Source organism: Salmo salar, chromosome ssa06, assembly GCF_905237065.1.
Source record: "Salmo salar chromosome ssa06, Ssal_v3.1, whole genome shotgun sequence".
NCBI classification, from domain to species: domain Eukaryota; kingdom Metazoa; phylum Chordata; class Actinopteri; order Salmoniformes; family Salmonidae; genus Salmo; species Salmo salar.
Window position 1 is genome coordinate 63,236,840 of NC_059447.1, and position 70,640 is coordinate 63,307,479.

Genomic DNA, 70,640 nt, shown 5'->3' on the forward strand with positions numbered 1-70,640 from the left:
CCAGGTAGAACACATATGGTTCCGTGCTATAGTGTTATAAAAACTATAAGGAAGAGGATTCAATGTCTGTTATTTTACCATAAAAAGCCTTTCCCATAACAGGCAGTAAACCTTTGCACCCTGGTATCTCTTCTGAGTGGAATGCATTACTCACACACTGCGGAACTAAACTGGGTAATTATCAGTATGCTTGAGAGTGAAACAGAACAAAGTAAACAAAACGTATTGACAAATTAATAATTAAGATATAATGGGCACCCTAAATCCAGGAGTTGGGCTCAATCCCAAACATTGGGATTTAAACTGAAACATTGAAGTTCAATTTTCAACTGACCCCAAACCTGTTACCAATAAAACGAATATGCTAATATGCTAGGACAAAGACTCAGCGGTCATTAGCTTTACTAATGTCTGCCATATCTGATCCAACATGTCTAAACCACCGATACTGATAAAGCGGTGTAGGAAATAGTGAAAATAGAGGAGCTAAGAAAACATCCCATATTGTCCGTTAATGATTGATAAGAATGCCTATTGATAAGAGCACTCCACATATCGAACATTTTATAGACTGGAATGAACTTTGTCCTTTACTCAGCCGGCTTAACTATATCAGCCACAGTGGTTAGCATGACACCTTGCCTTGACATTCCCTGACAACCATCTGGTGAAGTTGTAATCTGGAATATACCTTTCACTTAGAGCCTAAACCTTACGGTTTTCCAAGTTTCAGACATGATAGACCGAAATATGAAAAATGTTCTGATTGTATCCATTGGATTTTTATCTCTGTTCACAGCATACGGAGGACTTCAGAGTTTACAGGTAGGAAACAACATACTATAGATCTTGGATGATTGGTCCAATCGAATTGCTTCAATGAAATTCAACACTTGAATTTCTGGCTCTTGATAATTGATGGCACCATCTCTTTCCTGTGTTACAGAGCAGTCTGAATGCAGAGGACGGGATGGGGGTGACATCTCTCAGTGTCATCTATGCCTCCATCATCCTGTCCTCCATGTTCCTGCCACCCATTCTCATCAAAAACCTGGGCTGCAAATGGACTATTGTTGCTGGCATGGGCTGCTATGTGACCTATTCAATTGGAAACCTCTATCCAGGATGGTAACGCAAAACTGTCTAAATCCTCTTCAGACCTTTACTGTCACAGCTTACCACAAGCTGTGTTTCTTCTTCATGATTGAAGCATGTACCTCCCTAGCACCCCAATGAGTAAAGTTGGTTTCACGTTTAAAAGTTTATTAGCCACATGCACAGGCTACAGCAGGTGTAAAACAGTATAGTGAAATTCTTACTTCAGACCTCTTTCCCAACAATACGCTGCTAATAATAATAATAATAATAATATAGATAATAGAAAGTTAAATTAAAAACACACAAGTACAATATAATTTGAAGAAGAAAGAGAATGCAAGAACTGTGCCAGTACCTTATTCAATATGCAGGGGTAACGTTTATACATAAAAAGTGACTGGTAGTAAGATATACACTAAGAGTACAAAACATTAGGACTGACCAGGTGTATCCAGGGTGAAAGCTATGATCCCTTATTGATGTCACTTGTTAAATCCACTTCAATCAGTGTAGATCAGTGGTTCCCAAACTTATTATAGTTCTGTACCCCTTCAAACATTCAACCTCCAGCTGCGTACCCCCTCTAGCAGCAGGGTCAGCGCACTCTCAAATGTTTTTTTTTGCCGTCATTGTAAGCCTGCCACACGCACACTATACGATACATTTATTAAACATAAGAATGAGTGAGAGTTTTTGTCACAACCCGGCTCGTGGGAAGTGACAAAGAGCACTTATAGGACCAGGGCACAAATAATAATAATCAATAATATTGCTCTTTATTTAACCATCTTACACATAAAACCTTATTTGTTCATCTAAAATTGTGAATAACTCATCACAGGTTAATGAGAAGGGTGTGCTTGAAAGGATGCACATAACTCTGCAATGTTGGATTGTATTGGACAGTCTCAGTCTTAAATCATTTTCCACACACAGTCTGTGCCTGTATTTAGTTTTCATGCTAGTGAGGGCCGAGAATCCACTCTCACATAGGTACAATACGTGGTTGCAAAGAGTAACAGTGTCTTAACAGCGCGATTTGCCAAGGCAGGATACTCTGAGCGCAACCCAATCCAGAAAACTGGCAGTGTACCCAAGTGGCAGTGTACCCAAGTGGCAGTGTACCCAAGTGGCAGTGTACCCAAGTGGCAGTGTACCCAAGTGGCGTCGGGAGCAACTGCTTGCACCCGCATTACCATTCCACTATGTCTCCCTGTCATGGCTTTTGCGCCATCAGTACAGATACCAACATGAGCAGCAGCTACGTTTGGCTACATACGGTCCGTTAGTGGAATTCCCCCGAGAGAGTAACGGTTGATGTGATTGGATGTTAATTATTTGACTAGGCTACCTGTATTTGACATTGTGTTATTTCGTTGAACACTAGATGGTTTCATTTTATTTTTGGCAGTGAAACGAGGCTACTCAGCCGAGAAGAAAACCTCACCCAAATGTGTAGCCTCGTTGGAAAATATAAATGGACTGTTTGAAAATGTGAAGAAAATTAAATGTGAATCACATTTTTATTTGGCGTACCCCCGACAGCATTGCGCGTACCCCTGTTTAGGAAAACCTGGTGTAGATGAAGGGGAGGAGACAGGTTAAATAAGGATTTTGAAGCCTTGAGACAATTGAGACAAAGATTGCGTATATGTGTGCCATTCAGAGGGTGAACGGGCAAAACAAAATATTTAAGTACCTTTGAACGGGGTACGGTAGTAGGTGCCAGGCACACCGGTTTGAGTGTGTCAAGAACTGCAACGCTGCTGGGTTTGTAGTCATGCTCAACAGTTTCCACCCAAAAGACATCCAGCCAACTTGACACAACAATGGGAAGTATTGGAGTCAGCATGGGCCAGCATCCCTGTGGAACCTTTTCAATACCTTGTAGAGTCCATGCCCTGACGAATTGAGGCTGTTCTGAGGGCAAAAGGGGGTGCAACTCAATATTAGGAAGGTGTTCCTTATGTTTTATACACTCAGTGTACATGTAAACATAGCTGAAAAGTGACCGGTAGCAGGAATATCAAATCAAGTGTTATTGGTCGCATACACATGTTTAGCAGATGTTATTGTGGGTGTAGTGAAATGGTGTTCTTGGCTCCAACAGTGCAGTAATATCTAACAATAGACAACACACACAAATCTAAAAGTAAAAGAATGGAATGAAGAAATATAGAAATATTAGCACTAGTCCGGAGTATGTATGTATGTATGTATACATATATATATACATATATCTATCTATCTATCTATATATCTATATATCTATACACACACACACACATATATATATATATATATATATATATATATATATATATATATATATATATATATATATATCTATATACATACTCCGGACTACTCCGGACTAGTACTAATATTTCTATATTTCTTCATTCCATTCTTTTACTTTTAGATTTGAGTGTGTATATATATATGATGGTTTGTATAGACATTATGGACAGTATATGGATAGAATATGTAGTATAACTGAAGAATACGTGGATATAATAGTATATGTACAGCAATAGTTAAAAAGGATGGCCTTGACTAGAATACAGTACATACATATGAAGTGGAACAGTATATAAACATTATTAAAGTGACCAGTGTCCCATGTCTACAGTTGAAGTCGGAAGTTTACATACACCTTAGCCAAATACATTTAAACTCAGTTTTTCACAATTCCTGACATTTAATCCTATTAAAAACTAATTGAGTGTATGTAAACTTCTGACCCACATTCCCAGTGGGTCAGAAGTTTACATACACTCAATTAGTATTTGGTAGCATTGCCTTTAAATTGTTTAACTTGGGTCAAATGTTTCAGGTAGCCTTCCACAAGCTTCCCACAATAAGTTGTGTGAATTTTGGCCCATTCCTCCTGACAGAGCTGGTGTAACTGAGTGAGGTTTGTAGGCCTCCTTGCTCACACACGCTTTTTTAGTTCTGCCCACAAATGTTCTATGGGATTGAGGTCAGGGCTTTGTGATGGCCACTCCAATACCTTGACTTTGTTGTCCTTAAGCCATTTTGCCACAACTTTGGAAGTATGCTTGGGGTCATTGTCCATTTGGAAGACCCATTTGCGACCAAACTTTAACTTCCTGACTGATGTCTTGAGATGTTGCTTCAATTATATATCCACATAATTTTCCAGCCTCATGATGCCATCTATTTTGTGAAGTGCACCAGTCCCTCCTGCAGCAAAGTACCCCCACAACATGATGCTGCCACCCCCGTGCTTCACGGTTGGGATGGTGTTCTTCGGCTTGCAAGTTTCCCCCTTTTTCCTCCAAACATAACAATGGTCATTATGGCCAAACAGTTCTATTTTTGTTTCATCAGACCAGAGGACATTTCTCCAAAAAGTACGATCTTTGTCCCCATGTGCAGTTGCAAACCGTAGTCTGGCTTTTTTTTATGGCGGTTTTGGAGCAGTGGCTTCTTCCTTGCTGAGCGGCCTTTCAGGTTATGTCGATGTAGGACTCGTTTACTGTGGATATACATACTTTGTACCGGTTTCCTCCAGCATCTTCACAAGGTCCTTTGCTGTTGTTCTGGGATTGATTTGCACTTTTCACACCAAAGTACATTCATCTCTAAGAGACAGAACGCGTCTCCCTCCTGAGAGGTATGACGGCTACGTGGTCCCATGGTATTTATACTTGCGTACTATTGTTTGTACAGATGAACGTGGTACCTTCAGGCATTTGGAAAAAGCTCCCAAGGATGAACCAGACTTGTGGAGGTGTACAATAGTTTTTTCTGAGTTCTTGGCTGATTTCTTTTGATTTTCCAATGACGTCAAGCAGAGTTTGAAGGTAGGCCTTGAAATACATCAACAGGTACACCTCCAATTGACTCAAATTATGTCAATTAGCCTATCAGAAGCTTCTAAAGCCATGACATAATTTTATGGATTTTCCCAAACTGTTTAACGGCACAGTTAACTTAGTGTATGTAAACTGCTGACCCACTGGAATTGTGATAAGTGAAATAATCTGTCTGTAAACAATTGTTGGAAAAATTAGTTGTCATGTCCTAACCGACTTGCCAGAACTATAGTTTGTTAACAAGAAATTTGTGGAGTGGTTTAAAAACAATTTTTAATGACTCCAACCTAAGTGTATGTAAACGTCCGACTTCAACTGTATGTACATAGGGCAGCAGCCTCTAAGATGCAGGGATGAGTAACTGGGTGGTAGCCGGCTAGTGACATTGACTATGTTCAGGGCAGGGTGATGGGTGGAGGCGGTTAGTGATAGCTATTTAACAGTCTGATGGCCTTAAGATAGAAGCTGTTTTTCAATTTTCTCTCAGTACTGAGCAAAAACCTAAAAGCAACATGCAACATTTTCAATGATTTTACTGAGTTACAGTTCATATAAGCAAATCAGTCAATTGAAATAAATAAATTAGGCCCTAATCTATGAATTTCACATGGAATCTTTTATTTCAGCTCATTAAACATCGGACTAACACTTTACATGTTGCGTTTATATTTTTGTTCAGTATAGAAATACTTATGGTAGTATACCAATGGTAATATATAGATGTAAACAGGAGTAATAGTGACCAGTAGCAAGATAAATAGATATATACTAATGGTAATGAGTAATGACAATGAATAATCAATGAACAGCAGCATAATGGTCGTAATATATAGATTTTAGAAGCAGCGTAGGAGTGAGGAGGTGTGTGCATGTGGGTATAAGTGTGTGGCGTCAGTAATGAGTGTGTGAGTGAGGGTGAACGTGACTGTGTATTAACTTGTTATTACCAAGTAGAGTTGGGATTATTACTCTAACGTGAGTTAATGAAACAAATCATGTGAGAGTAGTGTCCATTGGCAAAGTTGTTTACACACATTGTATGAATCCTACCCTGGTCTGCTATGCTTCCTGGCCTGTCAGTAGAGGTTTAAGCTTACAAACAGTTGGCAGGGTGTCTGATGCTAACCATATCAATCTGTCCTCTTTCAGGTATACTCTGATCCCCACCTCTGTGATCCTGGGTATGGGAGGGTCTCCACTCTGGTCTGCCAAGTGTACCCTTCTCACTATCAGCGGCAACCTGCAGGCCCCTAGAGAAAACAAGAAGGCAGCGGATGTTATCAATAAGTACTTTGGCATATTCTTCCTGATATTCCAGTCTTCGGCTGTATGGGGAAACCTCATGTCGTCGTTGATATTCGGTTCAGATTCAAATAGTAGTAAGAAGGAAGTGCACACATACACACACTTACGTACACATGCACACACAGAACAAGTGCAAGTTGTTTGTGAAAGTAGTAACATTTATAAGTTAAAGGCTAACTGTAGGCTAAAGTCAATCATGTGTAGTCTACATTTATGACACTTGTTGTTGCCCAACCTTCCTCTATGTTACTATCTGTCATAATATCTTTATGTCCTCCTAGCTAACGTCTCCGAGGAAGATCTACAATTTTGTGGTGCAGGTGTGTGTGCTGATATCAATTCAAACACCACGACCAAAAAGCCAGCACAACAATTGGTTTGGACGCTAGTCGGCTGCTATATTGGTAAGAACGTATTATTGTTTCTCAGTGTTGTAGGTTGATGCTAGTGAAATGTTCTGCTGCGACTATGTTCAACACGTGTAACGGTTGTGTTTCAGGGGTGGGTGTGCTGGCCATGATCATAGTGGCAGTATTTCTGGATAACATAGACAGAGATCAGGCCCGGGAGTTCAGGGGCAACAGGGAACCATTCTGGAGCACCTTTCTGGCCACATTCACGCTCCTGAAGGACAAGAGACTAGTCATTCTCATCCCTTTGACCATGTACAGTGGCTTTGAACAGAGTTTCCTCTCCGGTGAATACACAAAGGTGAGATGCCGACAAGACATATGGTTCATACTGTGCCACTAGGAATCCAACATGGAAGAATTCATAATCAACGTAAGAGTGGCTAAAAGTCATGCGTGTGACCTTCCTTTGTTGTGTTTCCATTGCAGAACTATGTGACCTGTGCATTAGGAATCCATAATGTTGGATATGTGATGATATGTTTTGGAGCCGCGAATTCGTTATGTTCCTTTATGTTTGGGAGGTTGGCAGAATACACTGGAAGAGCCCCACTGTTTTGCTTGGGTAAGAAGAGCTTTCCAATAAAGACATTAACATTTTCATTGGTATACAGATGTGGATCTTCATTTTTGCCAGTTTGCTACAGCAGGAATATAATCCTGCAGCAACAGGACATGTGGATTATAATTTAGATCCTACATCTGCAGAACTCACATGTAAAGTCAAAATCACTCACTACTCACCTCTCTTACAGCTGCGGTGACCAACTTTTCCTGTATCCTGGCTCTGTTGTTCTGGAGGCCTCACCCAGACCAGCTGCCAGTGTTCTTTGTGTTTCCTGCCCTCTGGGGCCTGGCAGATGCTGTGTGGCAGACACAAACCAACTGTGAGTTGAGCTATCATTTATGTATTACATGTTAGGTACATCAAACATTTTGTCCAGGACTGAGGTAACAAGGGTTTTGTTCTTGTTTGCAGCACTGTACGGGGTTCTCTTCCCCAGACAAAAAGAGGCAGCATTCGCTAACTACCGTATGTGGGAATCCCTGGGATTCGTTATAGCCTTCGCCTACAGTACCTTCCTCTGTTTGGATATCAAGCTCTACATCCTCCTGGGAGTTCTGATCCTCTCCATGGTAACCTATTTGTGGGTGGAGTACCAAGAACGCAAGAATCCTACTCTTCCAGTGGAGGAGGGAATATACGACACAGACTACTCAACAACGGGAAATCACATCCTCAATCAGACCAGCTTGTAGACAAGACGTGGATTTGTTATGTACAGTATGTGAGGGAATGACACCCAGTGAGAGAGATCTGGAGATCACCATTCTGCCACTGTCATACGCCAACCCCAATGGGAGACTTTTCTAGTGTGACAAAATGAGAGGTTTTGTGGATCTCTATAAATGTATTATTCTCACACTATCTTGACCCTGAATTATGTGTATTCATTTTCTCTGGTTGCACTTTTTATGCAGAATTCCTGTACAATTCAGATTTAAAACGTCAAAAATGTGTATGTTATTTTTGTGTCATGGCTGCTATGTTGAATTCAAATCACATCGTGTTATGCTAAACTGTAACTGAGAGTGGAATACAGTACTGAGTCACTAATGAAGCAGATTACAAACTTGAATCTACCATAGAGTTAAAACGATTTAATAACCAGTTGTTCTGTAGTCTCAAGTCTTTGTGCCAACAATACGAGTGGTAGAGCACAGCAGGGTCATCACAAATAATGAAACTTCCCCTTACATAATTGTTTTTGGCTTACGATGAGACTACTCAGGGTGGCTCTGTGCTTCTTCAACCACAAGCAAATGTTCAATAAAAACCAACTGATTTACCTTTCAGTGAAAGACTTATGGTGTGCTTTGCTGATGATGGTGTCTGGAAATACAAAAGGGAATGAAGGTACAATTACTTCTTGAATCTCTCATTACTGTTATTTTTACAGTGATACATGCTCCTGTATTCATTGTAGGGGTATTTTTAAAAACAATTCCAATGAAATGCCCCATTTGGAACATCAAACTGTGACAAGGCACTCATTTTAATCTTATGTCTGATTTACCACATTGCTTTATTAGGGCATAGAGATGATTTAAAAATGGTTTTACAAAACCCACCAATAAAAACTATTGCACCAACTACATGATTCAATTAGTTGCGTATTACAGAACAATTAAGTTCATAAATGACTAATTGACGTATTTCAAGGCCAAAGTGTAGCTACTCTGGATTACTGCAACTCGCTGTTGGCGGGGCTCCCTGCCTGTGCCATTAAACCCCTACAACTCATCCAGAACGCCAAAGCCCGTCTGGTGTTCAACCTTCCCAAGTTCCCTCACGTCACCCCGCTCCTCCGCACACTCCACTGGCTTCCAGTTGAAGCTCGCATCTGCTACAAGACCATGGTGCTTGCCTACGGAGCTGTGAGGGGAACGGCACCTCCGTACCTTCAGGCTCTGATCAGGCCCTACACCCAAAGAAGGGCACTGCGTTCATCCACCTCTGGCCTGCTCGCCTCCCTACCTCTGCGGAAGCACAGTTCCCGCTCAGCCCAGTCAAAACTGTTCGCTGCTCTGGCACCCCAATGGTGGAACAAGCTCCCTCACGACGCCAGGACAGCGGAGTCAATCACCACCTTCCGGAGACACCTGAAACCCCACCTCGTTAAGCAATACCTGGGATAGGATAAAGTAATCCTTCTAACCCCCCCCCCCCAAAAAAAAAAATATAAATGTATTGTGTAAAGTACTGTGTAAAGTGGTTGTTCCACTGGATATCACCAATTTGTAAGTCGCTCTGGATAAGAGCGTCTGCTAAATGAAGTAAATGTAAATGTACTCTGAGCTTATATTAGATTGCACATCATGAACTGCTGTATTGACCTCTGACTCACAACCACTGTTGAATATAGACAAGCATAACCATAGAGACAAATGGGCCGAAGTATGAAAAACCTCCTGGTTGTATCCTTTGGATTCTTACTGTTGTTTACTGCAACTGGAAGCCTTCTGAATCTACAGGTAAGAATTGGTAGAATTACACTGAGGCATGGATATACGCTAAACCAGATCATTATTTGAGCAATATCTGTTATTTTATTAGTATGGTAGGAATCTCTCATTTGTTATTGTTTATGACATTCACTTATATAGACAATGTCTTCAAGTGCATTTTAAAGCTTTATATGTTAAACAAATAGGCCTATCCCAGTCAATGTCATAACTATTACTGGGGTTTCCATAACTGTTCATAAAAGCTGAATGAGTAGACTTTGTTCCTTGTCTTTTACTACTACGTTACAGAGCAGTTTGAACACTGAAGAAGGAGTAGGTGTGGCCTCAGCAAGTGTGCAGTTTGCCTCCATCATTCTGTCCTCCATGTTTGTTGCCCCCTTGGTTATAAAATACCTGGGCTGCAAATGGACCATTGTTGCTGCGATGGGATGCAATGTTGTGTACACAGTTGGAAACTTCTATCCAGGATGGTAAAGCTATTACTGAAGAATATGTAATAATATGTTATGATGTGGCTTCGTGACAAAATGTCCACACCTACACATTCCTAGCTCGTTACAAAATTATAGGCTCTCGGCTTATAATAAAACCTGATAACAAGATATGTTACTAGAGCTACATGACAACACAACAAGACAACTAAGCTCAGCAGTCATCTTTAGAGAGACAGTGCTGAGATTTATTGAACAGATAAGAGAAATGGTTACTGACAAAACATATAGTACATTGTGAAAAGTTTTAGAACACCTACTCATTCAAAAGGTTTTTCTTTATTTTTACTATTTTCTACATTGGAAATTAATAGTGAAGACATCAAAACTATGAAATAACACATATGGAATCATGTAGTAAGCAAAAAAATGTTAAACAAATCAAAATATATTTGAGATTCTTCAAAGTAGCCACCCTTTGCGTGGTTGACAGCTTTGCACACTCTTGGCATTCTCTCAACCAGTTTCACCTGGAATGCTTTTCCAACAGTCTTGAAGGAGTTGCCACCTATGCTGAGCACTTGTTGGCTGCTTTTCCTTCACTTTGCGGTCCAACTCATCCCAAACCATCTCAATTGGGTTGAGGTCAGGTGATTGTGGAGGCCAGGTCTTCTGATGCAGCACTCCATCACTCTCCTTCTTGGTCAAATAGCCCTTACACAGCCTGGAGGTGTGTTGGGTCATTGTCCTGTTGAAAAACAAATTATAGTCCCACTAAGCACAAACCAGATGGGATGGTGTATCGCTGCAGAATGCTGTGGTAGCCATGCTGGTTAAGTGTGCCTTGAATTCAAAAATAAATCACAGACAGTGTCACCAGGAGAGCACCCCCACATCATTACACCTTCTCCTCCATGCTTCACGGTGGGAACCACACATGGGGAGATCATCCGTTCACCTACTGTGTCTCATAAAGACATGCCGGTTGGAACCAAAAATCGCAAATTTGGACTCATCAGACCAAACAACAGATTTCCACCAGTCTAATGTCCATTGCTCGTGTTTCTTGGCCCAAGCAAGTGTCTTCTTATTGGTGTCCTTTAGTAGTGGTTTCTATGCAGCAATTCGACCATAAAGGCTTGATTCACACAGTCTCCTCTGAAGAGTTGATGTTGAGATGTGTCTGTTCCTTGAACTCTGTGAAGCATGTATTTGGGCTGCAATGTCTGAGGCTGGTAACTCTAATGAACTTATCCTCTGCAGCAGAGGTAACTCTGGGGCTTCCATTCCTGTGGCGGTCCTCATGAGAGCCAGTTTCATCATAGCGCTTGATGGTTTTTGCATCTGCACTTGAAGAATCTTTTAAAGTTCTTGACATTTTCTGGATTGACTGGCCTTCATGTCATAAAGTAATGATGGACTGTTGTTTCTCTTTGCTTATTTGAGCTGTTTTTGCCATAATATGGACTTGGTCTTTTACCAATTAGGGTTTTCTTCTGTATACTACCCCTACTTTGTTACAACACAACTGATTGACTCAAACGCATTAAGGAAAGAAATTTCACAAATGAACTTTTAACAAGGCACACTTGTTAATCGAAATACATTCCAGGTGACTACCTCATGAAGCTGGTTGAGAGAATGCCAACAGTGTGCAAAGCTGTCATCAAGGCAAAGGGTGGCTACTTTGAAGAATCTAAAATATATTTTGATTTGTTTATCACTTTTTTGGTTACTACATGATTCCATGTGTGTTATTTCATAGTTTTGCTGTCTTCACTATTATTCTACAATGTAGAAAATAGTAAAAACACAGAACAACCCTTGAATGAGTAGGTGTGTCCAAACTTTTGACTGGTACTGTACTTACAAATAAATATCACTAACGCCCACATAGTAAATCATGTAAAGGTTCATCTGAAATGCCTTAGTGTCCATTGCGTGACCCTAAACTGAAATTCCCATGCACCCCAATAGGACACACAACCCCTCTATCTAGTCTACTGATTGCTCACTGTACTGTATTATACTGTGCTGCCTTGTCTCTCTTAGGGAAACCCTGCTCCCTACTTCAATAATCCTTGGATTAGGGGAATCTCCTTTATGGTCAGCTACAAGCACCTATCTTACCATAAATGGTAGAATACAAGCGGAGAAGGACAAAAAGAAGAACCAAGATGTGATAAACCAGTACTTTGGGATCTTGTTTTTGTTGTACCAGTCTTCAGCAGTCTGGGGAAATCTAATGTCCTCCATTGTCTTCGGGCAAGACTCAACCTCAGGTCAGTGTGACAATAATGGATTTCCACTGTAAAGAGGCAAAACGTGGCATGGCATACCTTATCTACAAAGCTACATCTTGTATGTAATTCACAATATTGACTCATTTACACTATCGACTCATACATTCTATGTTGCATTGAAATGCTGTGTCAGTGAGTTGTGCCTTTTCTCGCTACAAATTGTGCTTCATTGTGTTTACTACTGTATTTCTCTCCAGTCAACATCAGTGAGAGTGATCTACAGTTCTGTGGAGTGGGTAGCTGTGGCAACATCAGCGAGGCCCCAGGCAACTCCACCAGACCACCGGAGAGATTAGTGCACACTGATGGGCTGCTATGTGGGTGAGCCTACTTCCCAATGACAGCAGTATATCAGCTAAACGACTTACGATAGCCAAGCCAACATAGTGTTTCATAATGCAGTTTTAATGAAGTTGTGTCTTGGTTTTTGCAGGTGTGGGTGTGCTGGCCATGCTCTTAGTGGCTGTGTTTCTGGATAACATTGACCGAGATATGACACTTGAGTTTAGAAGTAACAAGGAGCCATTCTGCAGCACTTTCTTGGCCACGTTTAAACAGCTAAACGATAGGCGACAGGTGTTTTTGATCCCAGTCACTGCCTACATTGGTCTGGAGTTGGGTTTTCTCAACGGGGAGTACACCAAGGTACGGAACGTCTAATAACAATCCGATATTCTTTATAGATACTGAAGTGATTCTGTTGACTTCTCGTAGGAATATGTGACCTGTGCTTTGGGACTACATATGTGATGATTTGCTTTGGTGCCACCAGGTCGCTGTTTTCCTACGCGTTTGGGCGTCTGTCACAATATTCTGGACGGGTAGCTCTTTTCGCTTTGGGTAAGACTCAAGTTATATAGTTTAGTGAGCTCTCTCTCGAACAATATCAATACTATAAGACTCATCACTGGCCATATAAATACTGTAATTTTCCTCTGGCAGCCACAACCACCCAGTTTACCTGTATCCTGGCTCTGTTGTTCTGGAGGCCTCACCCAGACCAGCTGCCAGTGTTCTTTGTGTTTCCTGCCCTCTGGGGCCTGGCAGATGCTGTGTGGCAGACACAAACCAATGGTGAGTTAGTTACTGTATTTTTGCATTCAGATCCTTCCATAGAAACATAACACTTTACAAGCAAGGCACAATGAATTATTTGAGCTTGATTCAATTGTCTCTTTATATATTTTTCAGCACTCTATGGTGTTCTCTTCCATGACCAGAAGGAAGCAGCATTTGCCAACTATCGCCTATGGGAGGCTGTGGGATATGTGATAGCGTTCGCTTGTAGCCGTTTTCTCTGTGTGAATACCAAGCTCTACATCCTTATGGGAGTTCTGCTGCTCTCAGTGACACTTTGTTTTTCAGTGGAATATGGTGAATACATTAGCCCTACACCAAGTGAGGAGAACACTATCGATATGAAACTGGAGATAAAGAGCACAGAACTCAATGAGGATAATCATACAGACAGTGATAAAACATTGAGAATATTGCATCCATGACAACAGCATTGTCAAATGTACTTGGCCACACTATGGCTATCAGCATATGTGAGATGCTTTTTACAATAAAAATGACGTGAAACCACATTCATAATATCCATGAAGTTTAATAAGAAACTTACTGTACTTAGGTAACTCATTAAATCCATAATTTAATACTGAGCAGATATTTAAGGTTAGCACTGGGCTGTAAGTATATGTCTGTTCCAGTCCAAAGGATCGATCTTCAAGTGTCTGCAAATGTGTCTGGATATAGAGGATTTCATAGATTCTTAGTGTTTTTGTCATTAACTGATCCTTCGTTTTTGAGGAAAATGGGAAGAAATATGAAAAACGTACGTGTTGTTTCTTGTGGATTACTGGTGATGTTCACAGCAACTGGAAGTCTCTAGAGCCTGCAGGTAAATATCCCATAACCAATTATATCATATGTCAGAGTCTTTGAAGGTGGTTAGTCAGTAGCACATCTGGAACTACTAAGACAAACCTATACCAATAGGTTGTTTTTTTATTCATAGGATTGCATTTAAAGTAAATATATTCTGTTAGTAAATCCCAAATGATGTTATATTGTTCAGAATAGTTTGAACTCTGAGGGGATGGGAGTTGCATCAGTCAGCATTGCCTATTCGTGCATTATCCTGTCCTCTGTTTCTCACACCGAGCCTTATACGATACTTGGGCTGCAAATAGACTATTGTTGCAGCTATGTGATCTATACAGTTTGAACCTTCTTTCCAGAACGGTATGATGATATTGCCCTCAGTGAGCCCAGTCATACAGTATGTCAATTCAATCTAACAAAGACTGTAAAGAGCTTTATTTTGCAAAGAGCAGCTGCTTACTGAGCTGTTTTCTTTCAGGGCAAGCCTGATCCCAGTCTCAGTGATCATTCGTTTGGGAGGATCTCCACTGTGGTCTGCTGCCAGTACATATCTCACCACTACAGGCAACCTGTAGGCAGACGACAAAACAAAAAGTCAGGACGTAGTCAATCACTACTTTGGGATATATTTCCTCTTGTACCAGTTGTCTTCTGTATGGGGAAATCAGATGTCATCCCTTATATTTGGCCAAGATACAAGCACAGATAACTAAACCTTTTAACTACCTGTGCAGTGTTCATAAATGTTATATGGCTTACCATAAAACTGCAGACAAATAGATGAATTATCAACTTCCCATAAAGAGATTGTTATGCACGCTTCTTGGAGGGAACACAACACCCTGCTACACTCAACTTCCCGTGGAGTGAAAGAGGTACGGGACTGCAGGTGGAGTGAAAGAGGTACGGGACTGCAGGTGGAGTGAAAGAGGTACGGGACTGCAGGTGGAGTGAAAGAGGTACGGGACTGCAGGTGGAGTGAAAGAGGTACAGGACTGCAGGTGGAGTGAAAGAGGTACGGGACTGCAGGTGGAGTGAAAGAGGTACGGGACTGCAGGTGTGGGTAAGGATGACTGAGACAGAATTTTACCGTTAACAGGGAATTTACTCCTTCACACAGTAATGTTGGGAAAAGGGGCCTGGACGGAACCAAAGCAAAAGAAAGTAAAAGTTAAAGTGCCCCTTATCCTACCTTACCTACCTAACTAGCACCAGCTGGCGCACTAACCAAAATACAGGGGGATGGTCCACCCAGGTCTTACCTTGTGTGCATAGACAGAGTACATACTATGGGTATATGTATGCCCGCAGGGCTCTTGCCTAAGCACTCCCAAGGTGCCATCCCCTTCCCCCCTGGGAACAAATGAAACAGAATAATACAAACGTAAGTAGACAATTCCAATAATCATAAACACTGCATCCTATTGGCACACATATACCTCAGAAGCAGCGGCTACAAAATACTTAACAAAACCTGTCTCTGAGCAACAAAGAACATACCAATAAGCTCTGTCTGAGCAACAAACAATACTGGGGCATACACAGAAACTCTTTCACTGAGCAAAGGAACACTGGCTTTTACACAGCTGGAGAAGGAGTCTGTAATTGCAGACAGCTGTATCCCCTGACGAGAGGGCGGGGTCAGCGCCAATCTGCAATGGGGCCGACCAATCAGCTGCTTGGGGGAATCCAGGAAGCCATTTCCTGAAATACATACACATACATACAAACCCACAACAACACAGAAACCGGGGAACGTAACAGAGATTCAGCTTCATATCCTTTCTTATTGTGTCTCGCAGACATGTGACCTGTCTCTCTTTCCTTACAGTGAATGTAACTCAAGGTGAAGCTCAGCTCTGTGGAGTGTCCAGTACTGGAAGCTCTAGTGCAGTAATTATAAACTCCACCAGACCTGATGACAAGTCTGTGAACACTGTCAGGCTGCTGCCTATGTGAGCTGCCCTGTAAAAATGTAAACCGTACATACAGACATTACATCATAGGAGGACATACCTTATGTTTACCCCACTGTAACCGTATCAATCATATGTCAATCACTGAAACAATCCCCTCCTCTCGCGCTATACAAACATCACAGCAGAAATATCTACTGTATTTTCTGCTGGTGTTAACCTTCTGGCAATGATTCTGGTGGCTGCATTCCTGGATAACATAGACAGCAAAAATAAACTGGACTCTAAGGGCAACAAAGAGCCCTTATGTACTGTTTTTCTTGACACATTCAAACAACTTTGAGATAAGAGACAAGTTCTTCTCATCCTTTTGACCTCATACATTGATCTGGAGGTGGATTTCCTTACTGCGGACTACACCAGTGTAAGTTACTACGCACATTTACGAAACACAATCCTTAAAGCTAACAATAGTAATTAAAACATGTTTTAAAATCACTAAAACTAAGACATTTGTTTTGTTCAGGAAAAACCCTGTATCTGACCACATTATGTCACTTTTTTTTTAGAGTTAAGTCACATGTGCTTTGGGGATACATTTTGTTGGCTATGTAATGATTTGCTTTGGTGGCACAACTTACTTTTTGGGAAGCTGTCACAATACATTGGAAGAGAAACATTATTTCATTTGGTAAGGGGGGACAATGTAAACACCAGATGATACATTTTAACATATCAACAATCACTTTGATTATCCACTTCTACTTACGGTATTAGTGTAACTCTCTTCCAGCTTCAATGACACGCAGCCCTTATCCTGGCTCTGTTGTTCTGGAGGCCTCACGCAGACCAGCTGCCTGTGTTATTTGTGTTTCCTGCTGTCTGGGGCAATGCAGATGCTGTATGGCAGACACAAATCAAGGGCGAGTTACCCTTTTCCTGTAGTCATGATTGCCTGACCTTTATTAATGTGTGACCAACTTGGTATTGAATCCAGGTCACCAGCATGCCTCAAGACTGTTAGCTCTCTGAGCTAAAAAAAACTGTGCTGTGCATTTATTCTGGAAGCTAACAGTTTTCAGACAAGGTTACTGACTTGTCCATAGTTCACTGAGCCACCGATGTTATAACTTTTACCGGCTGTTCAGATGGAACAAAAAATGTAAGATTTCTTTCCATTTTTCAGCATTCTATGGAGTTCTTTTTTATGACCAGAAGGAGGTAGCATTTGCTAACTATCGACTATGGGAGTCAGTGGGATTTGTAGTGTTTTATGCGCTCAGCAACTTCATCTCTGGAAATCAAGCTCTACATCCTGGCTGGAGTTCTACTTGTGGCAGTTGTACTCTATGGTGGGGTGGAATTCAAACAGAGAAGAAATTCTACACAGAGGGGGAATTTAAGTCCAAACCATAGAGGGACTTAAATCTTAACTGTATTAAATAGACAATGTGGAATACAGCTCTCATGTAAATAGATATGTATGGTGTGAATATTACGAGAAATATACATACCATTTTTTGTATGTAAAGTAGAGGTTATATGTGTAGCGGTAGTGAGGTCAACATGGTTCTTTTTACATGGTTTAAATATTGTATTATTGTCTGTTAACTGATGCTACCCTCTACCAAAGTATTTCGGTATGAATGTGGGTAGAAAAAACAACAACTTGAACTTCATGTATTCAGTATTCACCAGTAAAAGTGGAAGTGGGAAAAACTTTATTTCGGTAAAAATCGTTGAGGCTATGTCTTCAAATGTCGGCTAATTGACTTCAAATATATCGTATTGTTACTGTAGGCTACATTGAATCTGAAAAACTGACCTCCACCCGTCCTGGTCGAACCACATGATAGGCTACACTATCTTTCGCGCGGTAGTGGGTTCTCCTAGCAACACAGATGACCGGCAGGCGTGAAGGTCTTAACTTAATAACACCCGCAGAACTGAAGAAAGCTCGGGACCGAAGAGATCTCTCATCAAGGTAGGTAGAATGTAAATACGATATTGGACAATTTCAGTGAGATGTGTGACGGTAATCGAGGTTCATTAACCATATGTTGAATTCTAAAGCCCATGTGTGAAGCCTGCTAGCCTGGTTGGTTGCCACTGCCAGTCTCTGTTTAGCTATTGTCGCCTATTGGCGCATGACACGTAGTAGGAGTGGAATGTTATAGAGAATGGTACCCAGCACAGATTACAAAGAGTTGATTGCATAGGAACAAAATGATTTGAATTGAATTATTTGATTTGCAATGATTGTTTTCAATTAAAATGTATTCACAAATATTTTATAAGCAAAGAGCAATTTCTAAGAAATAATTTTGCTAGGACTGTAAGGCAACAGTTTACCTTCCAAGTTAGGAATAAACTGTGACTCATTTTGTACCCTCATCAATATAATGATACTGTTGTTTTTTATTGAAGGATCAGACTGTTGCTTACCTGGTATGGCCGCAGGGGTGTGTGGCCCCGCACCCCTGGTGTTCCGGCTACACGAGGGAGCCCCAGAGCTGGTGAGAGAGGTGCTGCTGGAGAGAGGCTGGGAGGAGTATGACGAGCAGGGGCAGGAGGAGGGAGACTGGAACCTCTACTGGCGCACCTCAGCCTTCCACAACTCAGACTATGAGAACATACTGCCATGGCAGAGACTCAACCATCACCCCAAGACTGTGGGCATCACCCGCAAGGATTGCCTGGCCAGAAACCTGAAGAGAATGAGAGGGACGTTCGGCTCAGGTCTTTACAACTTCAGCCCGACAACTTTCATCCTCCCCAATGATTACACCAGGTTTCTGGCAGAGTACACCAAGCATCGTTTGAAGAATGGAGGCAGGTCGGGGTATTGGATCTGCAAGCCAGTGGATCTATCAAGAGGCAGGGGCATCTTTATCTTTGAGGACATCAGAGACTTGGTGTATGACTCCTCAGTGATCGTTCAGAGATACATCAGCAATCCTCTCCTCATCTCAGGGTATAAATTTGACCTTCGGATCTATGTTTGTGTGAAAAGTTTTCAGCCCCTCACTATCTACATGCATCAGGAGGGATTGGTACGCTTTGCGACTGAGAAATACAATTTGACATCTTTGGACAACATTTATTCTCACCTGACCAACGCGAGCATTAATAAGTTTAGCCCCTTCTACACAACAGACAAAGAGAGAGTGGGACAAGGATGTAAGTGGACTATGAGTAAATTCCGCTGCTTTCTTCATAGCCAAGGTATCAATGAACTGTTCCTCTGGCAAAAGATCAACAACATTGTCACACTAACTTTGCTCACCATAGCCCCTTCCGTACCTTCCAGTCCCAACAGTGTTGAGCTCTTTGGGTTTGACATCCTAATTGATGCCAAATATAAGCCATGGCTACTAGAGGTTAACTACAGCCCTGCTCTCACCATCGACTGCCAAGTAGACGTGACAGTCAAGAAAGTACTTCTCAATGACCTGGTTGATCTGATGAACTACAAGTCCATGGACAGTGTTAGACAGAGAGGATATCTCAAACAGAAGTACAAACGCCCCTGCTATCTAGGCAGCCAGTCTCTGCAGTCCCCAGTGCTGTTGCTCCCCAAGTCTATGTGTGAGCACCACCCAGCAAACAAGAAAAGTAACAGCATCCACTCTACGTTTTCTGACAGTATGAGATACTTTCCATCAGTTGAGATGAACCGGATCCGCTCTGCAAGGAATTCCATAAGCAACACCAAGGGCTCGGCTCTGAATCCGATACTCATCCCACATTCAAAGACTGCAGCTGTAACTGGAAACAGAAAGACACATCCAGTGCTCTCACAGATGACAGAGGCCATCCAGTGGTCTGAGGTTACAGACGTAGAGTCAGAGTTTGATGACAGAAACCTGTCAACACTTGTTAGCCCGTGGCAGGCCTCAAGGCAACCAGCCGGGGGCTGCTGTAAGCTACCTGCCATTCACATTCAAAAGTACAAGACTCCTAAATTCCCATGGGACCCTAAAAGCCAAGATGAGAGCACCCCACCACTCCGTGTGGGAGACTTCATACTGACGTTTCCTTTTAATGAGGTCACACTGAAGGCGTCGTGGGACAAGCTCAACGTTAAGACTGCAGTCCACGAGGTTCACAAGCTCATCAGCCAGCTAGCATCAGGTTGTAGCCACAAACAGAAGAGAGGGAGGGACAATGAGTTGGATAGATGCAAAGAGAAAAAGGATTTGGGGTATTTGTTTTGGGGACCTACGAACCCTCCTCTGCTTAGTGAGTGCCACTTGTCAAACTAACTGAGCAAATGAACATTTTTGGAATGAAGCTTTTGGAATAATTTATTATTAGCACAGCCTAAACATTAATGTGTACAAACACAAAAGTATACAGTATCAACACACATGGAAAAGCAACCTTGTAATTTGTCCACAATTACAAATTATGTTTTTTTGTATCTATACTGAACAAAAATACAAAATCAACATGCAACAATTTCAAAGATTTTACTGAGTTACATACATATAAGGAAATCAGTCAGTTTAAATGAATTCATTAGTCCCTAATCTATGGATTTCACATGACTGGGCAGGGGTCCCACCCACTGGGGAGCCAGTCGCCAATCAGAATGAGTTTTTCCCCACAAAAGGGCTTTATTACAGACAGAAATACTCCTCAGCAGGAAACTGGGACCAGGTCAGTAAGTTATTAGCCCTACCCTACATGTCAGCCTTGTTGTTTTAGAGGCAAGGGATATGTGGGGACCTCATGAATAATCTGTAATTCTGTGCAACATAAGAATCCTGCTGACACAAATGAAGAGGTCAAGAAGGTTATAACATTGCCATGCAAAAATACGAAATATATTCCTTCAAGAGAGCAGTATGGACATTCAAAGATCTCTACAAAATAGTTTCAACACAAATGTATTGTATTGATTAGTAGTACTTATTTAGTGTACAATGATTTCTGAATAATAAACATACACAATTTAAAAATGTCTGTTTACACACAAGCACCTATGAAAATTATAAAATATGCCACAGGAAAATAGCTACAGTCAAACACAATGGAGCATTGCTAATTTGGTATAAAGGCTTGAAAAACATAAACATATGTTCTTCATTTCTTGTCTATTATGATAATGCCATCCTTGTCCTTAATGCGTACTCTGCCCGAGGGGAACTTGGTCTCTTGCCTTCCATTAGAATACACCGTCTTCAATGTTCCATCAGGGTATTCCCTCCGCTTGTACTGGGACGTATGGATCTCTCTTTGGCCATTGTTGAACTCCACTGTTTTCTCCCCACTTCTACAGTTTCAGAAACACACACACACACACACACACACACACACACACACACACACACACACACACACACACACACACACACACACAAAATATAAAAATGCAGCAGTTGTTAAGATTTTACCCTAAATAAAATAGAGCCAAGTACTGTATGTGTATCTTACTCTGAGAGCTTGACCACTGTTCCATCTGGGAAGATGCTCTCCTCTCTGCCGTCAGGATAGAGGTACTTTATCGTCTGGTCTGGGAAAACGATCTCCCTCTTTCCATCAGGGTGGTGTTTCTCTACAGACAACACGAATACATGTTTTGTTATTTGTGTCTATGCCTGGTCACCCTGAAAATTGGCCATGTAGGGAATATCAGATTAGAGCTTTGTTAAAAATATTACCTATCTGCTTGTTTGGAAATTGCAGGACCTCCAAACCAGTTGGGTATGTGGTGTGAGTTGTCTGTGCATCAGCATAGTAGTACACCTATCAAAGAGAAACAATGGAGTAATAAAAAATCCCCCACAGCGCCTTTGTTATTGTTTTTATTTTGTTAATGAAATGAAGAAGAGGAGCATCCGGCAACGAAGTAAAAAACAACGCATGACATATTCTGCTGTTCTATTACGTGTGCAATGATGTCCGAGGGGATTTTTTTGTTGTTTGCAGTAATTTCTTTGTTGTTGTAATATCCCAAATGGACATGGCAGTTTCACCAATTAAGGATTCAAGCTTTAAGGCATTAGTTACAGTTTAAATACTGGCATAGTCCCCAGTACGACATATTACTCACCACTTTCCCATCTGCCAGTATGTGTTTGACATCTCCATTGAAGAATGTGACAGTTACTGACTTCTGGTCAGCAGTGATCTCTTTTCTAGTTCCATTGCGGAATGTAAATACACGCCAGCCATTGGAGAGAAGTTGTTCTATCTGTGTATCAGAGCAATATCATGGCATGTTGACACATTATTATTGTTTCACTGTGAGTGGTAACTCTGTGAGTGGGATACTTTGGAATTGCTGAAATGAAACTTTAATGAAAGGGCAGAAAATGATATACTTCATACAAGTACTCATTCAAAGAAATTACAACATAGGGGAATTTTCCTACCTTACCATCTGGATAGTGTATTTCTTCACACACGTCATTGTTTATGCCCTTGTGTGTTGTGTGGGTGGAGTTACCACTCATCGCTCCTGGATTCAAACGTGGTTCCTGTAATAACAAATTAGGGATTGTTAAAGCTGTCCAATATGGTCCAAGACCTTGGCAAGAAACTATAGTATCTCAGAAACACAGCCATCCAAAAAGGTAGCCTAGCAGTTAAGAGTTTTGGGACAGTAACCGAAAGGTTTCTGGTTCGAATCCCCGAGGCGGCTACAATAGGTGAAAAATCTTACGATTTTAATATTTTTTATTTCACCTTTATTTAACCAGTTAGGCCAGCTGAGAACAAGTTCTCATTTACAACTGCGACCTGGCCAAGATAAAGCAAAAGAGTGCGACAAAAACTACAACACAGCGTTACACATGGGATAAAGAAACGTACAGTCAATAACACAGTAGAAAAATCTATGTACAGTGTGTGCAAATGAGGTAAGAGTGCCCTTGAGCAAGGCGCTTAACCCCAATTGCTCCTGTAAGTCGCTCTGGATAAGAGCGTCTGCTAAATGACTAAAATGTTTGAAGTGAGCAAAATAACAATCTACCTATGTAGAACTGGTTATTTCAGTAACTTTAGTTGATTACTTTACACATCAGAACCTCTGCTAGGCTTCAATACCCTGTGTTTTGACTCTGAGCTGGAGTATTTGCTGACTGCTGGTGTGGCGCTCCTGCTCTGTCGACCTTTCGCCTCCGTCTCCTTTTCCACTGACCGACCCAAACCCTGAGGACAGCGAGAATTAGTGGGCTATTTCATAGTGGTTGTTTGTTACATGTAGCAGTGTGTTACAATCGACTGATGCTGTCTGAGGACCATGTTACAGACATATGTACCTGATCTCTGTTGCTCTCACGCTGCTTTAAGAGACAGTCATTTGTGTGATGGGTGTCCTCAAAACTGACTGAATTTGATGAAAGGCCTGTTGTGAATGAAATGAATATCATTTCCAAATCAATTGATTGAATGTATAGTAAGCACAGAACAGACTAGAGTACTTACTTAAGGAGGCAGGTCCCCAATCCCTTGTGCTTTGAGCATTGGTGGGATAGTTGTGATAAGGCTAAAGAAAGAATCAAGTCACATGATAATTATAAACACTAGCCCTCTCATTTCATGCTTCTTATGAGGAAGAGATACAAAGAACATCCGTTAGTCTAAATTCTTAATAAGGGACATTAGGCTACTGTACATTTTCGTTTGCAATACACAATATGTTTAGCTGGCCTTGATGACCTATGAAAGCGTCACATGCAGTTTTAAAGACAACCTTTTGTCCAGTTTGGATGAAATTGCATTTTAACTGTGCTTGTTCCATCTATTATTGAACCTTGGTTCAAAAGTGTTCATACATTATGAAGAAGGAAAAACTATTGAAAAGTAAAATCAGGTTTTAACACTTAAGATTCTTAGAATTGGCAATGAGTATATTCATTACACAGTATAAATAATGAATAATGGGCACAGTCACTAATCTGACACGGCCCATTGTAAATCGCTATAAATTATTAGTGGGGTGCTTAAAGACCACTTCAGAACACATTTTATACTTGATACTTATTACATTTAGCCTAACAAGCTGACTGCAGTCAGACAGGGACGTCTATCTCTGACAAAACTTGAGATAAAATACAACATATACCTCTAAAATGGTAAATGAGCTGAAAATACAATGTCAGGTTGATCTGAATCACATGGAATATATAGTACTGTACAGAAATCAGTTGCCTTCAGGTTTCTATGTTTGTTTTAAACAGAATGCATTACTTGATTGTTTGCCAGACTGATTATAAGATTCATACTGACTGTGTCCATTTTACTGTAAGCTGTACTCTTTTGGACAGGTGGTTTGTTGAATGCAGGAGTAGCACTTCTGCTGTGGACGACTGAAGGAGCTGGTTCAGAAACCATATGTGATAATTTTCTTTGTTCAGGAATCTGAGGAAAAAATATCCATATTATAGACACATTATAACATCCACTATTCTGGTTGATGCCCCTCTATCTACTGTATTAGTGTAGTTACTTCAGGGAATGTTGTGAACTGTTCTTTCATAATTGAAAAGGTTGGGACTAGTGTTGCAAAATTCTGTGAACTTTCAATAAATTCCTTGGTTTTCCCAGAAATCCCAGTTGGATGAAATCCGGAATCATCCAACCAGGATTTCTGGAAAACTAGGACATTTATTGAAATTTCCCAGAATTTCGCAACCCTAGTTAGGACTGAGTGAGATAGAAAGGGCTGATCTTAGATCAGTTGAGCAGGAAGTAAACCAGCTTTGTTTGATCAATGGAAAATGATGAGCACAGAGGGGAGCTGTCGGTTGGTTTCTGTAAACTTTTCAAATGATTTCTGCCCAAATATACAGTTAAATCTCTTAGAAATACAGCCCAAAGCTATTTCCTGTTAGGATAAAACTGCGAGCCTCATGGCTTTCATATGGTGTGTAGCTATACTGTATACAGTACCTGCACCTTGGACTCTGCAGCTGGAAAACTGCCAACTGTTGACCTTCTGGCTGGGTTTCCACTGTGACTGGAAAAACTTGAAGATCTCCTCTCCCTTATCCTCTGACTAGTAGCTCTATGAATATCCTCAGACACCTGGGCATATGGATTATATACTGATAGATAATGAGCGCTACTGACACTTTGTCACTAGTAGATAAGAGAAGTGTTACAAGTTATTGTATTAACTGACTTAAAGTATGGAATGGGTTAGTAATGGGTTATTACTCAGGGTTCATGGGTTACTCATGGGTTATTACTTAGGCACAGTATGTCTTCTTACAGCGCTCTCTGCCCCTATGTGAGATGCAGTGACTGTGTCAGGACTCCTCCCTGCCACTTGGTGGCCGCGTTCAGGAGCACTGAGCTTGTCACGCAGCTCCACATTCTCTCTGGTCAGGGCTTCCACCTGGTTCTGCAGCAGATGATGAGCCTGGGACCAGTGGGACTCCCTCTTAGAGAACTGCTCCTGAAGAGCTAGAATCTGCTGCCTGAGATCCTGAGCTCACGCGCATGCACACACACACACACACACACACACACACATACACAGACATGAAGACACCCACGCATGAAACACACACACACACACACACACACACACACACATGAAGACACCCACGCATGAACACACACGCACACACACACACACACACACACACACACACACACACACACACACACACACACACACACACACACACACACACACACACACACACACACACACACACACACACCCTGGATGAGAGTGAGACAAACCAACCAATACGGTGGATATTTGACTCATGTTCACAGTTTGGAAGAGTGGGTGTTTGTTTATAAAGCTATACGTTATAAACTGTTACAGATGTGGGATCTTAATTTGACCAGTATTCTTGTAGCAAAATAATCCTGCATGTTTTTTGTACGTTTAGTCCATAATGTTGCTTGTTCGGTAGTTAGGCTATTAGCTGGACAAAAGTAGGCTAATGAAAGTGCAATACTGTTAATATAACCGTGCGTTAGAGCGGGTTTTCAGCGAATTTATGGAAATCACAAAGCTCATCTGCATTTCCTGCGGCGCAGGAATATTCGCAGCAACAAAAGAGTGATTAAATGAAGATCCTTCATCAGTATCATCAGGTCAGGACAAGCAAAGGGGATGCGTTTGATTCAGTCATAAAAAGGTAACACTGTCTTATTCACACCTTATGAGACAGGAAATGCATCGCTCAGTTCCATGTTAATGTTGGTCAGTAGGAAACTGATAGGCCGTGAGACAGAATGCACCTGACTCCTATGACGCTCCACGACTTATGTGCACCTCACGGACATTCATTACTCACTCACAAATGACGTTATATAGATACCAGCTGGGTGACATACAGTAGGTTGTTTTAGGCCTCAAGGCTTTACGAGATTCTGACTGACAACTTTGTTTTACTAAGGTCTATTAAGATCAGTCACATAATGACTTTACCTGACCATCACCAACGTCTAGTTTAGGAGAAAACGGTTGATTCTTCAACACTTGGCCTTCTGTATGGGTGAATGGGGATCCATAACTGCTGTGGTGGCCATCTCTGTCACAGCACTCTATTTGGTCCATTCTCTTTCTGGGTAAAACCCACATTTCAGTGGAAATGAAAGAAAAAATGACATTTCTGATGAAGAACATGATAGGATTCTGATATTGCAATTCCAGAAGTGCTCAAATTCTTTATAATCTCGTGGATCTCGTGGATCATCAGTGGTTTTACATAGTTTGTGTTTCATTTCTCCAGCACGTCATCACAATCAGATACGGCACAGACACCTTTTCCGGGGCATCACATTATGAAAACTAACCAAACTGTCTCTGTACATTTTACCTGAGGAGTTCCATTGCTCTCTCTTGTTCCGTTTTCATCTTGTCCAACAAATCACGATTCTCTTCTGCTTTTATTCCAAATAGATTATCGCTGTGTGGCTTTGACACGGTCTGATTTGCTTGAAGGAAGTTAAAGTGACTGTTAGTAGAGAGAAGACCTCTTCAAAGAATAACATGTCATGTAGCATGTAAACTGGTATACATTAATACATGATTCATGTCTGTGTTCTTCATTATAGCAGTTCAATTACATAGTGAGTCTAGCCAAAATAAACAGTACACTCACCTCGCTTGGACCCCTGGTGATGTCTGCTCTTCACGGTCTCTTTAGTTCTAGATGTTACTTCAGGGACCATGCTGGGTTTGAGCTCTGCAGAGGGACGTTTTGACTTTATGTCTGTTCCCCTGCTACTCCCCAGTGGCAGGGCTCTCTCTGTGCTTGTTTTCCTTGCAGACTGTGGGTATAATGGACGTGGTTCTGTCTTGTGCCAGTTTATGTCCCGGATTTCTGTGTCACTGTCACTGCTGGAGCAGGAGCTAGATGGGTGGTGGTGGTGGAGAGTGGGTCCGTGGGTGGGAAAAGGTCTGGAGGGCAGGCTATCCCCAGCCTCGCTGGGGGCATCGCTGGCGTAGTCACCATCGGACAGGTCCAGGTTCTGGTCCTTGTGTCCAAGCCGTGGGGGAGACGGGAGGGTGGGCTGCTGGTGGCACTGAGAGTTAGGGTTGTCCTCGTCCTCGTCACTGTTAGAACTACTCAGAGATAGGAGAGACATCACTGCTGTAGACCCGCTTTGAGATTTTGAAATATTGGTGAAATTGGAGTGTGTGACATTTTTCCCATCCGCAGTCCCTGATGAGACCGGCCCATTGTCAGTGACTCTAACTATGTGGTCGTTGACTGTCTTGAAGCCAACATTTACTGCCTGAGCTTTGACCTTAGGTTGGCCCATGTTGTTTGCCTGTGTAGTACTATCAAAAGGCTGCAATGCCAAATGTGGCTCCTTCACCTCAAGTTGTTTATGGACAAGGTCCCTCATAGCAGCATACACATGATTCTGTGACACCACCTCATCACTGAGCTCCACGGAGGTCAAGCACGGCGATCTCACAAGCCGTTTACGGGATGTTGTAATGCCCAACAGATCTCTCCTCTCTCTAGTATCAACACTAGATGCAGTGTTTTCAGTGGCCTTGCTTTGAGTATTTTCTCTGGGCTTTGGTGTCCTCTCCTGTCTGGCCGTTTGATTAACTCTGTTGTCTCTCTCTCGTGTGGCAGGTCCTGTTGTTTTTTCCAAGGACTCAGTCAGAACAGGGCAGCTCCTCTGGGAGATCAGTAAAGGCTTGACCCTGGGTCTGGTCCTGTCACTGAGCTGCAGGGAGGGGGCTGATGAGCGTCTCTGCTGGCTGCCACAACTCACCTTCCTGGGCTGCTGGCTGAGGGAGAGGGAGGCTCTTCGCCAGGTCTTCTGCTGCACACTGTCCTTACCCCTCTCTATCCTGGACCCGCCCTCCCCTTTCTTCAGGAAGTATCTCCTCCCTGCGACTCTCCTGGCCTCCCTGCTGTCCTGAAAAGGGACCAGCTGCTTAGATACAGTAGATAACTTATTTTAGATGACATGAGTACAAAGTGTACTGAATAGATTATGTATAATGGTCAGGGCAATGAACTACTCTGAAAGTAGGCCATATGCAAATCCTCTATGCTCTCCATACCTGCTTGTTGTTTTGCTGTGCATATTCATCAACTTTCAGCTGTTCCTCCACAAATTCCTGAAATGTTTTCTCTCTCTCTTTGACAGCAGGCCTAATGGGTCTTCAATAGTGTGACAGGTCAGTTAACGTATAGAAAAATGGTATGGAATATTAAATGACCACAACTCACTTGTGGATTCTTCACTATCATTAGCTGACAGTAAAATATGTGTATGTGACCAATAAAATGTGATTTTTGATTTGAAAGGTGATACATGTTGAATAGAAATATCATTACAGTACCTGTCCTCTGGGTTTCTGGATGGCTGCCTACGTGTCCCAAATGGGCTGACAGTACAGTCTTCTTTGTCTTCCCCCTGCTCTGCAGCTTCCTCTTTGATAGGAGAGAGGTTCCTCTGCTCTCTTCCATCTTTATTTGGAAGAGTGCTCTCTATAATTCACATGATAAGATGAATCACATATCAACACAATTTAAATTCTGTATTAATAAAAAAGAAAAGATGGACAAAGTTCAGTACTGACTTCTGGGTAAACTTGTTATGTAAATGAGGATTTGTGTACTCAACAGAATACATTTTACAGTGTAAAATGAAGAGAAACAGAACCAAGCAACAATTCTAAATGCCTTCTTACTTTAAAGGGTTGTGATAATTATACTGGAGTTCTGTAACTAGTTCTTGTTAAGGAACCAGCTCTGGATCCAGTTTTGACAAAACACTCCTGGATATTTAAATAAGTTAATAATTTACTCCTGTTTTTCTATAATCATGACGATCTATCAAAAAGCAACTGAATGTATTTGCAATATGATCGGAAACACTTAGAATAGGTTGAAATAGGTAATGTCCTTAATTTGGCTTTGAAAAAAATACCCTGGAAAATCAGTCTGTCATCTCAGACTTATCTGAACTGGATATCGTTGGGTTCTGACTTCTTGAAATGTACTTATTCATGCCACTGAGGGAGAGAGGGGAATGTATAATGTATGCATAATGTATGCATTCACTACTGTAAGTCGCTCTGGATGAGAGCGTCTGCTAAATGACTAAAATGTAAATGTAAAATGTATAACATTTACATTCTGTCAGGATATGTTATCGTTAGCCATCAGGGATCCTATGGGAGGACACAGACACCAGACACAGTCTGGTACCAGTCACCATGACAGCCGTGAGTTGGGAACTAGTGAGCACTTTGGGGCAGAGGTCAGGTCAGACGAAGTGAGGAAGAACAGATATCACTAAGGTTCTGTCTAGCAACAGAGATACAATGGCTGTTCAGATGTGTAGGAGGAGACTTAGCATAGGAGAAAGAGTTAAATATCAGTGCTTGTGTGAATATGTTTTTGTCAGTTCAGATGTTTGATCCTTTGGGAAGAATAAACTTGGTTTAAGCTTTCATAGTGTCCGTCGGGTTCTTACTCTGGTAATTAGAACCTAACAATACTAAACTGCAGAATTAGTTTAAGGTTTGTGGGTTGCAAACCAAAAAAATAACACGCCAAAAAAATAACACGCCAAACTCCAGCTCACAGTTCAAAAGTTTGGGGTCACTTAGAAATGTCTGTAACGGTCGTCGTAAGGAGTGGACCAAAATGCAGCGGGTATATTGATAATCTTATTTATTGAAGGAAAAAATACTTAAACAAAACAAACAACGAAAACAGTCCCGTAAGGTGCACAGACTATACAGGAAACAACCACCCACAAACACAAGTGAAAACACACACAACTAAATATGGCCTCCAATCAGAGATAACAACAACCAGCTGCCTCTAATTGGAGGTCATTGACAAAACTAACAGAAATAGACAAGCTAGATAAACTCATAGAAATAGATCATCTAGAACATAAACCAAAAACCCCGAAACACACAAACCAAACACCCCCTGCCACGCCCTGACCAAACTACAATAACAAATAACCCCTTTTTCTGGTCAGGACGTGACAATGTCCTTGTTTTTGAAAGAAAAGCCATTTTTTTGTCCATTAAAATAATATGCCTCACAAGTCCTCAACTGGCAGCTTCATTAAATAGTACCTGCAAAACACCAGTCTCAACGTCAACAGTGAAGAGGCGACTCCGGGATGCTGGCCTTCTGGTGTTTTGCGGGTACTATTTAATGAAGCTGCCAGTTGAGGACTTGTGAGGCGTCTGTTTCTCAAACTAGACACTCTAATGTACTTGTCCTCTTGCTCAGTTGTGCACCGGGGCCTCCCACTCCTCTTTCTATTCTGGTTAGAGCCAGTTTGCTCTGTTCTGTGAAGGGAGTAGTACACAGCGTTGTACGAGATCTTCAGGTTCTTGGCAATTTCTCGCATGGAATAGCCTTCATTTCTCAGAATAAGAATAGACTGATGAGTTTCAGAAGAAAGTTCTTTGTTTCAGAAGAAAGTTATTTGTTTCTGGCCATTTAGAGCCTGTAATTGAACCCACAAATGCTGATGCTCTAGATACTCAACTAGTCTAAAGAAGGCCAGTTTTATTGCTCCTTTAATCAGAACAACAGTTTTCAGCTGTGCTAACATAATTGCAAAAGGGTTTTCTAACGATCAATTAGCCTTTTAAAATGCTAAACTTGGATTAGCTAACACAACGCGCCATTGGAACACAGGATTGATGATTGCTGATAATGGGCCTCTGTACGCCTATGTAGATATTCCAAAAGAAATTTGCCATTTTCAGCTACAATAGTCATTTACAACATTAACAATGTCTACACTGTATTTCTGATCAATTTGATGTTATTTTAATGGACAGAAAATGTGAATTTCTTTCAAAAACAAGGACATTTCTAAGTGGCCCCAAACTTTTGAACGGTAGTGTATATTTTTATGGGGGAAATGTGGTAAAAACATCATGAACTGTTTTTTCTGCTAGTAAATCTATCCAATTCCCTAGGATACAATCTGCTTCTTGAAAATATCACAACCCATTTGTACAATTTTTAACATTCCCAGACTTCCAGCTAAAAATTGCCTGTAGCTTTACATTTCAGCTCTCTGTGTGTTTAATCAATCAAACATGTTATTTATGACAACCTCAACTGCATTGGAGGTGTTGTGCAACCAGAAGCATGTCCCTGCACTTAATGTACTTACTCCATATAGGAATTCCCCAGGGAGTTAGAAAGATATACAGTATGTAGCATAGAAAAAAGGCCACTTCTCATACACAGATATGTTAGTTTTTCAAATTAGTGAGTTTATGCAATGTTTTGCAATATGTCCTCAATCTCTCATGGGAACAGCTGCTTATCTATTCGTCCTGTGGTGACTTACCTACTCAGGCCTGGGGGGGGCTCACAGCCAACAAGTCTGAACAATTTACAACTGAGTGCTCTGCTGCGTGTGTGCTGGGGGGAATTACTTCCAGACTGAAGTAGAGTCCTTCAGTTTCATCCAAGTCTACACATGAATTTGGAGCTTGCTTAACTACCGTCAAACAGACCTGCTTTTCATGTAAAGTAAGGAAATCTTTGGAGCTGAGTACTTTGGAGGAATGTTCCTTCTTCTGACAGTTTGACTGTAAAGAGGACCGCTTTTGACAATGCATATTGTGGATGACGATCAGCCGAGTAAGAACTGCACAGCAGAGAATCTACCACTGTGTAATTTCTACCCCTCTGTGATGATTGTGAAATTCTTCCTGGCTCTACCGCTCAACCTCTCAGTGCTTTATCTTTTATATTCAAAATGAAGTTCTGGAAATCTAACAGCAACAACATAAAGGGGAGTGGCGGAGTACAGAGGGTGGAACTTGCAAAGCCATGTGGTTCATGCTGTTTCTGAACTGAGGTGCCAGTATCGCCTTCCTGACTGGGATTTCAGTTGATCCTTACTTTAATGTAGTTCATCCTGGGGAAAAAAAGTTCCTTAAGGTCTTCAAAAAGTCTCCTTATATCTCTGTCATCGTCTGGCTACTGCTGCTCCCCCTGACTATCCCAACCATGCTGAAGACCTTTGAGTGCTGTAACAGTTATGGGGTGTAAAAATGACACTCCGGTCGAGGACGTCACTGAAACTTTGAGAGAGGTTGTGTTTTTCGCCCAGATTCTCATCCCTTTCTTTGTGTTGGTCTACTTGTCACGTCCTGACCATAGTAAGATGTTATTTTCTATGGTAGAATAGGTCAGGGCGTGACAGGGGGTGTTTTTCTATGTTTTGTATTTCTATGTTCATGTTCTAGTTGTGTATTTCTATGTTGGTTTTGTTTGGGATGATCTACAATTAGAGGCAGCTGGTCTTCGTTGTCTCTAATTGGAGATCATACGTAAGTAGGGGTTTTGCCCACCTGGGTTTGTGGGGACCTCTGCGTCACGGTTTGTTGTTTTTTTGTCAATCAAGTTTATTTATGTATTGCAGTTTCACAGTATAAATAAAATGTGGAACGACACACACGCTGCACTTTGGTCCGCTCATTCCTATGACAACCGTGACACTACTGCATGGTCTTTGATGGTCTCATGGTTTTATCCCACATGGATTGTCTCGTGGACCCAATTGTGTACTGCTTAAGCAGCACTAAGTTCAAAATCCTCGACCTGACAAGTTATTGCCCTGTCTAAAAATAGGTGAAAGCACAATCTCGGCAGGAAACAACTCAAATCCAAAACGCAGCAACAATGTAATGCAGCGTACTAGGTAAAATACTTGTAAAAAAATAGGAAATTAAAATGACTGTTTTATGACTGCATTAAGACTATTTGTTCTCATGATGAGGCATTCATGTTAGTTTGCTAAACCAGACTATGATTCACTACTTGTTTCTGATATTGTCATCTGGTTTCTTTAACCAGTGATGTCATCAAGTTAAACCACTCACAATGAGTCTGTTGCTAATTGTCTGGGTCAAATAAATATTCCTCTTAAGTTATGTTTATTTATTTGTTACTACAGTACTACTACTACTCTTGATGAGGCCAATGTTTATACTTTTTTATAGTGCGAGTTTTATTTCTTCCCCCTTTACAATTTTATTGGAACTTGATCAAAATATTTTCAGAACTTCTGCTATCATACCATATACTGCAGTAGTTACAACAAAAACAGACCACGACGTGGTCATCCATACGTCTTACCATGGAGGGAATGTGTCAGAACAGGACCCGTCTTAGGCAGCCATCCATCTCCTGGGGGAGGTGAAGCATAAACGTTTGATTTCTGATTGGACCTCTGTGGGTTGGCAGAGAGACCAGAGGTATCCACTCCAGCAGCCAGAGCAGGCATCAGGCCCAGCCACTGGGCAGAGAGAGAGGGGGATAACAGCAGTCCTGCCGATGAGAAACAGAGAGGGACTTTAGGATTTAAAAGGTTAAATTCCTATGAGACCGAGGAAAATACTAGGTCTTGTTGTTACAAGGAAGCATCGCCCAAGAGCTCCTCTAGTCAACACAGCAATTTTTCTTTATATAAAAAATAACTAAACATTCATTGTCAAGGCCTTTCACTAAATATAACTGGAAAACATTGCATGTTACAAAACAATACTTCAATAATGTAAATAAAGATCATTTAATAAGCATATGAATTTAAAAAAAATCTTGCTTGTATTGCTTTTGACTGTGGAATGAAATAGGTAACTCATCTCACAAAATGTAATTTTTAGTAACTTGGCCCGGTATCTTTAACTCTGTAAGTAAATGCACTTAAATTAAATCTTTAGGTTATGTTCCTTGACAGTTTAAGGCAGGGCATTGACATCTGCTATTTTTATGAAATATCTACATTGGTCATTTCATCGGATAATCACGTTTCCTTAGAAAATATGTGTGGAGAGCCTTCACTATGGACTAAATGACTATTTTTAAATATATGGATTCAAAGTATTTATTGCCATTTAAAACAAAAAATTATTGTGACGCAGTGTTTTTTTTTCTTCATCGATTTATTTAATCCATAACCTGCGCTTTCTATCATCTCCAAACATGTCCTGTTGTAGTGCATTGCTCATTGTATTGCCTAATTGGTGGGAGGGGCTTATCAGCACAAGTGCCTTCAACGTGTAATCAGGGCCTGGGTTTTCTTAACAAGGTGTGTTTCCTGACTGTGTGGAAGAGACATTTGTTTTAGCCACCAGCCATGTGTGATTCATTTGTTAGTCTGCAGTTAAAAAAAATAAATGAAGTACTTTTAACTTTATTTCTCAGTTCCTCTTTTATGCCTTTTAGATGACAAGGTATTGGCCAGCCTGTCACACTGTCTATAGTCTTTATGAGGCTTGCCGTGTCATCATTGTTTTTAGATCAACCTAAGATAAAGATTCATGCACACTTCTGTTCGTATAGATAAGCCCTCAAGCCACACCACCTGATTTTCTGTTCCTGTGGATATGAGATAAAACCAAGAATTTGCACGTAGATTCCTTACATTTTTATTCATGCTCTTGTGGCGGACACAGAAGGAGAAACATTTTATCTTTATTCAAAAGGGGAATAGGCAGGACTTTGCAGAGTTCTGTAATTCTGGCTGAAGAACAATGGATGCGGTCCATCTTCAGAACACATCCTCAAACACTGAGGTCGATCACCGCAATGTGGGGAATCAGATGATGTACAAAGTCTTCTCTAAAGTGATGATTGTGGAATTCACTCTGGCCTTGCCTCTCAACCTGTCAGTGCTCTACATCTTCCTCTTGAAATTCAAATTCTGGAAAACCAACAGCATCTTCCTCTTCAATATTGTGGTGGCAGATCTTCTGCTGGTGATATGCTTGCCAGCCAAAGCCTATCACTTCCAGCATGGACTAACCTGAAGTGAGAACAAGCTGGTCTGTAAGGCCATGCTCTTCATGTTGATTTTAAACTGAGGGGCCAGTATCGCCTTCTTGACTGTGCTCTCCATCGATTGTTGCTTCAATGTAGTTCATCCTTGGAAAAATAACTTTGCCAAGACTTTAAAAAGGTCTCCTCATATCTCTGTCATCGTCTGGCTACTGCTGCTCCCCCTGACTATCCCAACCATGCTGAAGACCTTTGAGTGCTCTAACAGTTATGGGTGTATAAAATGACACTCCGGTCGAGGACGTCACTGAAACTTTGAGAGAGGTTGTGTTTTTCACACAGATTCTCATCCCTTTCTTTGTGTTGGTCTACTGCACGGTCTTTGACGGTCTCATGGTTTTATCCCACATGGATTGTGGGATTAGGGAATAAGACCAAGCTGCATCGAGCAGTGTTTCTGGTCACCTCAGTTGTGCTGGTCTTCTCTGTGTGTTTCCTGCCTTGTACCATAGCTAGGATAGATCTGTTGATTGTCAGAATCAAGGATCAACACAATGCTGAGACCATAGCGGTTCAGATCTATGACAGTCTCATGGTTTTATCCTACATTGACTGTTTGCTGGACCCACTGGTGTATTGTTTCTGCTACTGAGGGTTTACAGATGTGTACATGTCAAATAGCTCTCCCTTTCTATTGAGCAATAGAAGATACAATGGTTCCACAGTCACAGATTAACAAAAGGTGACCTCTCCCCCACTGCGGGACAAACTGATTTTATTCCAGATCTACAGTACTGTATAGTCAGTTACAAATGATCGCAAAAAATCTGTACAGACAGGTATGCTTAACGTTAATTTTGAACAATTTTGCTCAAATCAAATCAATCAAATCAAATTGGATTGGTCACATACACATGGTTAGTAGATGTTATTCTTTGTGCTTCAAGATCCGACAGTGCAGCAATATCTAACAAGTAATCTAACAATTCCACAACCGCTACCTAATACACACAAATCTAAGTAAAGGAATGGAATAAGAATATATTCATATATAGATGAGCAATGACAGAGCGGCATAGGCAAGAAGGTATAAAATGCAGTATATACATATGAGATGAGTGATGCAAGATAAGTAAACATTATTAAAGTGACATTATTAAAGTGACTAGTGATCCATTTATTAAAGTGGCCAATGATTTCAAGTCTGTATGTAGGCAGCAGCCTCTCTGTGTTAGTGATGGCTGTTTAACAGTCTGATGTCCTTGAGATAGAAGCTGTTTTTCAGTCTCTAGGTCCCAGCTTTGATGCACCTGTACTGACCTCGCCTTCTGGATGGTAGCGGGGTGAACAGGCAGTGGCTCGGGCGGCTGTTGTCCTTGATGATCTTTTTGGCCTTCCTGTGACATCGGGTGCTGTAGGTGTCCTGGAGGGCAGGTACTTTTCCCTCGGTGATGTGTTGTGCAGACCGCACCACCCTCTGGAGAGCCTTTGTGGGCGGCGCAGTTGCCGTACAAGGCGGTGATACAGCTCGACAGGATGCTCTCAATTGTGCATCTGTAAAAGTCTGTGAGGGTTTTAGGTGACACGCCAAATTTCTTCAGCCTCCTGAGGTTGAAGAGGCGCAACACCACACTGTCTGTGTGGGTGGACCATTTCAGTTTGTCCGTGATGTGTATGCCGAGGAACTTAAAACTTTCCACCTTCTCCACTGCTGTCCCGTCAATGTGGATAGGGGGGTGCTACCTCTGCTGTTTCCTGAAGTCCACGATCATCTCCTTTGTTTTGTTGACGTTGAGTGAGAGGTTGTTTTCCTGACACCCTCACCTCCTCCCCGTAGACTGTCTCGTTGTTGTTGGTCATCAAGCCCCCTTCTGTTGTGTCGTCTGCAAACTTGATGATTGAGTTGGAGGCGTGCATGGCCACACAGTCATGGGTGAACAGGGAGTACAGGAGGGGGCTGAGCACACACCCTTGTGGGGCCCCAGTCTTGAGGATCAGCGAAGTGGAGGTGTGTTTCCTACCTTCACCACCTGGGGGCGGCCCATCAGGAAGTCCAGGACCCAATTGCACAGGGCGGGGTTGAGACCCAAGGCCTTAAGCTTAATGATGAGCTTGGAGGGTACTATGGTGTTGAATGCTGAGCTATAGTCAATGAACAGCATTCTTACATAGGTATTCCTCTTGTCCAGATGGGATAGGGCAGTGTGCAGTGTGATGGCGATTGCATCGTCTGAGGACCTATTGGGGCGGTAAGCAAATTGAAGTGGGTCTAGAGTGACAGGTAAGGTGGAGGTGATATGATCCTTGACTAGTCTCTCAAAGCACTTAATGATGACAGAAGTGAGTGCTACAGGGCGATAGTCATTTAGTTCAGTTACCTTTGCCTTCTTGGGTACAGGAACAATGGTGGCCATCTTGAAGCATGTGGAGACAGCAGACTGGGATAGGGAGAGATTGAATATGTCCGTAAACACACCAGCCAGCTGGTCTGTGCATACTCTGAGGATGCAGCTAGGGATGCCGTCTGGGCCGGCAGCATTGTGAGGGTTAACACATTTAAATGTCTTACTCACGTCGGCCACGGAGAAGGAGAGCCCACAGTCCTTGGTAGCGGGCCGCGTTGGTGGCACTGTATTATCCTCAAAGCGGGCAAAGGTGTTAAGTTTGTCTAACACTTCCTTAAAAACGTTTCATGTGTCTCTCCTCAGGCCGGTGGTAGCTGGTCCACTGCAAGACGCTGAGGTGCGGGAGGTCCCTCTGCCCCCCTGGACATCGGGGGGGCACCGGCGTACACTGTACGGTCCATCCTGGACTCTAGGCGCCGGGTGGGGGGCCTGCAGTACCTAGTGGATTGGGAGGGGTACGGCCCGGAGGAAAGGTGCTGGGTAAGGAGGGGGGACATCTTGGACCCATCATTTGTGAGGGAGTTCCACAACCGCCGTCCGGATCGCCCTGCACCTCGTCCTCCGGGTCGTCCTCGAGGCCAATGTAGGTGCACTGTGGGAGCAGCACGTCGGGGGAGGGTGGGGGTACTGTCACGATTTCCACCAAAGGTGGCGCCTCTCCCTGTTCGGGTGGTGCTCGGCGGTCGTCATTGCCGGTCTACTAGCTGCCACTGATCCTTTTTTCCTTTTCGTTTAGTCATGTCTGTTTTGTTGTGCACCTGTTTCTTGTTTGGGTTGATTAGTGTGGGTATTTATTTTCTTTCTACCCGCTTGTGTCGTGCGGGTTTATTTTTCATTTCCCTGTGTTATGTTTGGGAAACGTTGCTTTTGTTCATCATTAGATTCATTCAGGTTATGTCATTTGGATTTTGTTCTTTTGGTCATTGTTGGACTGTATTTTTGTCCGGTGTCTGTATGAATTTTTGATGGACTTTATTGAACTCTGGTTATTGGAATTATCTTCTCTCCTGCGCCTGACTCCTACACCCATCTCTCGTAGAGAGACATTACAGCGACGGTCCTTATACACACCTTCATTAGTTCAGAAAAACCTGTTAAGCCTGAAAAGATTAGTGCTGCTACAAGATTCAATTCCATGTAGTTTCTTAAATTACCCAACAGAGCATTGTGTTATTGCCTCTGTGTATTGGACAAATCTTAAGCAACCACTGCCTTGGAGCTGACATGATCTTCTTAGTAACTTCAAAAACAAATGATAATCTCTAAACTATCAACACTTCGGAAAGTCCCTTTGGACTAAATCTATTTTCAAGATCATCAAATACAGTTAAATGGACTAAATTAACTTTGCACTTTCTAACAAAATACTACTTTGTAAACATTTCATGCCTCTCCACTGAATTCATTTGTATTTGCTATTTGATGGTCGTTTTATGTTGAGCTCAGTCAGTCAGTACCCACCTGGCCCCATGAGGGAGAGGAGTCTGCTCTGCTCCTGTACAATTCTGTGTAGCTGCTCCACCTGCTGTTGAACTAGCTGCTCCTGTTGCCCTGGGCCCTGCACCGATGCAGACATAGACAACACTCAACACACAGCAGGGTCTGTTGACAGCTTCACCATCACTATGTTATAGCACAACATAAATTAACGTTTATTCATCACATGCACAGGATACAGCACGAGGTGCCTTATTGCTATTAAAAACTCATTACCAATGTAATTAGAGCAGTAAAAATAAATGTTTTGTCATACCCGTGGTATACGTCTGATATACCACGGCTGTCAGCCAATCAGCATTCAGGGCTTGAACCACCCAGTTTATAAATAGTAATACAACTGGTTGTGGTAGAATATGTACACATAGGATATACAGTATAAATGATGAGGGTGGCAAGTAGCCTAGCGTTTAAGAGGGTTGGACCAGTAACTGAAAAGTTGCTGGTTCGAATCCCTGAGCCGACGAGGTGAAAACTCTGTCGATGTGCACTTGAGCAAGGCACTTAACCTTAATTGCTCCTGTAAGTCGCTCTGTATAAGAGCGTCTGCTAAATGACTAAAATGTAAATTAATGTGCTGTCAAGTATGACTGTTATTTATAAGTAGGTTAATAAAGTAAATAGTGATCTTGGTTGAGCAATTGAACAGTACAGCAGCATTGACAGTGTATGTGTGTGATTATTTGTATGATTAGTGCTATATTAAACTGATAGCCAACAGCGCAGGGAAGCAGTTCACATGAGAGTGCCAGTGTGAATGAAGGTTGCTGTGCTACATGTACACATTGATCAATAATGCTGCTTCAAGTAGAGTGCAGCAAGTAAAATGGGTTTAAGTGGGTAAAATACCCTCAATTCAAGTAGTTTTGAACACAACTGCAAATTGGTATGTTACTGCCACCTACTGGTAAGCAAGAGTGCATGCATCAAATCAGTGAGTTAAAAGCAATTCAGACCCGAAACTTGAAACAAATATGTCTACAATAGTAGGCTACACTGTATGGTTTAAATACACTACTGACCTGCTGGAGAGCTCTCTGTAGCATTAGCTGTCGTGTAGTTTGTAGTGATGAGTTACTGTCTGAGGCAGCCTCCTGTGGGTTTTCTCTAAGAACAGCCTCATGGCTCAGTGAATGGGATGGAGACAAGGGACTAGAGCCCAGCTCAGCTGCATGAGGGTTCAGGTGGGTCCTCTGGTTATCCATGTCATGTGTTCCAGTGTTATGTGGCTCCTGTCGTGGTACCTGGCCCAGGTCTGCCTCTGGCTCAAACGATCCACCTGCTGACCATGTTCTCAGGCTATTGTTGTCCATGGTGATTTCAGCTGACATTATTACTCTCAGAGATGCTTCATGAAATACTCTTGATTATCACCTTCTGTTAACAATGGCATGCTTTTGAGTAATGTCTGGTCTCTGCAAGTTGGAAACAGAAATGTAGGGAAGGTCTTAATAGGGTAATATGGGATAACTTGCTCTACATTTTTTAAGTCATTCTAACAAAAGGATTCTGATTTAAGTTGAGCTATGATATAAATCGAATTAAGTTACAGCTACAAACTTTTTATACACGGAGTGAACAAAATATTGGGAACACCTGCTCTTTCCATGACACAGACTGACCAGGTGAATCCACGAGGGATATTTACCCCACATTACCCGAAATGTTTTACTTGAATTGCTCACATGTGAGGTTTTGCACCATATCCTACATTATATGTGCATTATAGATAGACCTTTATCAACAACAAAAAAGCAAATTACGTTTCTAACTATTAAAAACTTGTTGAGTCGTCTTTGAAGAGATTATTAGTAGAAAAGTCTATTTCCATGAAACAGCAATTCATTTTTATTATAGTAAGATAAAAACGTACCTTTTTCTTTAAATCAAATAAAAATACATAGTTCCCTTCGCTCTGGCGTGTCTCTCCCAAGAGTAAGCTACACTCATCTCATGTTTTATCCGTCGCCAGTGGTTACTGTTACTGTAAACATCAACCTCCAAGGAGAGAAAATATGAGTTGTTTTGTTTAGCCTACCATTAAATTAACAAATTACTCATTCGTTTAAAAGGTCGTATACTATAGTAATGTAGACGGAGAAATGTAGGCTAATGGCTATGGAGGGCTAGGCATACAAAATCTCGAGAACCATATAGTCAAGAACTTTACTGCAAATTTATGGAGTAGCGGTTGAATGAATCCTGTAGTATGGCGCCAAACAATGGCACTTTCGGCGGTAAAAGTTTCAGAAGTTTTTTCTGATACGAATTCTTCTAAGATGGCCAAATAAGGTAGGCTATCTGACATTGGCTATTGGCCCGCAACAAGAGTTTTTTTTTAACATGCAGGTGCAGTCAAAAATATTGATGTATCTATCTGTCATGCAGCCATGTAATGTCGTTTCCTCATCCCGCCAGAGAGAGAGGGAGAATAGGCCTAATGTGAAATACAATTCCTACAACTAATAGTATGGTATCATTATATACCCATAATTACCTCTCAGCTCACCTTCCCTGTCACTCATATCTGAGGCAAAATGAGGCAATGAGAGGGAGCCGTTTCAGTAATTATTGCAAAAAGAGTACCTGAAATGAGGCGATTCAGTGAATTACTCAATTACAAAAGTAGGTTGTTTGGTAAAGTTCTGTTTGCAAAAAGAGGACATTGGTCTCTATTAGCTGATAATTAACCACCAATATCGATTTTACGCAGAACTAGTATGCACAGATAATGTATCAAAATTAAATGCTCTGAAACAAAACATCTGAAACGTTTGAATCTACTTTAATTTATTGCATAAACCTATTGATTTTTTGCACTAAAACATGTCACTAAACACTTCTACCTCTGCCTTTGATTTCTAATAGGGGTTTTGAGATGTGGCTGTACATACAGAGTGACACAACATTATTGATTAGAATACAAATCCCTCATACAGTATAAAAAGGAGTTATGGATGAAAGATTCCACCATCAGTTAGGCTGAAAGGAGCTGTAGCCGACGGTACATCATGACAGTACTATGTATGTGAATGGAATAAAAGCCAATTGACAAACAGAGCCTGACCTCTGCTCCATGTCCTTGTTAGGCCAATGATTGACTGATGAGTGAAATCTATCTATTTGTCTCACTGACATGGCTTAAACGACACAAAACGTATCCCACTGGTGAGTTTGTATGCAATGCTTGACAGTGCCGCATCATGGACCTGTACAAAGCAATGTTGCTAGGCGTCCTTTTCTCTGCAGGTAAGATACAGCTGGCATAATTTTACACATTTTAAATTGCGGTGAACTGAAGGACTCCCACACAGTGTTTATACTTGCAAATTGAACATTTATTCACAAATGAGTCCTATCTGTACACTGAAGTTTTTTGCTAGGTTCCTGTGTCTATGAATTTACTTCAGGTGTGCTTAGTTCTTTAATCTAATAATTTTGTAAGATTATCTTCTGTCAAACCTTAAAACTGTGTTCTTCTTCTTACTGTGTAATTCATTTCGCAGATAGTCCTATTGTACAGTGTATTGTAACTCATTATTAGCCTTTATATAAACTGGGGGGTTTGAGTCCTGAATACTGATTGGCTATACAGAGTGACTTACAGGAGCAATTAAGGTTAAGTGCCTCGCTCAAGTGCACATCGACAGAGTTTTCACCTCGTCGGCTCAGGGATTCGAACCAGCAACTTTTCAGTTACTGGTCCAACCCTCTTAAACGCTAGGCTAGTTGACACCCTCATCATTTATACTGTATATCCTATGTGTACATATTCTACCACAACCAGTTTTATTACTATTCATAAACTAGGTGGTTCGACCCCTGAATGCTGATTGGCTGACAGCCGTGGTATATCAGACGTATACCACGGGTATGACAAAACATTTATTTTTACTGCTCTAATTACGTTGGTAACCAGTTCATAATAGCAGTAAGGCACCTCTGGGGTTTGTGGTATATGGCAAATATACCATGGCTAAGGGCTGTGTCCAGGTACTCCGCGATGCGTCGTGCATAAGAACAGCCCTTACCTGTGGTATATTGGCCGTATACCACACCCCCTCGTGCCTTATTGGGCTAGCTTTACTGCTGTAGTATAAGTAGGCTACTGTGGAAGAATGAGTAAATACAATACTTTTTGCACAGTATTTAAGAGTAATAGGAACAATGTTGTGTTAAAACACTGTTCATCACACAAACATTTCTATGTATTTCTCTTAGTTGTAAATGGTTTTGACATAACTTGTTCTTTTGTCTGTGGTGTATGTCCACTCCACAAATGGCTGAACTGTCAATATACCTTCATGTTGCAACCTCCATTCTATAGTGGTCTTTAACAGCAGTTTAGCCATGAAACCATTGAATTTTAGCTTTGCATCACAGAGCAATTGTAAGCAAATTCAGTCTTACTCATTATTTCTTATCTGTTTGTCTATTTAGTCAGTGCGGGTGTCCTGGATGAATATGCAAAAACAGAGGGCGCTCGGATTATATCTGTCTTGAAGAGGGAGTACTCAGTAGGCACCGTCCTAGAATGTGCCATCAAGTGTAACGCTGAAACAGCTTTCACTTGCAGGTAATTTAAGGCTTATGGCCATTACATGAACAGTGATAATGATTTACACATGAGTTACATAGTCAGATTTTATTCGGAATGTTTCTTGGCAGGTCCTTTATATACATTGAAAAGGATCAAGAATGTATGACAATACCAGCAAACACCAAAACAGAGCAAGTTCTGAGAAGAACCAGCACAGCTCTCTACGAAAAGAAAGGCAAGTCCTAAAGTTTTTCAGATTTTCTCGATAAGTAGGTAGGCCTGAAAGGGCTATCCTATCATCATTAATGCATAATGGATTACAAATGTTCTAATCTAAATGTAGGACTGTGAGTTTCATGTGATTGTGTTAGTCCACATTATTTTCGGTTAATATTTAGTTAACCTCTGTGGAGAGTCCAGTAAGAGGTTTGGACTGTGTCTGTAAGCAAATAGAAGAGGTGATGCAGATTATCTAAACAACCCAGTCCAATCAGTCCTTCAGTGGGAGGTACATACGGTATATCAAATACATACTGACCATATATGACAACGTCTCAGATAGTAAAGTCCTGATGATGCTTTTTGATTACCCAAGAGGGGTGTTTAGTACATTGCTGAACTTGCCTAATAAAATCTCAAAGATTATTAACCAAGCCACCCACCTACTACTGTTGAGACATGCTATTCTATGTCTTTATAGTGTACTTGATGGAGTGTGTGAATGGAATCGGTATGGACTACAGAGGGACAAAGTCCAAAACAAAATCAGGGAAGACATGCCAGAGATGGGCATCAAAATACCCCCATAACCCCAAGTATACTCACACACACCTACAATATTTCTCATATTCCTATAAAGTATTTTATTTACATATTATTGACCACAAGCAACTTGTGAGGTTAGATTTCTTTGCAGCAGAAGTAAATTAACAGAATCATTCCCACAGCATGACCCCTTCAACACACCCCAATGCCGACCTGGAGTCCAACTTCTGTAGAAACCCAGATGGCGATAGCGAAGGACCCTGGTGCTACACCAGAGACCCTGAGACCAGGTGGGAGACCTGCAACGTCCAGGACTGCAGCGGTACCCTTAATATCTTGTTATTTCCCCACTGCCAATAAGATGATCAAATAGCTGATGTCATGTTGGTATAAAAGTTAAAATCCCAAAAGCAGATTACACTCTTAGAAACAAAAGTGCTATCTAGAACCTAAAAGGGTTCTTCGGCTATCCCCATAGGAGAACCCTTTGAAGAACCCCTTTTTTTGGTTCCAGGTAGATCCCTTTTAGGTTCCATGTAGAACCCTTTCCACAGAGGGTTATACATGGAACCCAAAAGAGTCCTACCAAGAAACAAAAAGGGCTCTGCTATAGAGACAATTCAGTGTATATATCTTTAAACAAATAGTTGACTAGCTTTTTTAGTCACTTTTCCTCATCATAACATCACTTTGTTAATACAGTAGGTGTAATTTGGAAGTGTTTTATTTCTAAAGTGCTGTTGTTTGTCCCACAGAGGAATGTATGCACTGCAGTGGTGAGGACTACAGGGGAAAGATCTCTACCACTGAGAATGGCTACACCTGCCAGCGCTGGAACGCCCAGAAACCTCACAACCATGGCTACAGTCCCAGCGCGTAAGAGACTTTACTGTCTCTCTCTCTATGTAATATTGGATAAATAGGGAAAGGGGGATACCTAGTCAGCTGTACAACTGAATGCCTTCAACTGAAATGTGTCTTCTGCATTTAACCCAACCCCTCTGAATCAGAGAAGTGCGGGTGGGCTGCCATAATTGACATCCAGCCTTCCAGAGAACAGTGGGTTAACTGCCTTGCTCAGATGCAGAATGACAGATTTTTGCCTTGTCAACTCGGGGATTCGATCCAGCAACCTTTCAGTTACTGGCCCAATGCTCTAACCACTAGGCTACCTACAGGTTATATGTTTACCATGTGCTCCTTCATCTGCCCCTCTTGACCTCTTTCTGTGTCCTTTTCCCTGTCTCTCTAGTCTTCCTGAGAAGTACCTGGAGGAGGACTACTGTAGGAACCCAGATGGCGACCCCAGACCCTGGTGCTTCACCACCAGCCCCTCCAAACGCTGGGACTTCTGCTCCATCCCTCGCTGCAGTGAGCTTTCACCCTATCTCCTCTATCTCTCCCCTGTCCCCTCTGCCCACCATGACCCTCCTAGTGACTGTCATCCCATTAATGTTTTTAGTCTTTTCTCTCATTGGTCTCCTATCTACCTTTTGGTCAAGTTGTTTTATCTACCCCGCATTTTCATCATCTCACCACAAGAGGCCAATACAGCACCTTCTCACACCACGTGCAAATAAATTGTTGTGTGTGTACCTTAATCATTTAACTTAATTATCCAATTAGTCCAAAATATTTTTAAGCAAAATTCACTGTTTCATTTGACCATACTTGTTCACATATTGGTTGTTTGTGTCAGTGAATTTCTCTGTTATTAGGGAGATGCTTTTCTATTTCTTGATTTCAAACACGGTCTTTTGCACATTTTAGTTTGTAGTAAAGTAGCCTAATGTTTTAGGCTACTTTTTGAGACATGAATTGTGTATGAGTGCCATTCAGAGGGTGAATTGGCAAGACTAAATATTTAAGTGCCTTTGAACAGGGTATGGTATTAGCTGCCAGGCGCACCAGTTTGTGTCAAGAACTGCAACGCTGCTGTGTTTTTCACGCTCAACAGTTTCCCGTGTGTATCAAGAATGGTCCACCACCCAAAGGACATCCAGCCAACTTGACACAACTGTGGGAAGTATTGGAGTCAACATGGGCCAACATCCCTGTGGAATACTTGACACCTTGTAGAGTCCATGCCACGACTCAATATTAGGAAGGTGTTCCTAATGTTTGGTATACTCAGTGTATATTATTGTCATCTGCAGCGAGTGTCCCAGCAGGATATTTACACACTATATTCTGGTCTTTCCATTTACTGTATTTTTATATAGACTGTACTTCCATGTTTGGTTTCATTGACTCTCCCCTTGAACTGCCCCTAATTGACCAATTTGTAGCTACAACTTCCGAGTCTGTTGGAGAATATCAGCTTGAGCAAAGTGAAGTGTAGAACAACTGATCTACAAATAGTGTTCCCGTGCCAAATAATAGGTTTTGTGCAATCCAGATTCGCAAAGCTACGCCTTTCCTGGCTCAGGTGATACCCCGCCCGAACACACAATCACAACCAGACGTTGATTGATTGTTTGAAGACAGCTTGTGTCAATTACAGAATATTTCCTAGGATTTTCTAGCTGCAGCAACACTTGCAGGATAATGCTGGAAATACTGGTAAAAGCACAGTGCCTCATTTATGGAGCAAAAAGCAGGACCCTCCCCATGACCCCTGCTCTTTCACATAAAAATAATTCAAACATGAGTTCACTAATGCCCAGGGAGTTCTCCTCACTCTCCCTTCTCTCTCCCTTCTCTCTCCCCTAGCTTCTGAGCCTCCCACGGTGGTGGAGGAGCTCACCTGTAGCACAGGCGACGGCGGTGCCTACAGGGGAACTGTTGCCGTGACAACGTCTGGGAAAGCCTGTCAGGTCTGGGCAGCTCAGACGCCCCAAAAGCACAACAGAACTCCAGACAACTACCCATGCAAGTAAGATCAACCCACGAGATTGGGCAACTTGTTTTTACTCAAACAAGAGCATAGCATTGCATTTGTCAGTGTTTTAATGTCTTGAAGATACAGACTGACTGTGACTTAACCAATATGAGTGGTTGTTTGTGTTCCTGTCAGAGGCCTGGACCTGAACTACTGCAGGAACCCAGACAATGAGAGGATGCCCTGGTGCTACACTACAGACCCAGAGACACGTTGGGAGTACTGCAAGGTGCCTAGCTGTGGAGACGTTCCTGGACCAGGTCACTTTACACTGTCGTGTGATGATGATGATGATAATGCATTGAATTTATATAGGGCTTTCCCAAGTGCTAAAATTGCTATACACTAACTACATAATGAAACTCATATCATCCACTATCAATCCATACCTCCTACATTTTTCACCAAAATTCATATTTGGTTAACATGGTTCATATTATTTTTGATGTTCAGATGACGCAGCTCCCACTCCAGCTGAGGAAGACTGTTATGTGGGCAGCGGGAGTGAATATCGTGGCATGGTGACAGAGACGATCAGTGGGAAGAAATGCCAGTCCTGGAGCTCGATGACACCTCACAGTCACAAGAAGACACCTCAGGACTTCCCTAAAGCGTGAGGCCTAGAGCATAGTCAAATATAATCTCTATCTAGATCATCTATAGCTTTATTTCTGTATTCTACTATCTGGTCATTTAAAGTAGAAATGGGGGGGGAAATTATACCGTAGAGTATCGCAATATTATTTTTTACAATATTATATTGATTCTATGACTCCAAGTATCAAGTGTGTATTTATATATATACACAGTACATACAGTTGAAGTCGGAAGTTTACATACACCTTAGCCAAATACATTTAAACTCAGTTTTTCACAATTCCTGACATTTAATCCTAGTAAAAATTCCCTGTCTTAGGTCAGTTAGGATCACCACTTTATTTTAAGAATGTGAAATGTCAGAATAATAGTAGAGAGAATGATTTATTTCAGCTTTTATTTCTTTCATCACATTCCCAGTGGGTCAGAAGTTTACATACACTCAATTAGTATTTGGTAGCATTGCCTTTAAATTGTTTAACTTGGGTTAAACGTTTCGGGTAGCCTTCCACAAGCTTCCCACAATAAGTTGGGTAAATTTTGGCCCATTCCCCCTGACAGAGCTGGTGTAACTGAGTCAGGTTTGTAGGCCTCCTTGCTCGCACACACTTTTTCAGTTCTGCCCACAAATGTTCTGTAGGGTTGAGGTCAGGGCTTTGTGATGGCCACTCCAATACCTTGACTTTGTTGTCCATAAGCCAATCTTTTCACAACTTTGGAAGTATGCTTGGGGTCATTGTCCATTTGGAAGACCCATTTGCGACCAAGCTTTAACTTCCTGACTGATGTCTTGAGATGTTGCTTCAATATATCAATATAATTTTCCATCCTCATGATGCCATCTATTTTGTGAAGTGCACCAGTCCCTCCTGCAGCAAAGCACCCCCACAACATGATGCTGCCACCCCCGTGCTTCATGGTTGGGATGATGTTCTTCGGCTTGCAAGCCTCCCCCTTTTTCCTCCAAACATAACGATGGTCATTATGGCCAAACAGTTCTATTTTTGTTTTATCAGACCAGAGGACATTTCTCCAAAAAGTACGATCTTTGTCCCGGTGTGCAGATTTTTATTGCGGTTTTGGAGCAGTGGCTTCTTCCTTGCTGAGCGGCCTTTCAGGTTATGTCGCTATAGGACTATATATATTACTGTGGATATATATACTTTTGTAACTGTTTCCTCCAGCATCTTCACATGGTCCTTTGCTGTTGTTCTGGAATTGATTGGCACTTTTCGCACCAAATTACACTCATCTCTAGGAGACAGAACGTGTCTCCTTCCTGAGTGGTATGACGGCTGCGTGGTCCTATGGTGTTCATACCTGCGTACTATTGTTTGTACAGATGAACGTGGTACCTTCAGGCATTTGGAAATTGCTCCCAAGGATGAACCAGACTTGTGGAGGTCTACCATTTTTTTTCTGAGGCTGATTTCTTTTGATTTTCCCATGATGTCAAGCAAAGAGGCACTGAGTTTGAAGGTAGGCCTTGAAATACATCCACAGGTACACCTCCAATTGACTCAAATGATGTCAATTAGCCTATCAGAAGCTTCTAAAGCCATGACATCATTTTCTGGAATTTTCCAAGCTGTTTAAAGGCACTGTCAACTTAGTGTATGTTAACTTCTGACCCATTGGAATTGTGATATAGTGAATTATAAGTGAAATTGTTGGACAATTGTTGGAAAATTTACTTGTGTCATGCACAAAGTAGATGTCCTAACCGACTTGCGAAAACTATAGTTTGTTAACAAGAAATTTGTGGAGTGGTTGAAAAACAAGTTTTAATGACTCCAACCTAAGTGTATGTAAACTTCCGACTTCAACTGCATATTTTGGGGGGCAACTGCACGCAGATATATAAAAGCGTTCATCTGACTCTGGGGAAGAAGATAAAGGACCTCATTGCCAAAATCCCAAAGTATCCCATTAACTTAACTAGCGGTAGTTGGCTGTACCTGTGCAAAACCTCAGGTATTTCTCCTTCTCTAGATTTATCTTCTTTTTAACTGGTGAGCCAACATGTTTTCAGCACTTTTATTTCCATGACTGATCGTTTTGTAATGGCTCTCTCTTGTCCCTCTGCAGCAGACATGGTGAGCAATATGTTTGGAACATCGAATCGCAATAGAATTGCAGTATCGAATCGCAATACATATAGAATCGTGAGAATCGCAAGAATCGTATTACATATCGTATTGGCACCTACACTACCGGTCAAAAGTTTTAGAACACCTACTCATTCAAGGGTTTCTCTTTATTTTTACTATTTTCTGCATTGAAGAATAATATTGAAGACATCAAAACTATGAAATAACACATATGGAATCATGTAGTAACCAAAAAAGTGTTAAACAAAATATATTTGAAAATTGAGATTCGTTAAATAGCCACCCTTTGCCTTGATGACCGATTTGAACACTCTTGGCATTCTCTTAACCAGCTTCACCTGGAATGCTTTTCCTACAGTCTTGAAGGAGTTCCCACATATCCTGAGCACTTGTTGGCTGCTTTTCCTTCACTCTGTGCGCCGACTCATCCCAAACCATGTCAATTGGGTTGAGTTCGGGGTATTGTGGAGGCCAGGTCATCTGATGCAGCACTCCATCACTCTCCTTCTTGGTAAAATAGCCCTCACACAGCCTGGAGGTGTGTTGGGTCATTTTCCTGTTGAAAAACAAATGATAGTCCCACTAAGCCCAAACCAGATGGGATGGCGTATCGCTGCAGAATGCTGTGGTAGCCATGCTGGTTAAGTGTGCCTGTGGTTCTAAATAAAGTGGTTAACACTGCGGATAACACTGCCTGCGATTTTAAATAAATCACAGGCAGTGTTACCAGCAAAGCACCCCCACACCATAACACCTCCTCCTCCATGCTTTACAGTGGGAAATACACATACGGAGATCATCTGTTCACCCACACCGCGTCTCACAAAGACACGGCGGTTGGAACCAAAAATCTCCAATTTGGACATTAGACCAAAGGACAAATTTCCACCGGGCTAATGTCCATTGCTCGTGTTTCTTGGCCCAAGCAAGTCTCTTCTTCTAATTGGTGTCCTTTAGCAGTGGTTTCTTTGCAGCAATTTGACCATAAAGGCCTGATTCACACAGTCTCCTCTGAACAGTTGATGTTGAGATGCGTCTGTTACTTGAACTCTGTGAAGCATTTATTTGGGCTGCAATTTCTGAGGCAGGTAACTCTAATGAACGTATCCTCTGCAGCAAAGGTAACTCTGGGTCTTCCATTCCTGTGGCGGTCCTCATGAGAGCCAATTTCATCATAGCGCTTGATGGTTTTTGCGACTGCGCTTGAAGAAACTTTCAAAGTTCTTGAAATGTTCCGTATTGACTGACCTTTGTGTCTTAAAGTAATGATGGACTGTCGTTTCTATTTGCTTATTTGAGCTGTTCTTGCCATAATATGGACTTGGTCTTTTACCAAATAGGGCTTTCTTCTGTATACCATCCCTACCTTGTGTTGTGACAAGGTAGGGTTGGTATACAGAAGATAGACCTATTTGCTTAAAGACCAAACGCATTAAGAAGGAAAGAAATTGCAGAAATTAACTTTTAACAAGGCACACCTGCTAATAGAAATGCATTCCAGGTGACTACCTCATGAAGCTGGTTGAGAGAATGCAAAGAGTGTGCAAAGCTGTCATCAAGGCAAAGGGTGGCTATTTCAAGAATCTCAAATATATTTAGATTTTTTGAACACTTTTTTGGTTAGTACATGATTCCATATGTGTTATTTCATTGTTTTGATGTCTTCACTATCATTCTACAATGTAGAAAATAGTCAAATTAAAGAAAAACCCTTGAATGAGTAGGTGTTCTAAAACGTTAGTAGTATAAGTATGATGATAATATCGTATCGTGAGATCCCTGGCAATTCCCAACCCCAATTTTAAGCCAAACAAAGTAATATGTCATTATTCAGTGTCTGAGGACATTAGATGACATGTCTTTTACCTATGTTTCACAGCGATTTGAGAAGAAACCTGTGTAGGAACCCTGATGGCGACCGTGCTCCATGGTGCTACACCACTGACCCTTCTGTTCGTTGGGAGTACTGCGCTGTGGAGAAATGCCCAACGGCTCCCAAGCCTACTTCTAAGCCTGACAAACCTGACAAACCCGATCAGCTCAGACCAGCACCCTCTCAGACACCCTCAGCTGGTCATACTTTTTAATCCTTTAATCCTATTCATTCATTCATTCATTCATTCATCCTACATTGTCAATGTTGAGGGGAGCAATTGATTATATTATATACTGATATCATTTTCTGTTGACGTTCAGATTGCAAAGTGGGCAATGGGGGGACATACAGGGGTCCTACTTCTATGACCATGTTGGGTGTCACATGTCAGAGGTGGAGCTCCCAAAGCCCCCATCAGCATGCCAGTTTCAACCCTGAATCCCACCCTGACAAAGGCCTGGAGTCCAACGTAAGTCCATGGAATTTTCTTGCTAGATGTACTGTATTTAAGGGCCCTTTTTGACCATTTTATTTGAAAACAATCAGAGTAAGGTACTTAATTGTTACCCAGAAGTTATTTGATATTGAGATAAGAACAGCTGCATTGGGCCTTTAAATAATGTCAAACAATACTGTGGAAGTACTGCATATGATAGAGGAGACATTTGGGAAGATGTACTTCAATTAATTCAGTGTCTTTTTTCACTGTTAGAATTGTAGAAACCCTGACAATGACGTGAATGGACCATGGTGCTACACCACAGACAGAAGCAAAAAATGGGACTACTGCCAAATCCCAGATTGCGGTATGTGGCCTACATTGAGATAAAGTTTCTGTTAATCATTATACATATGGCTGTGCTGAAACAAACGTGTTACATCCAGATCAATGTGGTTACTGTCTACATGGTAGAATACAAAAATAATATTTTATTTTTGCTCTTCAGCTGGCTTGAAATGTGGGCAGCCGGTTACAAAACCCAAGAGGTGTTTTGGTCGCATCGTTGGAGGCTGTGTGTCCAAACCCCACTCATGGCCCTGGCAGATCAGCCTGAGGACCAAGTATGGAGGATAGCATCCCATTCCCTTTCATGAATTGTGTTAATGTATTGATATTTCCATCCAGACAGATAAAATAATATATCTCTTGGAGAACTCACTTCTTCACTCTTCTGTCTGTCCTCCTAAAGCACTGGTGTTCATTTCTGTGGGGGAACTCTGATCGCCCCTCAATGGGTCCTCACCGCTGCCCACTGCCTGGAGAGGTGAGAGAACAGCCCGTATTAACTCAGTTGTCTTGAGGTTTATTACTCAATAAATGTATACCAACAAGAAGAGCAGCTGTACATATACTGTGTAGTAGTGGCTGAGTCATAGCCTCTTACACAACAGAAGAAGAGCATTACTTTTTAGTAATGTTTACTGTGAGGCCCTAATTATGGATTCAATAAAAGTTTGTCTTTCTATGTTTGTGCGTATCAGATCAAAGAGGACATCTGCCTACAAGGTGTTCCTGGGAACCCACACAGAGAGAGCAAATGAAGCGACCAAGCAGGAGCGTAATCTGGAGAAACTGATCCTGGGACCTGACAGGACAGACATTGCACTGCTGAAGCTACAAACGTGAGTGAGGCCAGAAAAACTCAATCAAATTTGTCACATTTGTCTTGCTGTTTGGAAGTCAGAGGCTGTAAAAACACTTGTGTGATTGGTTGCAGCCCTGCACTCATAAATGACAAGGTTTTACCAGCATGCTTACCCGAGAAGGATTATGTGGTACCACCTGGAACAGAGTGCTATGTGACAGGATGGGGAGAGACACAAGGTTCAAGAGTCATGCATGTTTTTTACCCTTGTGATTTCTCTCATAACATTAGACAAAATTAAATAATTATTCTGTTCAGGACTCCATTACTTTGTTGTTGCAAATGTAGCAATTATTTTCTGACATGAAACATTGATATTTGTGTTTGTAGGAACTGGTGGAGATGGGCTCCTCAAGGAGACGGGCTTCCCTGTTATAGAAAATAAAGTGTGTAATCGTCCTGCCTACCTGAACAACAGAGTCAAGGACCATGAGATGTGTGCTGGGAACATTGAAGGGGGAACAGACAGCTGTCAGGTATACATTCTCAGCAACAACTAGTAGTCATTCAATATCAGTGAAGACTGTGGTTGGTTGTAAACTGCAGTTTCCACAGTGATTTTAAATGTAACTGTTTTAGAGTGATGATGATAATGGTGGTGATTGTTTTTGACCTCTTCCAGGGTGACAGTGGTGGCCCTCTGGTGTGTCATGCCCAGAACAGCTTTGTCCTCCAGGGAGTGACATCCTGGGGTCTGGGCTGTGCCAACGCCTTGAAGCCAGGGGTGTACGCCAGAGTATCAAAGTTTACGGATTGGATTAACAGTCAGATGAAGATTAATTCTTAACTCCCTACTCTCCATAATCTGGAGAAATTTGTCATTTGAGCCACAAATCTAGTTTTGTTAAGAATTGAAAGTACAAATTAAATACTTGTGGTAAGTGATTTTGTCAGAAATTGCAAGGTTCATTATTTTTGTTAAGAAAACTAAATAATTCAATTGTTAAGCAATGCAATTATGTTCTAGCCTGGAAGACTGTCACGGTTGTCGTTGGTTAAGGAGGACCAAAACGCAGCAGGTATATGTAAGCTCATCTTGAGGTTTATTAACTCCAAAATGAACACCAAAATAACAAAAGAGAACGACCAACCAACACACAGTCTGGCAAGACACAAGGCTAAACTCAGAACAATCTCCCACAATTAAACAGACAAACACACCCAAATAATATAGGACTTCCAATCAAAGGCAACACCACACAGCTGCCTTCAATTGGAAGTCCACCCCAATTAACCAAACATAGACATACAACTAACTAGATCAACATAGAAATACGTGAATTTCAAACAGTGCCCAAAAACCCCGGAATACTAAATCAAATGCCCTTACTACAAAAACACCACCCTGAACCACATAAAACAAATACCCTCTGCCACGTCCTGACCAAACTACAATACCAATTAACCCTTATACTGGCCAGGACGTGACAAAGACAGCAATGGTGTTCGGCCACATGTTAAAAAAATGTAATAAACAGCTGACATTGTGTAGCAGATTGTGTGCAATTGGGATCTTGAATGGGAAACCTCTTTATTAAGTTCTGTCAGGTCAGTCAAAAATAAAAGTATATAACATTAACACAACTGGGGTATATTACCATTTGGGATAACTTGAGACAGTTGCAATTTAAGAATGAGAAAAGTTTCTCTCAAATCACATACTTTAATGAGGAGATTGTCCGGTATGTATAGTGATACATATACATTTAAATACCAATATCACAACAACATAGGATTCGCATCATGTTTTTGGAAACAACAAATGCAACAAACATATTGTAGGATATAGGCTATGCTACATAGATTCATAAATACGGTATAGAAGGAAGACCAATCAGATGATTGTGGATTCTGTGTTGGTTGTCATGTTAGTGGGCAATTGATTTGTCAGCTGTTGACTCTTCAGGTGGTTTTCTTTGTTTCTGATCACCAATGGAATATGTACATGTATTAATATTCCCCATATAACTTTCTACAATGCGACTTAGTTTAGTTTGAACAATGTTGAAGTAATCTCACCTGTTTGGGAACTCAATGTCATCAATGGTCTCAGGAAGTGGAACACCTCTGGCCTCCAGCTACGAACGCTATCGCCCCTGTGTGGTACGTACAACACAACATATGAACACTTTGAGTTTCACCCAGCAATGGACTCCGGTGTATAAGCATCTTAATAACAGGTTAATTAGTGTTTTAATCATGTACCGAAGATGATGAGTGGCAGCTCCAGCCAGATGGCAGCCAGTCTATAGAGAAGGAGCAAGGCCACGATGCCTCCAATGTCACACAGAGTGGAGCACACAGACACACCCAGGTTAATGAAGAAAGAAACAATTGTAGTATTTCTAAGCAATTTCCATACATTTTGCCCTATCTTAGTTATTAGTTCTCCATTTTCAGATGCTACCTCTTCGTTTTGTATGTCCCCCTGGTTACACTTACCTCACAACGGTGTGGTATAATTCACTGTTCACAAACATCACCATCGCCTATGCGGGCCACAACTGTCTTGACCCATGACCAAGAAGTAACCTGTTAGAGAGAGACATTATGTACCATATGCACTCTGCACATTAAATAAGATGGCGTACTGTATTAAATCAAATCAAATGTTATTGGTCACAATCGCCGAATACAACAGGTGTAGACTTTAGAGTAAAATGCTTATTTACGAGCCCATTCCCAACAATGCAGAGTTAAAAAGTAAGACGAATATTTGTCAAATAAAAAGTAAATCGTTACACAATAAAAACAATAACGAGGCTATATACAAGGAGTACCAGTACCGAGTCAATGTGCAGGGGTACGAGGTAGTTGAGGTAATACAGTACGTATAAGTGGGTAGGGGTAAAAGTGACTAGGCAATCAAGACAGATAATAAACAGAGTAGCAGCACTGAATGTGAAGTGTGAAAGTGAGTGTGTGTAGCATGTGTGAGCGTGTGTAGCATCAATATGCATGTGTGTGTGTTTTAGAGTGTTAGTGTAGTGTGTGAGAGTGTGCATAGAGCCAGTGCAAGGGAGTCAGTGCAAAACAATTAACCTTTTACTGTAGTGGGATAAGTCAGGGTCTTCTTGGTAGTCTTAAACAAATATACTTTGAAACAAAAGTATACACCTCACACACATGGTTATGAACTTAAAATAGTGTCACGCGGAGCGGAACAGGTGAACCCAAGATCAGACTCAGACGAGGAGACTGGGATGAGGTAACCAAGGTATTTATTGAAACACCAGGGAAGATGGAGTGCAGGTCAGTGGAAGCTCGGGCGGGTTGCAGGAAACCAGGTGCGGAGGCTGAGACTGGAGTGAGAGGAGTGAGGACAGGCTAAGCAGGTCCGGATGGGAATCCAAGGGAGCGTAGAGTGGAGAATCCAGGACAGAGTAGCAGGACTGACGAGAAGTCGGACTGGAGACAGGGACCAGAGTCAGAGCGGGCAGAACTGTAGCGGAGAGGAAAACAGCGTCAGGCAAGGAAAACCAGGCACAGCAGGAACAAACGACTAGAAACATGGACTGACTGAGCAGAGATTACGATCTGGCAGTGTGGAAGTGGCAGGATTGAGTATTTGTAGAGGTCTTGATTATGGAACAGGTTGCAGCTGGTGGGGATCTGCTCTGACTCCAGCATACCTGTCTCTGCCCACACAATCACATACACACACACAGAGAGAGCGAGGGAGAGGGAGAGAGCACTGGGGGAGTGGCGGCAGGTCAAGGAGACACTGGATGAGCACTAGAGGGCTTGGCAGGAGCACATGTGACAAGAAGACACCTGTAGCATGTCAGATATAGAATTAAAATGTATTACATTTTGAGTTTGCATCCCAATATTACAGTTTATATACATCACAGAACACTGAAATATAACATAACCGTTTAACATAGAAACACCGGATTTGCAACGTTAATAAAATTATGTTAATTAATTATGACAAATATTAATAACATTCCACCCATGAGGTCACTAGGTCATTTGGCTGCAGGAAAGGGCTACGATAAAGAAATAAATAATAAAAGGGGGTCAATGTAAATTATCCGGGTTGCCATTTGATTAATTGTTCAGCAGTCGTACGGCTTGGGGGTAAAAGCTGTTCAGGTGCCTTTTGGTCCCAGACTTGGCACTCCGATAACGCTTGCCGTGCGGTAGCAGAAAGAACAGTCTGTGACTTGGGTGTCTGGAGTCTTTGACATTTTTAGGGCCTTCCTCTGACACGGTTGGTATAGAGGTCCTGGTTTGCAGGGAGTTTGGCAGTGGTGATGTACTGGGCCATACGCACTACCCTCTGTGGCGCCTTACGGTCGGACGTCGAGCAGTTGCCATACCAGGTGGTGATGCAACCGGTCAGGATGCTCTCGATGGTGCAGCTGTAGAACTGTTTTGAGGATCTGGGGACCCATGCCAAATCTTTTCAGTCGCCTGAGAGGGAAAAGGTGTTGTGTCCTCTTCACGACTGTCTTGGTGTGTTTGGACCATGATAGTCTTTTGGTAATGTGGACACCTTGAAACTCTCGACCTGCTCCACTACAGCCCTGTTGATGTGAATGGGGGCGTGGTTCGGCCCTCCTTTTCCTGTAGTCCATCATCAGCTCCTTTGTCTTGCTGATGTTGAGGGAGATGTTGTTGTCCTGGCACCACACTGCCAGGTCTCTGACCTCCTCCCTATAGGCTGTCTCATTGTTTTCGGTGATCAGGCCTACCACTGTTGTGTCATCAGCAAACTTAATGATAGTGTTGGAGTCGTGCTTGGCAACGCAGTTGTGGGTGAACAGGAAGTACAGGAGGTGACTAAGCACGCACCCCTGAGGGGCCCCTGTGTTGAGGATCAGCGTGGCAGATGTGTTGTTGCCTACCCTTACCAACTGGGGGCGGCCCGTCAGGAAGTCCAGGATCTAGTCTTTAGCTCGGTGCGGATGTTGCCTGTAATCCACGGCTTATGGTTGGGATATGTACAGTACGTACGGTCACTGTGGGGACAACGTCATCGATGCACTTATTGATGAAGCCGGTGACTGAGGTGGTATACTCCTCAATGCCATTGGATGAATCTCGGAACATATTCCAGTATGTGCTAGCAAAACAGTCCTGTAGCGTAGTATCCAAGTCATCTGACCACTTCCATATTGAGTGAGTCCTTGGTACTTCCTGCTTTAGTTTTTGCTTGTAAGCAGGAATCAGGAGGACAGAATTATGGTCAGATTTGCCAAATCGAAGGTGAGGGAGAGCTTTGTATGCATCTCTGTGTGTGGAGTAAAGGTAGTCTAGAGTTTTTTTCCCTGTGGTTGCACATGTGACATGCTGGTAGAAATGAGGTAAAACGGATTTAAGTTTGCCTGCATTAAAGTCCCCATCCACTAGGAGCGCCGCTTCTGGATGAGCATTTTCTTGTTTGCTTATGGCTTTATACAGCTCGTTGAGTGTTGTCTTAGTGCCAGCATCGGTTTGTGGTGGTAAATAGACGGCTATGAAAAATATAGATGAAAACTCTCTTGGTAGATAGTGTGGCCTACAGCTTATCATGAGGTACTCTACCTCAGGTGAGCAACACCTCGAGACTTCCTTAATATTAGACATTGTGCACCAGCTGTTATAGACATTTTTTACATTTACATTTTAGTCATTTAGCAGACGCTCTTATCCAGAGCGACTTACAGTAGTGAGTGCATACATTTCATAAAATATTATAATTTTTTCCCCGTACTGGTCCCCCATGGGAATCGAACCCACAACCCTGGTTGTTGCAAACATCATGCTCTACCAACTGAGCCACACGGGACCAATAGACACCCCCACCCCTAGACAAATAGACACCCCCACCCCTCGTCTTACCGGACGTAGCTGTTCTGTCTTACCGATACACGGAAAACCCAGTCAACTATATATTATCCATGTCGTTGTTCAGCCACAACTCGGTGAAACATAAGAAATTACAGTTTTTAATGTCCCGTTGGTAGGATACTTGAAAAATGAAAGGAGAGCCGCACACTCTAGGAGCTCAGATGCAATAATTTAAAAACGAACGTTTCGACAGACAAGCTGTCTTCATCAGGGTATAATGAAAACAGCTTGTCTGTCGGAACGTTGGTTATTAAATTATTGCATCTGAGCTCCTAGAGTGTGCAGCTCTCCTTTAATTTTTCAAGTGTTCTGCTCCGCTAGCCAGTACCTCACCTAAATAGGTGTGCGTTTCTTTCGCCTCTAGATTAATCCGTTAGTAGGATAGTCTCGAACAGAGATCATCCACTTTATTTTCCAGTGATTGCACGTTGGCCAATAGAACAGATAGTAGAGGTGGGTAACCCACTCGCGGACAAATTCTCACAAGGCATCCCAATCTCCGCCCCTGTATTTCTAGATTTTCTTCACGAGAGTGATGGTGTTGGAGTGGTGAGCAGCCACGCAGTTGTGGGTGAACAGAGGAGTACAGGACGGGACTGAGCACGCACACCTGAGGGCCCATGCAAAATCTTTTCAGCCTTCTGAGGGAAGAGGCATTGTCGTGCACTCTTCACGACTGTGTTGGTGTGTTTGGACCATGATAGGTCTTTAGTGATGTGGACACCGAGGAACTTGAAGCTCTCAACCTGCTCCACTACAGCCCTGTTGATGTGAATGGGTGGCGTGCTCAGCCTTCTGTTTCCTGTAGTTCACGATCAGCTCCTTTGTCTTGCTGACATTGAGGGAAAGGTTGTTGTTCTGGCACCACACTGCCAGATCTCTGACCTCTTCCCTATTTGCTGTCTCATCATCGTCGGTGATCAGGCCAACCACCGTTATGTTGTCGGCAAACTTAAATGGTGTTGGAGTCGTGCACGGGCATGCAGTCGTGGGTGAACAGGGAGTACCTGAGGGGACTGAGCACGCACACCTGAGGGGCACCCATGTTGAGGATCAGCGTGGCGGATGTGCTGTTGCCTACCCTTACCACCTAGGGGCGGCCCGTCAGGAAGTCCAGGATCCAGTTGCAGAGGGAGGTGTTCAGTCCCAGGGTCCTTAGCTTAGTGATGACCTTGGAGGGCACTATGGAGTTGAACGCTGAGCTATAGTCAATGAACAGCAATCTCACGTAGGTATTCCTTTTGTCCAGGTGGGAAATGGTAGTGTGAAGTGCAATAGAGATTGAGCCATCTGTTGGGGCGGTATGTGAATTGGAGTGGGTCTATGGTTTCTGGGATGATGGTGTTGATGTGAGCCATGACCAGCTTTTCAAAGCATTTCATGCCAACAGATGGGAGTGCTACGGGGCGGTATTACCATTTTATAATCAGGCTTTCTCTCAGATACTGCACACTTACTATCTGGGATCATAGCTGTGATGAAGCAGCATGCTCAATATGAGGATTTTAGAAGCATGCAGTAAAGTAGGGCATTGCCCATGGACAGCAGGCCTTAACGATATCTATCTTCTACCAGAAGTAGGACAGAAAAATTAAGTATGTTACAGTGAAGGACATCTGTAGCCAGTGACAGTCAGTGATGAGGTAGGCAATGAGGGTCAGGATGAAAATGCCCACACTGAAGAACATCTACAGGAAAGACACTTACTTTATAGTAAAGCAAGTAACTTTAATCAAGCAAGAGTTATAACTAAAACATACTGTAATTTAACCATCCTCCTCAGTTGAATGTTGTATAAGAAATAAAATATAACTTAATATTTGCTAAAACATATATACTAATTGGCTGTATCTTATTTATCAAAATAATATACTCTGTAGTTAATCTATTACCTTTTACAATATATGCCATTTAGCAGAAACTTTTATCCAACGCAACTTAATGTTATGCCCGTGTGCATTAACTTTTGTGGGACAAATTGTGTTTTTCATACTAAACACATATCCAGACATCCAGCCTCCCTTGACAGCAAAGTCAAAGATTATGCAAAAATACAAGCATGGATATATACACTGAACAACAATATAAATGCAACATGTAAATTGCAGGTCCCATGTTTCATGAACTGAAATAAAAGATCCCAGAAATGTTCCATATGCACAAAAAGCTTATTTCTCTCAAATTGTGCACAAATTTGTTTACATCCCTGTTAGTGAGCATTTCTCCTTTGCCAAGATAATCCATCCACCTGACAGGTGTGGCATGTCAAGAAGCTGATTAAACAGCAGGATCATTACACAGGTGCACCTTGTGCTGGGGACAATAAAAAGCCTCTCTAAAATGTGCAGTTTTGACACGCAACACAATATCACAGATGTCTTGTTTTGAGGGAGCGTGCAATTGGCATGTTGACTGCAGGAATGTCCACTGGGAGCTGTTTCCAGAGAATTTAACATTCATTTCTCTACCATAAACTGTCTCCACTGTAATCTTAGAGAATTTGGCAGTACGGGGTTGCTGAGGAGTATTTCTGTCTGTAATAAAGCCCTTTGTGGGGAGAAACTCATTCTGATTGGCTGGGCCTGCCTCTCCAATGGGAGGGTATGGCTTCCAAGTGGGCCCCACCCATGGCTGTGCCCCTGCCCAGTCATGTGAAATCCATAGATTAGGGCCTGTTACGAATCCCTTTGGCCCTGCAGTCTAGGGGAGGATGGAGACGAGACCCGTAACATAACCCATGCAAATTATAATAGTGAAAAGGAACAGTGAGAACAAAACAAAACCACAGACAACTGAAATTTACCGTCAAACACTAAAGGTTTATTTTTAAACACATGGTAAAGGGGTATGAGAAAAGGGGCTGAGCTGGACCCAAGGAAAGAAACAATAATTCCAAAAACACCCCTAAGCTAGTCTACCTGCTTCAACAACAGCTAGCTCACTAACCAATAAAATACAGTGGGTGGTCCAGCCAGTTCTAACTAGTGTATTTAGACAAGGTTTACCTACAGGTAGTGTATGCCCATGGGCGACTTGTCTTGGTGCCCCCTTTTCCCACCAAACAAACAAACAGTCAAACAATACTCACAGGATAACCGGACAAATGGGACATGTAGGAGCAATACAAAAGAGAGATCAATACAGAAAGCGAGCGCGATTGAGAGATAATGAGTTACAGAGAGAGATTGAACACAAAGAGATTGATCTGGGGAGAAAACAACTGACTGGGTTTTTAAACCAAGGGAAAGGGGCTGTGATAGGGTAAATGAAAAGGTGCAGGTGTCTTCTTATTAGCGACTGATTGATGACTGATTGGGGAATGATGATTGTCACTCCAATCAAGTTGTAGAATCATCTCAAGGATGATCTATGGAAACAGGATGCACCTTTCGAGTCTCATAGCAAAGGGTCTGAATACTTATGAAAATAAGGTATTTCTGTTATTTTTCCGCTTTGTCATCATGGGGCATTGTGTGTAGATTGATAAGGAAAAATGTGTATTTAATCTATTTTAGAATAAGGCTGTAATGTAACAAAATGTGGAAAAAGGGATCTGAATACTTTCTGAATGCACTGTATATGATGACAATATTCCCAACATTTATAAAAAAGCTTCGGCAAAAACATCTGTAAATTACTTTAAACACATGATCACCAAAAAAAAACATGGCACAAAGCACATGATCTGAGAGGAAAATCATACTGTAACTAACGGATAAGTAAAACCAGGAAACATGGTAAAGGTGAAAGAAATCTAAATAAGTTACAATATTTCGCCAACACAAACAAGAATTAATTCGTATTAGAGACAACAAATGAAACAGGTCATTTTAACATAAAATACTGCTCATCACTACTTTCTCATACTTTCATCACAAAAACGTGAAGTTCCCAGGAAGGAATCAGACAGTCTCAGGTTCTTTGTTGGTCATCACGGCGGCGGGTAACAGCATTATCATCTCTTTCCTCCTCAGCGCTTTTTCTTTGCATCTGAGACGGTAAGAGGAACACATACATCCACAATGAATAGATTGTTCACCTCTGGCATTTTATTGAAATATTAACCTTACTGTTTGAAAGCATGATGTTTCAACACATTCACTTGTAGAAATAATAGAAGCTGATGTGTAGAAATCTCACTTTTCTGGAAACTCAATGTCATCGATGGTGTCAGGAAGTGGCACACCTCTGGTCTCAGGCAACAGCAAGACCAAAGCTCCAGCCAGAAACGCAAGGGCCCCTGTGTTGTACAACACATAGAAATCACCATCAACATATTAGTGCCTGCTTGTATCTAGAAAACATTCCCTAAACAGCTGTGCTTGAGGCTACATTAGCCAAAAGTATTAGTTTCAAGCTCAAGATATTGAGATACTGGTAGGGTACATGATTCAACTTCTTACAGCATTGCTGTGTTAAAATATTACTAACGCATGTGTATAATCATCTTATAGCATTGTAATTAGGTACCAAAGATGATGAGTGGCAGCTCCAGCCAGATGGCAGCCAGTCTGTAAAGAAGGAACGGGGCCACGATGCCTCCGATGTCACACAGAGTGGAGCACACAGACACACCCAGGTTCCTGAGGATGGAAAAAATTGTCACTGTCTGTAAACTAAACTTTCTGTTATACGTAATGTCAGTATTCAGGAAGGGATTTTAATTGAAAAAAGAAATAGCTTCTATTCCTCAGTTCATTGTCAAGTCATTGAAAATGGATGCCGTTTTTTCAAATTTTGAATTGTTATTCAAGTTTACTTCCTGAATTGACTGCCTTCAAAAGCCCTGCGGGTTACCCTTACCTGACAAACGTAGGGTACAATTCAGTGTTCACAAACACCACCATCTCAAAAGCCATGGTGATGCCCAACCGGCCGATGCAGGCCACTGCTGTTTTGAACCAGAACATGGCTGTATGTGAGAGAAAGAAAAATGAGAGAGAAGCGTAACACAAATTCAACCAGGCAGGTCATTGCCATTTGACATCGACGTTATCATAGACTCACTCTCAGGGATCATAGCAGTAATGAAGCAGGCTGCGCCAGCTACAATGTTGGCTGTGGCAAAGGGAAGACGCCGTCCGATACGATCGATGGTAAAGAGGATGAGGAAGGCAGCAGGGAATTCCACCAGACCAGAGATCAGAAAGTCAATGTAGACATTTCCTCCCAGGATTCCTAGACGCATGATAAGACCCTGGTAGACGACAGCACTAGTGAACCTGGAAGAAAGACACCAGTTATTTACTGAGGGGTCTACGGTGGCTGTAAAGGAAATAGTATAGTTGTGAGCTGTGACTAATAGGGCTATTAAAGTTCCAGTAATATTCTTGTTGTTTGTCGAATAGATTTTACCAGTTGAAACTAAGGATGAAGGTGTGTTTTCTCATTTTTGGAGTTCTGATTAGGTCCATGAACGAGGCGGTTGAGGTATCGGCATTGTCGTCTCTCATCGTCTGTAAGTACAGTAGCATTATGTAAGTTACAATACAACCCACTTTACCATGCAATGGCATCTTTGAGTATCTGTAAGATACAATGTCCAAATGTGAGTCATTTTAAACCACATTTCAGTTACTCATTTCAGCCCTAATTTCTCACCTCAATGTTCTTGGAGAGGGTTTTCTTGTTTTCTTTCGCTATTGCCTCAGTGATCTCCACAGCTTTCTTTGCATTGTGCTGAGAGAGAAGCCATCTTGGAGACTCCGGGATAAACCTGGAAGCCAGAATAGAAAACTCATTATAAAAAGCTTGATGACATGAAACAAACTGAAATCTACCTGAATATCTACAGTATGAGGCAGTTCCAGGTCTTACCAGTAGTAGGACAGGAAGAGGATATAAGGTGCAGTGATGACCACCTGCAACCAGCGCCAGTCTGTGATGAAGTAGGAGATGAGGGGCAGGATGAGAATTCCAACACTGAAGAACATTTGGTAGACGACTCCCACAGTCCTCCTGTACTCTACTCCTACCAGCTCAGTGACTGAGGAGAGGGGAGAGAAGCAGGGCATAAGGACAGGACCCCGAGAATACATATGGAAAGTGACAAAGCTGAAATATTATCTCCACAAGAGCAAAACTACAACTTGAAATGTAAAATTACAATTTTAGACATTGTTTAAGTAAGTAATGTTGTCTTACTCAGAACATATCCAGCCACCCAGCCTCCCTTAACACCAAAGCCATATAATGCTCGGAAGACCAGCATGGATACCCAATTTGGAGACCATGCTACAAGAATTCCAAAAATCCCATTCAAGAGGTTGGACACCAAGAAGCTCGTCTTTCTGCCAAATCTAAAATGAAAGAGAAAAAGGTACATACGGGGATGTAAATTCAAATTTCATGTTTCCATCTCCGCACATACAGTATTTCAGAAGTTTACTTCTTTCATTCAGGGTTCACTCTTTTAGCAAGTCCATTTTACTTCACTTTTCTGTTTTTAAGTCATTCTAAAAGTCAGTAAGACATCTGCACTGGTGTGATCTTCTGTCTGACCACCCACATAGACTTCCTTACCTGTCAGCTAGGTATCCAATGGCTATGCTCCCTATGAAGAAGCCCACGTTGAGTGTAGCCTGGTACATGTCCACCACCCAGGCATCAGCACACACCAGGTCAAACTGAAATGAACAAATACCTCATCATTTACTGCCATCTTAATCTGTTCTTTGTTCTGACATCCAATTTCAATTAAATGTCTTGAACATTTTCAGGAATATTTCATGAAGTTCTCACCTCTGTCACAAAGGATTGTCTCCCCTTGTAGTCATACTCCCATCCTTCCTTGCAGGAGGTCATGGGAGCTTTGCTGCGGTGAGCGTCAGTGAGGTCAGACTCTGGGTTGTCACATGTCAGACCCGTAGTGTTCCAGTCCAGTTCATACTGCTCACACTGGCTGTAGACCAACACTCCTGAGGTGTTGACCACCGGGACCGTGATCTTTCTAGTGTCCATCAGGTTCCAGCCACAGCTCTTCCGGATCTGACTCACCCCTGAGTCTCGGCACCAGTGCTCTGGGGTGAACCCTTGGAACACAATGCCTACGTAGACACCGGCCCATGGCATGGATACCATGCATAGCAGGGCAAAGATACGCTTCTGCGATCGGCCGAACTTGCCCGCCTCCTCTAGGATGTCATCAAAAGTGTATGAGTACATGGTAGCAGTTCTTTCGGTCTCGAAGACATTTGTGACTGCGGAAGGACCTGTGCAGGGTTTTTAACAGTGTGAAGACATCAAGGGTCCAACAGAGAAGTTGACCTTCAACCTACCCGTGACCAACAACGCATTTTGACAAGTTCACTTGAGCAGGCTGCAGACATGGGGAACTTTGAACATAATTTTAGAATGATTAGCTTTTGGTAAAGTTCCCAATCCAATACATATTATATATTACATATTCACTGATGGTCCATCACAAACCACAAAGGATATCCATCAGTTTTTCATTGTTACATTATACATTTGTTTTTATACTTCTTTTTGCTTACTTGCTTGATTACCTGCTCTTGGGGAGTTTTAGAAGCAACAGGGTCAAAATATTGATTGGTCTTACAGCAACGTAGGCCCACCTCAAGTTTGCCATGCGAGGCCTCAGTGATTTATTACAATAGGGAAACGTGTAGTCACTTAGAAACAAACAGTACTGGTGTACAGTACAGAGACTTCTGAGGTTCTGTTTAATACATGCATCAATGTGAGGTCAAATGGTTGACCTTCAAAAAATCTCCACAATCCTGGAAGTGATAAACTCTTTAAATAGTCGGACAGCTGATCTTTATTATTAAAATAATGCAAACATTTTTTTTTACATTTGAAATATGAAAAACAGACAAAATGCAGTAAAACACATTTGACAACATAACATAGAAGAACAAAATCACCTCCAAAAAGTATCACCTCACCAGAATGGAGCTCAAGGAGCCCCTTCCCCATGTTTCGTACCCAAAAAATGAACCAAGCAGACGTGCTTTGGTGCTTACAGCAGAGCTAGACATGATGCAACAAGCATTACTCGTTGCATCACTACCACACAGGATGACTTTCTATCACTCCAGAGAAGGTACAGTAGCAAGTGCGCTTTCCCCATATCAAAGTACCCTTGTGTAGTTATGTCAAAAATTCAATTCATGATCTTGGAGGTGTGGAAACATGAAAATAAATACATGACTTGAAAAAAAAAAAACATGGAAAATATTGTGAAGCTTTTTCTTCTGCTGCGGAGGACCACCTCAGCAAAACTTTTCTCCTATTAATAACGTGTACAATCCTTAATACCCTGAAAGGTGAACCATAATGGTTTGGATAAGGTCGCTATGTGGCCGGCCGCTTGCTACGGTGTGAACATTAGCTTCAACACTAGTGATAAAACACTAGCATTACAAATTAACTCTCCATCTTGAAGTCCAGTCCAAGAGAGAGAACTTTGTCAAAGAATCATAAAGTCAGACTTGTTAGTGAGGTGAGTTCCACTTCAAAAGCATTTTCTCATTACTGTTCTGTACCACTGACATTTATGAGACATTGTCCCAAGTAAAGATACATGATAGTAGAATTAGTGACTGCCTGTGTACATGTGGTTTGTGTACTGGTGTGCGTGTGTGTGTATATATGCCAACTGATAAATGCTAAATTCATTTCAAATAATCCATACAGTGAGCTCCAAAAGTATTGGGACAGTGTTACATTTTGTTGTTTTGTCTCTGTAAACTTTGGATTTGAAGTTATACAATGACTGAGGTTAAAGTGCAGACTATCAGCTTTAATTTGAGGGTATTTTCCCCAAATACCATACCCCCAAGATATGCTAACCTCTCACCATTACAATAACAGGGAAGGTTAGCATTTTTTGGGGGGGGGTTAATTTGTAATTATTCACGATACCGTCAAGACTCTCAATAATCATGGTAGTATCCACATTAAATGTAGAAGTGTTTAGAAACATATTCTATTCTTATTTACAATAAAAGTAACTGAAATACACAATACATTATTTACCATGAATTTCTATTGGGCACTAAATAATCTGAAACCCAACCAAAACAAACAGCAAACGCATCCAACAAGTTTGTAGAGCCACAACCTTGAAGTAGTCATCGTGTGCTAGGAATATGGGACTAAACACAACTTTTGAATACTTTAATACACACAAGTGAATATGTCCCAATATTTTGGTCCCCTAAAATGGGGGGGACTATGTACAAAAAGTGCTGTAACTTCTAAACGTGCTGGAGTACAGAGCTAAAACAACAACAAAAATGTGTCCCAATACTTCGCAGCTCACTGTATTTTCCAGGAAAAACACTCACTGTGATTGCTGCTGTAACCCCATTCCATTGAGGGCCGAGTGCCTATGGACATTCGCTGTCTCCCTTGTACTTGATAATTAAGGTCAGTAATTAGTAAAGAACTCCCCTCACCTGGTTGTCTAGGTCTTTATTGAAAGGAAAAACCCACAGACACTAGGCCCTCCATGGAATGAGTTTGACACCCCTGCAATAGAAAGACTGCATGGGATAGATACTGCTGAGCAAGACTGAAAGGGGATCTCAAGCTCACAAATACATTTAATCATGGCACCACAGCTTTCCTTACTTCCATTTATGAGGGATAGCACATGCAGTTTGACAAAAAGGGGAGTTTTAGCTCGACAGATAACTTCCCTTTTCAAATAAACTTAGGTCATGACTTTGACAAGGCAACATCTAGAACCCTCAAACTCAACTCTGGACCTTGAAGCTAGATCCACTGAATTTTTTTCATTGTTCCCCTCTAATCAGGGACTAATTTAGACCAGGTGGGTAGAAGAGAAAACACAGGCTCTGGACTTCATAGGGTAAGAGTTGAATAGCCCTGCTCTAGAAGCAGAGTTAATGTTTAGCACATAACAGATACAGCAACTAGTACCTGTGATGTATATTTGGTGCGCAAGTACAAAACCACAATGATTTGAGGGACTCTGAATAATACAACCTAAGAATCCCATTAATCAATGCTATGATTCATGAAATGAGCATCACAGTTTCCAGTCCCTTTAATCCCCAATAACTTAAGAGGTTTTTCATGCCCAAACCTTGCAAGGTTAGCAGTATAGAGATTCAACATGAAAATCAGTCCACAAAATTAATTTAAAATGTGAATAAGTGATTCTCTGGAAAATGCAAGTGACAAAATTTATATCCATATATGCATGCATAATGTCTTCAGAAAGTATTCACACACCTTGACTTTTTCAACATTCTGTTGTGTTACAGCCTGAATTTAAAATTGATTAAATTGAGACTTTGTGTCACTGGCCTACATACAATACCCAATTATGTCAAAGTGGAATTATGTTTTTAGAAATGTTTACAAATTAATTAAACATGACAAGCTGAAATGTTTTGAGTCAATAAGTTTTAAACCCCTTTGTTATGGCAAACCTAAATAAGTTCAGGAGTAAAAATGAGCTTAACAAGTCACATAATAAATTGCATGGCCTCTCTGTGTGCAATAACAGTGCTGAACATGACTGTACACCACACATACAGATAATTGTAAGGTCCCTCAGTCGAGCAGTGAATTTCAAACACAGATTGAACCACAAAGACCAGGGATGTTTTCCAATGCCTCGCAAAGAAGGGCACCTGCTGGTAGATGGGTAAAAATAAAACAAACGGCAGACATTGAATATCCCGTTGAGCATGGAGAAGTTATTAATTACACTTTGGATGGTGTATCAATCCACCCAGTCACTACAAAGATAAAGGCGTCCTTCCTAACTCAGTTGATGGAGAGGAAGGAAACCATTCAGGGATTTCACCATGAGGCCAATGGTGACTAAAACAGAGTTTAATGGCTGTGATAGGAAAAAACTGAGGATGGATCAACATTGTAGTTACTCCACAATACTAACCTAAATGACAGAGTGAAAAGAAGGAAGCCTGTGCAGAATACAAATATTCCAAAACATGCATCCTGTTTACAATAAGGCACTAAAGTAAAACGGGAAGAATGTGGCAAAGAAATTAACTTTATGTCCTGAATACAAA

At 41.8% G+C, this 70,640-nt stretch overlaps 6 protein-coding genes and 1 long non-coding RNA gene across 11 annotated transcripts; 4 read left to right on the top strand and 3 right to left on the bottom strand.

The window, feature by feature from the left end:
* Positions 1–520: 520 nt before the first annotated feature.
* Positions 521–8,512, top strand: LOC106607795 (unc-93 homolog A). The gene is made up of 8 exons (XM_014205158.2): positions 521–825; positions 947–1,128; positions 6,090–6,319; positions 6,527–6,649; positions 6,745–6,956; positions 7,085–7,220; positions 7,411–7,542; positions 7,635–8,512. Exons 1-8 carry the CDS (start codon positions 736–738, stop codon positions 7,913–7,915), a joined length of 1,386 nt encoding a protein of 461 aa, XP_014060633.1. The 5' UTR covers positions 521–735; the 3' UTR covers positions 7,916–8,512.
* On the bottom strand, positions 8,507–15,780 carry LOC123743474 (uncharacterized). Its single transcript, XR_006770290.1, has 5 exons — positions 15,569–15,780; positions 14,767–14,875; positions 14,261–14,316; positions 13,381–13,469; positions 8,507–8,549 (listed from the first exon to the last, which is right to left on the bottom strand). It is a non-coding gene; the product is annotated as an uncharacterized lncRNA (long non-coding RNA).
* ttll2 (tubulin tyrosine ligase-like family, member 2) lies at positions 15,321–20,625 on the top strand. The gene is made up of 2 exons (XM_014205157.2): positions 15,321–18,206; positions 18,650–20,625. Exon 2 carries the CDS (start codon positions 18,673–18,675, stop codon positions 20,485–20,487), a length of 1,815 nt encoding a protein of 604 aa, XP_014060632.1. The 5' UTR covers positions 15,321–18,206; positions 18,650–18,672; the 3' UTR covers positions 20,488–20,625.
* Positions 20,514–41,960, bottom strand: si:ch211-140l13.3 (centromere protein J). 5 transcript variants are annotated; one of them, XM_014205154.2, is made up of 20 exons: positions 41,848–41,960; positions 40,373–40,765; positions 39,315–39,411; positions 33,808–33,999; positions 29,010–29,157; positions 28,728–28,827; positions 27,301–28,579; positions 27,016–27,133; positions 26,625–26,760; positions 25,446–25,661; positions 25,124–25,258; positions 24,461–24,592; positions 23,657–23,717; positions 23,491–23,576; positions 23,276–23,380; positions 22,603–22,707; positions 22,281–22,421; positions 21,889–21,973; positions 21,662–21,782; positions 20,514–21,500 (listed from the first exon to the last, which is right to left on the bottom strand). In XM_014205154.2, the coding sequence occupies exons 2-20, from the start codon at positions 40,679–40,681 to the stop codon at positions 21,311–21,313; spliced, it is 3,756 nt and encodes a 1,251-aa protein (XP_014060629.2). In that variant the 5' UTR covers positions 40,682–40,765; positions 41,848–41,960; the 3' UTR covers positions 20,514–21,310. The 5 variants fall into 5 exon arrangements, 4 of the variants coding, with proteins under 4 accessions (XP_014060629.2, XP_014060630.2, XP_014060628.2 ...); XM_014205155.2 differs by lacking the exon at positions 41,848–41,960 and adding an exon at positions 41,224–41,651 and having other exon boundaries at positions 25,130–25,258; XM_014205153.2 differs by lacking the exon at positions 41,848–41,960 and adding an exon at positions 41,224–41,651.
* Positions 32,137–32,875, top strand: gpr31 (G protein-coupled receptor 31). Its single transcript, XM_045720812.1, is given in 4 exon segments — positions 32,137–32,406; positions 32,409–32,453; positions 32,456–32,709; positions 32,711–32,875. Coding segments are annotated over 4 exon segments (576 nt in total). The 5' UTR covers positions 32,137–32,276; the 3' UTR covers positions 32,858–32,875.
* A 354-nt stretch (positions 41,961–42,314) lies between the features above and the next one.
* On the top strand, positions 42,315–54,651 carry plg (plasminogen). Its single transcript, XM_014205160.2, has 19 exons — positions 42,315–42,599; positions 43,791–43,926; positions 44,019–44,125; positions 44,591–44,705; positions 44,838–44,977; positions 45,411–45,531; positions 45,908–46,026; positions 47,368–47,530; positions 47,672–47,796; positions 47,990–48,149; positions 52,124–52,317; positions 52,441–52,589; positions 52,833–52,926; positions 53,068–53,182; positions 53,311–53,385; positions 53,603–53,743; positions 53,839–53,945; positions 54,097–54,242; positions 54,389–54,651. Exons 1-19 carry the CDS (start codon positions 42,554–42,556, stop codon positions 54,551–54,553), a joined length of 2,418 nt encoding a protein of 805 aa, XP_014060635.2. The 5' UTR covers positions 42,315–42,553; the 3' UTR covers positions 54,554–54,651.
* A 7,751-nt stretch (positions 54,652–62,402) lies between these two features.
* Positions 62,403–66,812, bottom strand: slc22a2 (solute carrier family 22 member 2). Its single transcript, XM_014205161.2, has 11 exons — positions 66,346–66,812; positions 66,127–66,230; positions 65,749–65,903; positions 65,422–65,590; positions 65,206–65,320; positions 64,960–65,060; positions 64,612–64,826; positions 64,408–64,516; positions 64,075–64,187; positions 63,745–63,844; positions 62,403–63,594 (listed from the first exon to the last, which is right to left on the bottom strand). The coding sequence occupies exons 1-11, from the start codon at positions 66,766–66,768 to the stop codon at positions 63,507–63,509; spliced, it is 1,692 nt and encodes a 563-aa protein (XP_014060636.2). The 5' UTR covers positions 66,769–66,812; the 3' UTR covers positions 62,403–63,506.
* Positions 66,813–70,640: the final 3,828 nt, after the last annotated feature.

Bases quoted from the DNA above. Each gene is read 5' to 3' on its own strand.
- si:ch211-140l13.3 (XM_014205154.2), bottom strand. From the start codon at position 40,681: ATGTCAGCTGAAATCACCATGGACAACAATAGCCTGAGAACATGGTCA. The intron at 26,761-27,015 runs GTAAAATGTACA...GGTTTTACCCAG, and splicing joins AGAGCAATGGAACTCCTCAG to AAAGAGAATGGACCAAATAG. The intron at 25,662-26,624 runs GTAAAGTCATTA...GCGTGAGCTCAG, and splicing joins TAGACGTTGGTGATGGTCAG to GATCTCAGGCAGCAGATTCT.
- slc22a2 (XM_014205161.2), bottom strand. From the start codon at position 66,768: ATGTACTCATACACTTTTGATGACATCCTAGAGGAGGCGGGCAAGTTC. The intron at 65,904-66,126 runs GTAAGGAAGTCT...CTTTCATTTTAG, and splicing joins ATTGGATACCTAGCTGACAG to ATTTGGCAGAAAGACGAGCT. The intron at 65,591-65,748 runs GTAAGACAACAT...CCCTCTCCTCAG, and splicing joins GGTGGCTGGATATGTTCTGA to TCACTGAGCTGGTAGGAGTA.
- ttll2 (XM_014205157.2), top strand. From the start codon at position 18,673: ATGGCCGCAGGGGTGTGTGGCCCCGCACCCCTGGTGTTCCGGCTACAC.
- LOC106607795 (XM_014205158.2), top strand. From the start codon at position 736: ATGATAGACCGAAATATGAAAAATGTTCTGATTGTATCCATTGGATTT. The intron at 1,129-6,089 runs GTAACGCAAAAC...GTCCTCTTTCAG, and splicing joins GGAAACCTCTATCCAGGATG to GTATACTCTGATCCCCACCT. The intron at 7,543-7,634 runs GTGAGTTGAGCT...TCTTGTTTGCAG, and splicing joins GTGGCAGACACAAACCAACT to CACTGTACGGGGTTCTCTTC.
- plg (XM_014205160.2), top strand. From the start codon at position 42,554: ATGGACCTGTACAAAGCAATGTTGCTAGGCGTCCTTTTCTCTGCAG. The intron at 44,126-44,590 runs GCAAGTCCTAAA...ATGTCTTTATAG, and splicing joins AGCTCTCTACGAAAAGAAAG to TGTACTTGATGGAGTGTGTG. The intron at 48,150-52,123 runs GTGAGGCCTAGA...TATGTTTCACAG, and splicing joins CCTCAGGACTTCCCTAAAGC to CGATTTGAGAAGAAACCTGT.